This window comes from Leiobunum rupestre, chromosome 2, assembly GCF_980474605.1.
Source record: "Leiobunum rupestre chromosome 2, qqLeiRupe1.1.hap1, whole genome shotgun sequence".
NCBI classification, from domain to species: domain Eukaryota; kingdom Metazoa; phylum Arthropoda; class Arachnida; order Opiliones; family Sclerosomatidae; genus Leiobunum; species Leiobunum rupestre.
Genome location: NC_143385.1, coordinates 24,090,702 through 24,158,582, shown reverse-complemented (window position 1 = coordinate 24,158,582; position 67,881 = coordinate 24,090,702). Strand labels below are relative to the sequence as shown.

Sequence of the window (67,881 nt, the reverse complement as noted above, 5' to 3'; positions counted from 1 at the left end):
TAACATGTAGTGGTTTCTTTGGATGAGAAAATCTTGTCCTGACTTGGCAAAAAAAATGGTGGCAAAGAAAAGAAATGTATCATGCTTTGAAAGTTTAAGAAAAAAATCCTTCCATTTTCTTATTATATAGCCAAAGACTTTAAAAATATCTCCTAAAAATAAAATTTTCATTTTTAGAAAAAAGTTTTTCATATTTTAGGCCTGTTTGTATTTTTCCGCGTTTAAAAATTCACTGACAAACATTATATAGAAAACGCTGTGATATATAAGACTTTTATTATTGTTACCGTTTTTGCTCATAAACATTTTTTATCGTTTAAAAAATCTTTGAAGCATATTTTGACCAAAAAACTTAAAATATATATTATCCCCTTTTGAAAATGAAAAAAAAAAAAAAACGAAAGATAAGCTTTTATTTAACTAAAAGCTGATTTTTCGTAGCTAAAAAAATCTCTAGTAACCTGTCTGTTCCTAAATATTAGCAAGATGAAAATTCAATCACCCAATTGTATTTTTGTTTTACGAAAATTCCAAAAAAAAGGGAAGAAATTTTGTTTTGGTGTTTCTTAGTACAAATTAACATTAGTTAAAAAAAGAATGTAGAAATTGGGAATTAATTATATATACAATAATACTACTTAGATATTAAATAAATCCCTTAAAATATGTTGTACTAATGTGATTAAAAAGGGTGTACTTAATAGGCTCAGTTCTGAAGACAATAGATTTTTATTTTCATTATCGTAGTAGGTTAAAAGATTTAACCCATCTCCCATATTTCCACACTACTTCAAATTTGGAGATCCATTTTGAACTCCAAAAAAATATATATTTCGTCTGTTGTTAAAGATAACTATATACTAGATCTATCTGGACAAATATTTATAGCCATGATGTTTTTATCACAGGATTATATTTTAAAATCCTGTTTATATGGTTACTAAATGTCTAGATATTTCGGACAAAATTTTTGCGCCAACACTTTATTTCCACCCCTCTTTAATTGTCATTTAATTTTTACACATGTATTTTGAACCAAGTTTTTTCTCTTTATTCTTATAAGCGTAATTTAGTTAACCTGATATTTCAGCACTTTTCTTAAACAATATATACATTTGGCTTAATGTTATTTTTCTTTATTTTTCTTATCAGTTTATATAGTAATAAAAAATTTAAGTTTACCAAATATAGCATTTTTTGCAAAAAATTTACACGTGAACGTCATTTTTATGATTTAAAATTCTAACCTAGTCTTTGTATTTTTTACATTGTTTTCTGGATTTACTTGATATATCCAAAACTAATTTTTTTGGGTAGTTTAGTTCTAAAGATATAGAATGAGGAAAATTACATTTTATTCATATTGAGTTTAGTTACATATGTGCCATTTTTGTCAAGAATATTACTTTTTAATTAAAAAAGCAGCTAGTCAAGAAGCTTGCCTTTAAATAAAAAAAATTGTTAAAACGTAAATATCTGGTTTATTTTATCGGAGTTGAAGGTTTATTTAGAGAAAACATCTCCAAATTGAGAAAATGTAAATAGAAAAGGATTCATTTTACAGTTATTTTTACGATAACTCTGTCCTAGAGAAATTTCAATGCATATATTACATGCAGTTCATAAATAGTGAACATTTTGAGTCATGTTTATAAAGAAATTGACTCTTGGGTAGTCATTTTAGTCTTCCATAACGCACATTTTAAAAAATATGTGAAACAAATATGGCGAGGTAAGTGTACTGTAGCGCTAACTGGCCATTTCCCCATAAACTTCTCATTTTGCTACCAGCACTATTATACCTAACAAATGTATTTCTTTATTTCAATCAAATCGAACGATTGTGAAATTTTTAAACAAATTTACAATAAAACGCTTATTGGCCTTAAGAGGCTCTCTTTTATTGAATTTAAGCAATTTGTTGGTATAAGTATAGTAACGTATATTCAAGAAATATATTTTATAAAAGATGTAAAAGATTTTGTCAGTGATTACGTGCACATCGTTTTGATTGTGTATGTAAACGTAATATACACAAATATTAGCCATCTCTTAAATATGTACACCCACTTACCTCCCACATGGTTTTATTAAGGAAAAACTTTTCTCTCAATGTTAACGAAGGTACAGTGTTTAAAGACATTGCGATGTTTCAATGGTCATGATACGAAGATTTTTCTCTAGTCCTTCACTAGAGATTTAATTTCCATTTTCTTCAAGCAAGCTTATTTGAAACTCGTAAGACTTCCATGTTTTCAATGGCCAGATATCATTTATAAAAATTCGGGTGTATTAAAAATTGCGCTGCTGTTGCCCTCTTTAGGCCTATTAGTAACTACGAATATTATAAATTGCTTAAGAAAGCTATTTTTTGAAATTTTTCTGGGGGTTTCGGAAATTAATTTTTTAGTCTGTACATTATTATAGCACTCATGGTGTGGGTTACGTGTAAAATTTTGTCTACTATTGAAATGAACCTTCTTAGATTTGGCTCAAAAGTTGGCTGACAATGTTTTTGAGCTAGCTGTATACCTACTGTTGATATCGAGTAAAGTAGTCGTACAAAAATTTGTTAGATACAAAATCTATTTGATAAAAAGGCTTCATTTAATTTCATTTAAGCAGTTAAATTTCAATTTAAAAATAATATAGGGTAACTGAAGTGAATTAGAAATAATTTCACACGATATTAAGTACAGTATTTTCTAACACGCAATATTTCTAATTTTGAGAATAACCAAGGTTCTTTTTTCTGTTAACAGTATTAATTATTTTCTTCACCCAAGTATCATCAATTTAACATTTCAAATTATTTACCATCTAGCTTAGGAATTTGCGCATTATTTTCAAAAGAAAGTAGCAAACATTTTTATTTTTTGCTCCTGGGGTAACTCATTCAATTGGTAATATATTTAAAGATGAAGCTTAACATTCCACTTATTTTTTACAATTTCTTAGCTTTAGTTAGAAAACCCCATCTAGTCAGAAAAACTGAATTAATGATACTTGATTAACTCCTTCACCCTTTAACTATGGTTTTGTTTCGATAATGTTTGCATGCTGTGCAAGAGTTTATGTAAGACGCAAATTTTAGGGTAGGGTCAAAAACTGAGGTTTTCTGGCCTATTCGTGGCTACCAGTGAAATATGTTTAGTCCAAATTTTAACCTTCTAACAAAACTATGCAGAACCCTTTTGTAACCAAATAGAGTAGAAGTAATTATATTCAGCGAGTAATAATATTGGAAAGTTTTATTTTTCTTTACGTTCGTACTATAAATCTTACAGAATAGTATTATTGTTAGTGAAAGTAGCTTAAGTGTCTAAAAGCCCCCTTTTCCCAATGTTTGATATTCTTGGCTTTTGAAAACTTAATTATCATAGCTCGAATAAAACCCATCTACGGATAGTTAAACCTTCCACCTTCAGTGCATTAAAATATATATATATATATTAAAGAAAACCTAACTCCACCTGAGTCTTTTTCCATAGGAAATCTTTGCTCACATTATAATGTTAGTAGTGAAAACTTATATAGAAACGAAAATTTACGAAAAATTTGGGGTTAAAAACAAAAATCTTGTAGTTCATATAATATACTGTTACGTTACAATTGCCTTAACATATCACAAGATATATTTACATAGTAAAGCTTCATTAACTTTTCTGTTCTTTAAGATATACAATTTTTGTTTTTTGAACTATGCAATTTTTTTTATTATAAACATTGTAAGAGATGTTGACTCGTAATGGAGACAGAATATCTAATGGCTTAAATTTAAGAACTAAGCTGCAGATTCAAGTGTTCAAAATGTTCACAAGCTAGTGAATAACCCGTTGGAAATCTTAATTCACAATATTTTAATACCTCGCTATCTTTTCATATCAACCCTTTTCCATGAACAAGATCATGGGTTTTCTTTCAATATCAATGTTTTGTTTATAAATAGAGATTATTTTTCTTCGATATTTGCAATGTAGCGAGTTATACATTAGCTTGTGACCTGCATTTTATTGGTTATATTGAACTTAGCTGCCACAAAAGTGGTCAGTGAAAAACTGTTTCATGATATTTATGGGGAAAAAATGTAAAATTAATTGTAACACCAAGTTTTTATTTAGTTTTCTTTCGCAACTTTGTGAAACCATTATTGTTCAAAATATGAAAAATAAAAATTGTATTTACACCATTTTAGCACTGCATATTTTACGGTGCTGTTTTACTGTAAAAATAAAAAATATTAAAAACAAACGAGTGAATATGACACAAATATTTAATGAAAAAATGTTGAATCTTAAAACGTCACATTTTGAAGATTTTTTGTGTGCCTAGAGAATTGTCTGTTATTAAAGGATGGTGTTTAAATTTGCTGTCAGTTACAACGGTACTACAAAAGTCAAAATGGGTGTATTTTTAATAATCCAAAGGTTTAAAAAAAAACTGGTTGGTTGAATTTAAGACTCTGTTAAGATGATAAGTAAAAGATGTTTATTTTGAGAAACATTTCTCAAAATTTCAGTGAATACCAAATAAATAAACCTTGGGATTGTTATGGAGAGTGGTTTTAAAACCTTAGGATGATTAACATAACGTTTTGAATAATTATTAAAACGCATTTACTTGTACTATTTTTGGAAGGCATTCAATGGGCAGATTTGTAAAAATATTGTTCAATGTTTATTCCATTAAAGCCAGTTGTATTCGTTGTTTAAAATGTTTTTTATTTCAAGAAATTACAAAAGATAAGTCATATTTCTTACTACAGCACTGAGGATATTGCAGGGATTAAACTTCCTAATCTCTAGGCAACACCATAATTTCACGGTAATTAAAAATTAATCACTATCTTATCTTTGATAAAAAGATTTTATTACTGTTATTTATTCTTTTTAAAAGAATGACTAACTGCTGGTGGAATTACTGAAAGCTGAATGGTTGTTCAAATTTCGATTTCACCATTTAAAATAACGGGATTTTTTAACAATAGGTACTTTTGTTTTTTTTTGTTTTGCTATTTGTCAAGGATTACAGTAATGCAAAAAAGTTTTAACCGCAAGTTATTATTTAAAAAGATATGATCAATGTAAAATTGCTACTTGCTAGCAATTTTTACAACGGAAAATACGACATATTTCGAGATTTCTGTATGTGTTGGATGAGGTAGGACTGTTGACGAGGACGATTCTTTAAATTACTAGATTTTAATACTTTTTGGATAAAGTAGGACGGATGACGAAAAAGAAAAAGGCTGAAATACAAAACTACTAACATTTAAGGGTTGGGAATTTTTCCGGTATTTCAACGCATTTTAGCCTTTTTTTAACCATACTATGTCATATTATATGTCGTCTGTATGATGTTGACTTAAAAAATGTCAAATGTATTCTAAGTATTGGCGCCTGACGGCGCCGCGCACTCACTTCGCTCGAGCGCTGGGGGCGCGCGGTGCCTCCCCAACCCCATACTAAAAAAAGCTATCGGCCATCTATAACGCAACTTAGAGGACAGCACCAAGCCTGACGCATCAAGTATCGTCAACCCGATATTAATCCAACCTAATAGTATAAATAACCTAACCCATTATCCCCGCCAAAACCCCTAAAATGCATTGAAATACGGCGAAAATACCTGAAATAAAAAAGAAAGAAAGTATGTTTTGCATTTCCACATTTTCTTTTTCGTAATCAGCGCCACGTTATCCACAACGCACTAAAATCTAGGAATTTAAAGAATCGTCCTAGGGAAAATTCACTGCAAAAGGCCAATGTTTAAAAATGCATATCTTTGTTAATATTCATTTTCGCCAAAATAAAATGAAAATTAAAGTAATCCCCATCTTGCCCTCTATCCAAAAAAATATATAAAAAATCGGGTGGGGGGCAGCTATTCTACACCCTTTCTAAATAATAAATTGCGGTTAAAACTTTTCGCATTACTGTAATCCTTGACAAATAATAAACAAAAAACAATAACAAAACCAAATAAGCCGTAAACACATTTTCGGTTTGCACACGTTTTAAAAATTTAGTAATATCTTGTCGTTAAATCTAATTCGTCATCAGTCCTACCTCATCCAACAAGTACAAAAATCTCGAAATATGTCGTATTTTCCTAGGTAAAAATTGCTGGCAAGTCACAATTTTAAATTTATCATAACTTTCTAAATAATAAATTGCGGTTAAAACTTTTTGCATTATTGTAATCCTTGACAAATAATACACCTAAAAAAATAAACAAAACCCAAAAAAAACAAAAGTACCTATTGTTAAAAATAGCCAAAATGACAATAAATTAAGCAAATTACATATTTGCTAATTTTGCAAGTTATTAAATTTGAAATTATTACCAAGAATGTATTTATTTATACTCGGGGAGAATGAATATGTCGAGATTATTTTTAGCGTTTCTCCAATTCGACCCGTTGGGGCCCTGGTATGCTTTTTCGACAAAATACGGTTTGAGAACCGCCGCTATGACAAAGCGCCGTTTGAACAATTTGTTGTTTTGGGAAACGCTGTTATGACAAAGCGCCGTTTGAACAATTTGTTGTTTTGGGAAACGCTGTATAAAGAAACGCTGTTATGACAAAGCGCCGTTTGAACAATTTGTTGTTTTGGGAAACGCTGTATAAAGAAACGCTGTTATGACAAAGCGCCGTTTGAACAATTTGTTGTTTTGGGAAACGCTGTATAAAGAAACGCTGTTATGACAAAGCGCCGTTTGAACAATTTGTTGTTTTGGGAAACGCTGTATAAAGAAACGCTGTTATGACAAAGCGATATTTTGACAAAACGCTGATTTGGAAAATGCTGATTAAACAAATGCTGTTTAGGAAAGCGCTGTAGTCCCTACAAATCCTCACAACAGGGGGATGCATAGGGGTAACATAAAATCCAGACTTGCAGTGTGCTTCAAAACCAGTTTTTTTGTGACCCCTATGCCTTCCCCTGTTGTGAGTGAGGGATCCCTTTAAGCATATTTATGAAAGAGCACTTTACTTTTGAAAAATATGCACACAAACAAGGGTTCAGTTGTCTGACAAACAACACCGACACGATGTAACTAGGAACAGAGAAGTTTTGAAAACTCACGTTGAAGTGGTTCTTCTTTGCGCCCAACCAGATATAGCACTTCGAAGTCGCAGAAATGACGGTGACAATGAAAACAACAGAGGTAACTTTATTGAAATTCTTGATTTGCTAAAGAGAAAGTGCCCGGAATTTAAAACAAATACACACACAGCTCTCGAGGGGCTAACCACTCTCTGAAAATCTGTACACCGATTACATAAATGTGAAAATGAGTACAGCCTTTGGTAGTGCTAAATCTGTACTCACTTACGTACTCATTTTAGTGCAGTCAAAGCTACAGGCTTGTACACCGATTACGGGGAGTGATCAGCCCCTCGACAGCTCTATACAGAGCGAACTAATTGGCGTCATTGGAAAACTAATTCAGAAAATGATAGTAAATGAGATAAGCAGCTCTGGCGGATATTATAGTGTTATAGCGGACGAGTCAAAAGATAACGGTGGAACAGAACAATTAAGTGTTTGCGTGCGATATCCTTTCCAAGGAAAGGTAAAAGCACGCTTTTTAGGATTTTTGGATTTACACGTTTTCAACGCCGAAGCTATTACGTCAGAAATAATTAAAATTTTATCAGAAAGTGGGTTAAGTATTACTAATTGTATAGCACAGAGCTACGACGGTGCCAGTGTGATGTCGGGAATTGCTAATGGGATGAATATTCGTATGGTGGTTTTTGTCCAAACGTGCATTGCTATGCCCATCGCCATCTGCCATCGCCTTAATTTAGTTCTCATAGATTGCTGCTCAAATATACAGCAGGTGAGAGAATTGCTCGGTTTACTTCAAGCAATTTATAATTTGCCAAGCAATTCTGTACTACGAAATGAGTATTTCCAAGAATCCCAAAAAGAACTTGGGTACAAAGATATACTTAAAATTCCGCAAAGTTGCCAGACTCGATGGTCCAGCAAGAAAAAAGGGTTACACTATTTTAGAAACAGAATTGACGCGGTGTTATTAGGTTTAGAAAATATTGTAGAAAACGGAAAACCTGAAAAATCCGCTGAGTGTAGAGGCTATATTAGTCAGCTAAAAAGTTTCGACAATTTGTTATTGCTACCTGCTAATAATTTTAGACGAAGTTCTTGAGAGAACTAACGTTTTATCTCAGTTCCTTCAAAATCCTAACTTAGCTGTAGATATGTGCGAAGCCACTGTCACTGGTATAATTGACATGAGAAATGATGAACAATTTGTAGAAATTTTTAAAGAACTTCAAATTTGGCTGGAAAAATATCGCTTATAGTACCAGATCCGCACAGTATGCCAACGCGTCCTCTAAAGAGAAAGAGAGCTAGTAGTAAGACACTACAAGATAGTATAGTGTACATCACTTTAGGTAGAAGGTCAGAAGATGCTTCAACAATAACGGAAAAATGTAAAATAATTTTTTACGAAGTTTTGGATAAATTTCACTCTGAGCTGAGAAGAAGGTTGACAAATAACGCAAGTTTATATAAGTTACTATCGGCATCTGACCCTCAAAATGCAAATTTTTTAAACGTTGAAGATGTAATTTCATTTGGCAAGGTTTTCCAAAGAATTGAATTTGATATGACTTCTTTAAAATCGCAACTTATTTTGGCTAAAACTCTTGTTAAGAAACATGCATTTTCTTCTCTTGAGGATTGCTACAAATATTTGCTTGAAACATAAGAGCAATTTCTATGTCTTCTGAGATACTTCGATACGTGCTATGGTAGTGGGTCATTCCATACGATGTCGACCAATCATGTCACCATGGGTCAATCGATTTTTTTAAATTTTAAACACCGATAGATTTGTCTAAAAAACCGTGATATCCAAGGTTTTAGCTGAACATATTAAGAAGTTTTAAAATAAACACAGTTTAACCGAAACCCCACATTTTTTGGTATATCGTACCTTGATTTCAGTACCCCTTCGCTTTAAGTTTAATAACTTTTTGGAAATATGTTTTATTTTAACAAAATAAAACAATCTTACACATTTCGGCCAGGCCAATTCAATGGTGGAGTTTATATGGTCCTAACTGGAATTGATACCAGGTTATTGTATGTCAAAGTGTACATTTTTATTTTTGGGGGGTCTCATTCGAGGGGTTAAAGGGTCATGTGGGCGATTGAAAAAGCTAAATATAAATACACTATTAGATAGCTCTAACAAAGAGCTTTAAAATAAGCTCTTAAAAAAGGGGTATTTTCCTTGTTTTTATTTGATAAATCAAAAACAATTTTCTTGAAATTCAACACTTTTGAAATTTTATATTTTTGATATCGTACAAAAAATGGTTTAAATCTTTTAGAAATTATTGCTACGTATTTAACGATGTGTGATAAATAATGCTCGAATATTTTCTGAATTATAATCTTTAAGAATAAAGGATCTAACTCTGGAAGCAGTCGCTGTAGGCGTTGATATCAGTCGCAAAATCAAGTTAAGAGGTACATGGCATTTGTCGTCCCGTTTAGGCCATGACAGACTGTTAACTTTTCAACCCTTAGTTTTGAGTAGTAAATTGATAAAATATTAAATTGAAAATAATTACGTGTTAAATAGAGGCATTGAACTTTTTAGTGTTGCCTGTAATGTTTGTTAAATCTATAAAATAACTGGAAAAAACCTTATACCCTTCAGTATTGAAGTTTTGCAATCCACCATTCTTGGAAAATACATTAAGAGACACATGGTACAATAAATGCTTCCGAATTTTTTTTTTACCTTTTGTTATACCCAGCCCCCAAAAGTATCAACACTTGCATAGGATTCATTTTAAACCTCTATAATGTGTGCTACATGTAGGTTCAATTTAACCTTCATAGGGGGCAGCCTCGGCTGTGACCAGTTCATTTTTCACTGAATCCTAGGCAGAATTCACAATTTAAAGAAAAAAAGTAATTTATATGTATGGCCAGGAGTGGTTCTTTGAAAGATTTTCAAATAATAACCTTTAACAATATTACTTTTAACTACGTATACAATCGCGAAATTAAATGTGTTAAAATAGTACTCAACGGCTCATGTTTCTCACTTCGTAAAACTCACCTTTTTATATCTGCTTATGGAAGAGATGATTTTATACAATGATTTTTGAGGCACCAGTTTAAAATTATTAACAATAAGGTCAACGTTAAAATAATTAGTAATTTAGACGAAATCAGAAGTAATTGAACCGAAGTTATTGAAATAGCGCTCAAAATCGGAGGGAGTTTTACTTATGAAAATGATGAGAAAATCGAGTCAAATAAAAGCTAATTTCCATCTTTTGACGTGATAAATTGCACTTAGAAATAGCTATACATACAGTTCCCATGTATAAAAAAGGGTTTCATAAAAACAAAACGTTTTTTTTCGGCCTAGGAGCGCGCAAAATTTCAAATTCGAGATCAAAATGTAACTTCATAAGGAAAACGCCTCCAACATGGGGAGTATAGCAGTCTGATCACTTCGGTTCATTTACTTCTGACGACATTTAATGAAACTAACATTACGCTATTTCTTAAGTACTAGCAATTTTTAAAACTAAGGATGTTTTTAAATGATTGTGTACCTTCCTATAATTTGCACAACATAATAACATGAGCCGTTGAGTATTATTTCAACACATATTTAGTTTTGTGATTGTATACGTAGTTAAAAGTAGTATTTTTTGGGTTATTATCTTTCAAATAACCACTCCTGACTATACATATAAATTATTATTTTTTCTTTAAATTGTGAATTCTGCCTAGGATTCAGTGAAAAATGAACTGGTCACAGCCGAGGCTGCCCCCTATGAAGGTTAAATTGAACCTACATGTAGCACACATTATAGAGGTTTAAAATGAATCCTATGCAAGTGTTGATACTTTTGGGGGCTGGGTATAACAAAAGGTAAAAAAAAAATTCGGAAGCATTTATTGTACCATGTGTCTCTTAATGTATTTTCCAAGAATGGTGGATTGCAAAACTTCAATACTGAAGGGTATAAGGTTTTTTCCAGTTATTTTATAGATTTAACAAACATTACAGGCGACACTAAAAAGTTCAATGCCTCTATTTAACACGTAATTATTTTCAATTTAATATTTTATCAATTTACTACTCAAAATTAAGGGTTGAAAAGTTAAGTCTGTCATGGCCTAAACGGGACGACAAATGCCATGTACCTCTTAACTCGATTTTGCGACTGATATCAACGCCTACAGCGACTTCTTCCAGGGCTAGATCCTTTATGCTTAAAGATTATAATTCAGAAAATATTCGAGCATTATTTATCTCACATCGTTAAATACGTAGCAATAATTTCTAAATGATTTAAACCATTTTTTGTACGATATCAAAAATATAAAATTTCAAAAGTGTTGAATTTCAAGAAATTAGTTTTTGATTTATCAAATAAAAACAAGGAAAATACCCCTTTTTTAAGAGCTTATTTTAAAGCTCTTTGCTAGAGCTATCTAATAGTGTATTTATTTTTAGTTTTTTCAATCGCCCACATGACCCTTTAACCCCTCGAATGAGACCCCCCAAAAATAAAAATGTACACTTTGGCATACAATAACCTGGTATCAATTCCAGTTAGGAACATATAAACTCCACCACTGAATTGGCCTTGCCGAAATGTGTAAGATTGTTTTATTTTGTTAAAATAAAACATATTTCTAAAAAGTTATTAAACTTAAAGCGAAGGGGTACTGAAATCAAGGTACGATATACCAAAAAATGTGGGGTTTTGGTTAAACTGTGTTTATTTTAAAACTTCTTAATATTTTCAGCTAAAACCTTGGATATCACGGTTTTTTAAACAAATCGATTGACCCATGGTGACATGATTGGTCGAAATCGTATGGAATGACCCTAGTATATTATCGTCCTTGGCCATATTTAGACACTAGGAGGCTCTGTGCTGAACTAAACCCGAGGGGCTAATCTAGAAATAACAAGGTATAGTAAGTTAAACTATCTTTTCGCAATATATTTATGTATAATTCATAATTTAACAAATTGGCAAGCCAAAATATACCTCTCCTCGGAAGAATTGTCCCTAGTGGTATTAATTTCTCGAGACGACCCTTAAAGATATCTCCGCAATTCAGAGTTATTTACGAAAAACGTATTCTCGGTTCAAACCCTGCCCGGTATAAAATTTTGATTTTAATTTAAATAATTGAGACGAAACAATCGAGTTTAATTTATTCAGAATATTATTAAGTAGTTACAACAGCGAGTTAGACTTACTAAAACAATGCACAATTGAATTTAACCCTTTTTACAGTACATGTTTATCAGTTGAATATAATACTAAGCAAATTTTAATGAAAGAAATATCTACAGATGGTATTTGTATTTTTCTCGCTTACGAAATACTTGCCGCATCTTTAACGCTCATTTTATGTCAACGCTCGTAGACTTCCAGTTGACGTTGTGACACATACCGCATGAAAAAGACCAATGCCGTCCAATTTCCAATATCATATAATGACTCGCACACCCAGGAAATCATTGACCAAATATATTTACAAGAAGCAAAAACCTTACCATCAACAAAGCACAGAGAGCCAATTGACTAACCGCCAGCTCTTAAAGCAATTAACGTTAAATTATCTCCTTTGAATTAACACAACTATATATAGGTCGTTAATAATACCCGTAAATAAATAACAAAAAAACTAACAAAGTGGACCACCCACAGGGTCTACCCTTTAACCCTCTAATCTCGGCTGACTGCGCTAAAACAAGATTTAAGCTTTAAAATTTCATTCGTAAAAAAACCAGATTAGGCCTTCATAAATTCATTAATAAAAAAAGACTTTATTACCTATTATGCTTACGATGCGTGTCTTAATTTCAGTGAACCTAAGCAGCTATCGGTGGTTCTGTGGTAGAGCGCTCGACTGCCAAGCCGAAAGGCCTGGGTTCGAAACCTGGGTGGCGCATTTGTTTTTAATCAATAGCGAAACGCTAAATTAGAATTTCTTCGATGCAATAATTTCAATTTCAATTCTATTTCAATTAAACCAAAATTTCGTAGTCTATTAAATACGCTTCCGATAAAGCTGAAGGTCTAATTTTCAATGAAGCTTAACAAGTGTCGGTGGTTCTGTGGTAGAACGTCCGCCTGACAAGCAAGAGGTCCCGGGTTCAGATCCCGCCCGATGCGATCGCAAATTGATACTAAGACGAATACCGTGTACAACTGGTGGAAACCCTGCCATTGGACGTTGAGAGGTAGCATTACACTCAGCACTCGGTCCGTCCCAAAGTCATTAGGAAGAAGTTGGAGAGAAAACGCCCATACAAACACAACAGACTCAAAACACAACAAACTCAACACTCACAACCTACGCTTAAACATTACAAAAACGTAATACACCGAACCGTCACGACGGTGAGCGAAAAAACACCATCCAAACCAAACCGCAAATGTTTCCGTTAACGCTCACCGTCACACGGTGGTTTTGCCAACCCTTCGAGAAACTGCGAACGCAGAGATCTCGAGAAACTGCGCACGCAGTTATTACATTTTGCACCGAAAATGCGAACGCGTTCGCAGGCCTGACAGACAGACAGACCCACAGACAGACAGACAGACAGACAGACAGACAGACAGATCACAGACAGACCCACAGACAGACACGGTGATTGTATAACCCCTCCTAACTTTTTGTTTTATTTATTTATTTTCATGTGTTTCAAGTATTAAACAATAATACTATGTTGCTGGCAGCTAAGAGCAACAAACACAAGGAGAACGCAGCTAGCCTTTAAACACGCTAACGCCGGGTTGTGTACGAATTTCATTGGACGAGCGTCACGAGCCTTTACGCTGAACGTTTTACGGGCTAGGGGGGAGACAATTTCGGAATTTTCCCCTTCCGACGGCAGCAGGCGCTAAAGCGTCTAGCCAATGAAAAACGTACGCAAGAAAATCCACGACTTGCGTTCTCCTTGTGTGGGGTGTTGTGTTTGTTGCTCCTATACTCGAAATCACTGTTACCTGGGGCAGTAAATTGGTCGGCATTTAACAATAATACTCATACGCGGAACTTCATTAACTGATCAGTAGATGGCGTTAATAGTCCACAGTGGTTTTAGCGGTGCTACTTCTAAATAATCGCACCCACGCAACAGCGAACTTACGGACTTTGCACTCAAGCTCGTACAGTAAAATCAACGTGTTAATTTACGTAGAAAAATCAAAAGTTTTCTGTCCAATCGCTAGTCTTTGGTTATGTATTATTTTAAAACTGGGTTAATTTAAGTAAAACATGTTTCGCCACTAAAATATGGCTGCAGAGCACCGGCGTGCGGTCCACAGAGCACCACGGTACCACCCGCACCACCCACACCAGCGCGCAAAGTGCGACCCTCACGGATTGCCACACGTCGAGTTATTGAGCTTCTGTGTGCAAGCGACAACGGTTTAGAGTGGCTAAATCAGAGCGAGGTTGAAAGAGCAGATGATTTTACTGAAAATCACATGGACATGTTGGTTCCAGTAGTCACTCTTGAGACCACACATGAGTCCCCGTAGACTGAATTACAGAGATGGGCCAAAGATGTGATTACTCTCGAACGAGTGAGTGTTCAAGTTGTTAATAGTTGCTTGATTTTAGAGCAAACGAACAGAAGACCCGAGTCACCCCCAGCTACCTCTAACAGAGCGTGTTCCATGAGAGCAAAAGGTATCTCGCTCTGGGCTGGTTCGCTCTCGCTACGGAGGGCGTGTTCTCTTTAAGCGAAGAGACGCTTTGTTCTCTAAAACTCGCTTTCGGCGTACGTGGCGAGCGAGCTTATCGAGATCGGAAGGTTTCTTTTTCTTTTTTAGTGCTTTCGGCGCCGAGAAAGGTACATTTTTTAAAACGGCGAGTGTTTTTTCGCGAACAGAAGAAAATTTTGTTATTTCCTATTGTTCTCGGAGCCGGTAAATCGGCGTCCGGTTCGGCGGACAAATTTACGTCTTCATAATGTTGACCAAATATGCGTTTAAAAAAGCGTAAAACACAAAGTAGTACAATTAAACATATGAACCTTTGAATTTTATATCCAACATAATGGTACTCACACCGTCGATGATGGTACTTGCACCGTCGGTGATGTACTTACACCGTCGATGATGGTACTCACACCGTCGATGATGTACTTACACCGTCGAAGATGATACTTGGACCGTCGATGATGGTACTTGGACCGTCGATGATGGTACTTGGACCGTCGATGATGGTACTTACACCGTCGATGATGATACTTGAACCTTCGATGATGGTACTTGGACCGTCGATGATGGTACTTGAACCTTCGATGATGGTACTTGGACCTTCGATGATGGTACTTGGACCGTCGATGATGGTACTTGGACCGTCGATGATGGTACTTGGACCGTCGATGATGGTACTTGGACCGTCGATGATGGTACTTGGACCGTCGATGATGGTACTTGGACCATCGATGATGGTACTTGGACCGTCGATGATGGTACTTGGACCGTCGATGATGGTACTTGGACCATCGATGATGGTACTTGGACCGTCGATGATGGTACTTGGACCATCGATGATGGTACTTGGACCGTCGATGATGGTACTTGGACCGTCGATGATGGTACTTGGACCGTCGATGATGGTACTTGGACCGTCGATGATGGTACTTGGACCATCGATGATGGTACTTGGACCGTTGATGATGGTACTTGGACCGTCGATGATGGTACTTCGACCGTCGATGATGGTACTTTGTTGATGATGGTACTTGGACCGTCGATGATGGTACTTGGACTTTCATCAGAATTATGCTGTTCGAGTTTCGCGCAGAAAATTAGAGGTAGAGGCTTGCGCCGCCGCTAAACGCCGCCGCCGCCGACAATTTTGAACGCACCGATCGCGCCGCCGCCGATTGTTCGAAAATCGACGCACGCCGCCACCGCCGCCACCGCCGCCGCCGATACAAAGAACGGCGCGCCGCCGTTTCTTTTTTTTCTGTGTACACTTTTTTTTTGGTATATTAAGCTTGGTTTTCATTTACCTGAAAATAACTACACTTGAACACGACGTCGAACGTCCAATTTTGGTTTTCGGATTTCGGTCGACGCAGAGTAATAGCATTTTCACTTAGCATCAATAGATTCCAGCATTGCTATCTTGGCTATAGATTCTTTTACGCGCGTATTTCATGGGAGTCGCCATTACCGTGCTACACGCGAGAGAACGGGTTTTGGGGGAAAGAACTTTCCACGGTAGAGCTACGTGCAGTACGTCTATCGTGGGAGGGTCCTTGATGGGGGGGAAAGACGCGCGTAAAAGAGTGTATAGAGAGAGTCACTAATATAACCAAGGCTTATCCACATTTTAATTCCCTTTAAATTTAAATGTTGCTTGGTTTATCGATATATCCCCCCCCCCCCTTTTAGGACACCGAAATAAACTAGCGAGGATAACACTGTCCACTAATTGGTTAGTTATAATAGTTGGTGGCGCTTTATTTTATTTTTTAAACGTTTATCTCGTCAACACTGAGTTAACTTTGTTCGCCGTGACGTCGGCAGCTGCATGCGACCCTGATGCCTATTTAATCCGTAGCTACATGTTCCGTAGCTCTGAGAACAATAGGAGAGAACGACATTTCCCTCTGTTCGCGAAAAACACTCGTCGTTCGAAAGAGGTAGCTCATGAACGCCACGTCGAATAGATCGGAAGAGACCACTCTCGGTGCGGAAAGCGCTAAATGTAAAATATAAGCCCTCCGCTCGCGCTAAGCTCGCTCGTCGCGCCGTAAGTTTAGCTGAGGTTAGAGATAACACGCTCTGCGTAACGAGAGCGAACCGCCCCAAAGCGACATTAATCTCGCTCTCATTAAAAACGCTTTTTTTTAAATCGGCTACTCATGTTCACGCGAACTTTTAGGAGTATTGTAGTGTTCGCTGTTAACAAGCTTAGTAAAATATATTTTTGTTTGCTTACTTTTTGAGTAAACGTGATAAGGATAAGATTTTTTATCATAATCTTTAAGCTATATTAGTTATTTATGAACACTCACAGCTTTTGCCCACCTCTGCTGAATTAGAATGAATATTCTTTTACGAATTTTATTAGTTCCTTAATACTTAAAATTTAAGTATTGTATTGTTCGATTTTCTCACTGTGATTCTAGACTACGTTCTGTCTAAAATACTAGTCTTAAATATAAATAATTAAGCAAATTATGTATTTTTTTTAAATAAATCCAACCAAATCAAACACTGACTAACGTATTTACACGAAAAATACGAATTTTGAAAAATCTCACGCTATATTAGGGGGGAGGGAGGGGTCGAGCCAAATCTCACGACATCTCACCAAGGGGGGTCGAAAAATCACCTCACGTAATTAATGGACGCTCCCTAATTTGTAAGTTAAAAGTCTCATGTTCCAGCAACAGTATGAAACTTTTGTTATCCTGTTTCGACGGATATTTTTTAAGATAGGAGCGTTTTATCGTGTGCTGATTAGCGCGTTTCTAGGCCAGAGATCCTACAAAGCTACGCTCAGTGCGATATTAAACATTACGCTATAGCAATGGTAAAATCGCGTACAGTGTCTACCCTCCTTTTCCCCTTCGCTACGCCAGCGCCTCAGTAGCAGGGAGTAAAAACATTTATTTCCCAAAAATTATAACGTGCTTCTGGTTAGTTTTACTCCATTCCACTAGATGGCACCATGATACGGGTGTACGGCCTCCAGAAAAACTTGCAGATCTCCCTTTGCGTATCTATAATTATACCAGGTGTTTCAAAAGGTTATGCAAAAATTTGAAGTTGTAGGGGGTGAGTTGAGGAATATGCCTGTTTTTGTCCCATTTTCCTAAGATCAGTTAAAAGAGTGCCAGAGAGCTTCAAAGTGTGGCTTACTAGCCCCTGGAAGTAGGCTGCAACAAGCGCTAAGTCAAGCAGCAGAGAAATGCGAACATTAAGGTTTGGGTTCGTGTGATAGGTGAAAAACGACTTTGTAAACAAATCGAGGTAACCAGCGTAAAAAAGTAAACTTATGGGGGAAGACTACAGTGGCCATTGTCTACTTTCGCGCTATTTCAAGCTAAACTCGTTTAAATTTGTATTTTAACTTATAAAATTAATATTTAAGTGTAGAACAGCCTCTTGTTTAGTGCTTTAAATAATTTTGACAATTTTAAATTTAAAATTAATTAAATTATAACGTTTTAATTCGGACCCCCGGAGCTAAACAAGTTGGGCAAGTGCCCAAACAACCCTTTAGTTAGGACCTTATATTTAGTTAACTATTAATATTATAATTATCATAAGTGGTATTTTAAGCACTAGAGGAAGGTTCAGCCTAATAAGAAAATATAATTAAATTATGTTATTGTTAAAACAGAAACGTTCAGCTTGAACGAAAAAGAGGCTTTTACTATATTCTTCCCCCTTAAACAGTATTTAAAGTCCCTGCTGCTTGGTTTTTCCCTTGTTGTAGCCTTCTTCCAGGGGCTAGTAAGCCACACTTTGAAGCTCTCTGGCGCTATTTTAACTCATCGTAGGAAAATGGGACAAAAACTGACATACTCCTCAACTCACCCCCTACAACTCCTTCAAATTTGTGCATAACCTTTTGAAACACCCTGTATAGGATCTCTGTTTTAGGCCTAGCGCCTTCTGAAACTTTATTTTCGCACGCGCACAAAAAAAAATACTTTCAAATCTCGCGCCGATGGCTCGTAAGTCTAACGCAAGGATGGCCATCTACTCTTAAGAAGATTGGTATCTTCAACATCCGAATACGTCTTAAACAACTTTAATTTGTGTATGATTACTTCGTCCATGCCTCAACTCCTCACCTTGTTTGTAAACTCCTATACGACTCCATAAAACTCAACCTAACCCGTCCCGAACATGGAAGCTAGCCTTCTGATTCAGAATCTACTACAGTTGCTCATGTATATTCTCTGCTACCTGAATACATTCTTGGAAGAGTCGAATAAGACTCAGTAGTGGAAAATACCAGATAATATCCTAAGGAACATTTGGTTATATCTCTTATGACTAGAATAGGGAAGAGCCATTTCAAGGTCGGCAATATCGCTTTTTGTACGGAAATCTGTGGTCTTGGGTATTTTTCCATAAAATTAGTTTGCCGTCAAGATTAACGTCATGATATAGACTCTATACAATACCTCATAAGTAAAATAATAACCAGAAGTATGACACTCCCTATTATTTAAATGGTAATTTTCTGATTGAACTGAGTAGTATCAGGAAACTATATAGGTATACACTTGGAATGTCTAAGGAAGATTTTTACGGCCGTGATGAAGCTCGTAGAAACGGGCGTGTCTTAAAGCGGGAAAACTCACGAGAAAACCTCTCGCGCCTCCAGTGGCGGCTTAAGAAGGCTGGGTCCCCGGGGCGGCGGCAGTGTTTTGTGACACCCCCCAGGACCGTGCAGAAGTTTTCACGGGTCCGTCTACTTCAAGTTTAATCGTTCTGATTTGCACCCCCCCTCGAGCTTCTCTGATGGCACCCCCCGCTGCCCTGGTACCGGGGGCGGACCACCGGTCCGCCCCCCCCCCCTTAGTCCGCCACTGCGCGCCTCGCTACTCTAATTCGATGAAAACTCTTCATTAATAAGCCTAGTCATGGTTATTATATTATTAGCTTACCTGACTATCTCTTTTATAACCATACAAATACCTGAAATTAGGTATCACTACACTTCTTTCGCGATGAATATTATAATTACTTCAAAATATTAAGTACGTTAAAAAATTGAGGTTTTTAAATCCATTGTTTTATAAGCCTTTTTTGGGCGGGAAGATCGCCTATTTGTTACCATGACGACGCATTATTTTCGCGTCAAACCTCGAGCCAATGAATTGAAATGTCGGGTTACGTCTTACACTTGACGTAGTTAAGCCCCGCCTTTTTCTCGACGCGCTTTCGTATCACAGTCCCAATGGAACCTTAGACATTCCAAGTGTATACCTCTATAGTTTCCTGGTAGTATATTATCGTCCTTGGCCATATTTAGACACTAGGGGGCTCTGTGCTGAACTAAACCCGAGGGGTTAATCACTGTCCGTAATCATATATCGATAGTAATATGGTATATGTGACGTATTTCCCATACAACTATCGAAAACCGTTATGAAGCGTGCGAAGGTATATGTTCCAAGCGAAAAAATAACCATTACTTAAATGTGCATATTTATGTCGTAAGAATATATTATCAGAAGTAAATGAACCGAAGTGATCAGACTGCTATACTCCCCACGTTGGAGGCGTTTTCCTTATCGAATTTGAAATTGAGTGCGCTCCTAGGCCGAAAAAAAAACGTTTTTGTTTTTACGAAACCATTTTTTATAAATATAAATAACTATACCCACAACTCCCAATTGCTATTTATCACGTCAAAGACGGGGATGGAAATTAGCTATTATTTGACTCGATTTTCTCATCATTTTCATAAGGAAAACGCCCTCTGTTTCTGAGCGCTATTTGAATGACTTCGGTTCATTTACTTCTGATATTATTTACTTTTATTTTATCCAGAAATTTCAATGTAAAACCAAGCACAAGGGGGCTTTGGACACGGAAACCTCCCCCTTGAATTGCTTGAATACGCCACTGTTCTGTCTAAAATTAATTGGCCTTAAAGCTCTAAGAATTTCAAGGTCCACAGAATCACGCACGTGATTTTGTCACCCCACCCTCAAAAACAATTGAAACAATTCTTTGATCCTTGCAATGTTACGAACGCGTTCAAACGAATAACATTAGCAGTATAGGATGAACCTTTATTAGATCAGGGTCATAAGGTACATTAGGCACCTTTATTAGATCAGGGTCACATTTACCATAAGGTACATTAGGCACAGTGCCTAGGGAATACGATTAATCTAATCCCCGACCGACGCGAGTATAGGTGGCGCAACGGCTTTAGCTTCTACGAGGTAGCGCCTATGATCTAGCGTCTGCTACAGACAAATTAAAATTCTTAAGAACGTTTTTTCTTAAAAAAATCTTATCAAAATATAAGCAACCGATGCCAAAATTATATTAAAATGCAAGTATTTTTATTAATAAAATCATATGTAACATAATTACTCATAAGTATGTCTCTGTATAACATTTCCATTGAAAAAAATTCAATGAGACCTTGTTTCACGCGGAACATACATTAAGCGGACCCAAAAATGCAAAAATGCTTAAAATCCTTGCGCTATTGAAAAAGTTACCATGGAAATGAAATCACGAGGCACGAACTAAACTTGACATGGGCAAAGCCAGAAACGCGCGAGGAATTCTCACTAACTTCCGTTTCCCATCAGTAAAGTTGATGACGCGTATTTCGTCACGGAATTGTTAGTGACGTAATTTACGTCATATCCTGTGAACAAGGTTTCAATAACGAAAAGGCTTTTATGGCATACTTATGAGTGATTATGTTACATATGATAAAATCAAATTTACGAATAACGATGTGGAAAAACTAATAGCGTCTGCTTTAGCCGCCACCTATCTAGGTTTCAATGGCGAACCAAAGGGGGCGTAGCGATAGTTTTCGGTCGCGAATAAAGCTTTCGAAGGAGATTGGAGATAAGATTAATTTTTACATTTTCAATTGATAATTTTACAAAAAAGTGCCTACAATCACGAAATCCGGCCATGCATAAGATATGTATTTATAAACTTCTGATTATACGAAGAAAATAAAAAAATGAACGCATAAACGATAAAAAAGATAAAACCATAATTTCGTCGAAAGAGAATCGAAACCCCCGAAAGAGTTGCATGAGACGGAAATGTTATTATAGATTACTCTACACCGCGAGAGGAGCGCGTCCATAAAACAGTTTAGTCAGTCAGTATCGAATCGCCGCCGACGACTGTCGCGTGAGGAAAGGAAAAGGGAGAACACCGGTGAATGATGTGAAAAGTTGTCAACAGAGCCTTCTACAAATATGATCGAATTTGAAGTAGGTGGTACTTCTTTATTTGTACAGTTTCGATTCTATTATCGTGAAACGGAATAGAGCCGTGACGTGTCGTTTTGGAAATCACGCGTTTAAACGACGGCAACGAGGCGAATGGCGATTAACGCGAAGCCTTTGAAAGAACCGTCGCGTCGTAGGAAGCCCGCGCGCGCCGAACGGGTATATTTTCCCTCCTTTTTCTCTCTCCGTTTCTTTGGATTTAAGCCAAGGTCACGCGCTCCAGAGAATGTTGTTTTCCTTTTTAGATTTCTCCATAGAAAACAGCAAAGAGGAATAGCAACTTTCGCGTTGACAAGAATACATTTCGAGGTTGTAAAGTTAGCAAGGTTGCCACACTACGTGGAATTCCTGGAAATGTCAGGCAATTTTAAGAATTAGTAAAAACGTCAGGGAAAGGTCATGGATTTTTTAGAACTAGTAAAATCGTCTGGTAAAAGTCGCGCAATTTCAAGAACTAGTAAAAAGTCGAGATTACTCGAGAAAAAGTTAAAACGTAAGGGAAAAGTCGGGCAATTTAAAGAACTAGTAAGCATTCCAGGGAAAAGTCGGGCAATTTAAAGAACTAGTAAACATTCCAGGGAAAAGTCGGGCAATTTAAAGAACTAGTAAGCATTCCAGGGAAAAGTCGGGCAATTTAAAGACTAGTAAGCATTCCAGGGAAAAGTCGGGCAATTTAAAGAACTAGTAAGCATTCCAGGAAAAAGTCGGGCAATTTAAAGAACTAGTAAGCATTCCAGGGAAAAGTCGGGCAATATAAAGAACTAGTAAGCATTCCAGGGAAAAGTCGGGCAATTTAAAGAACTAGTAAAAACGTCAGGGAATGAAATTTTGGTTGTAAACAGAAAACGTTTACTAAAATATAGGTTTCGAATTGCAAATTGTTTTTAATAAGTCTGTCCTCTGGAAATGGTCAGGGGAAATCTAGAAAAGTCAGGGAATTTGTCTGAAAAATCTGTGGCAACCGTGCTAGGGGTTTGCGCGGGATACTTCCGGTTTATATATTTCATACGCTCCGGCGAAACACTATACAAGCCGGTAGTTTTATCTCTTTTATTGAAGGCTATAAATATGACTGAAATCACGTCTTTAATATCATATAATTTGTTAAATTAAACGTTAGTTTTCGATATCTGTAAATTACACAAAGCGCAAAGTTTATTTGCGTCGTATGTGTCTACAAGTTTTATAGGTGGCATTCACGTGCAATTTAGACAAGATGGCGATCAAGGCAGGGCATGACACTAGAGATGGTGACGTCACGAGAATTATCCCTATATTCTTTAACTAGGCTGAAAAAATTTATAACTACTTATTCGTTAAGGGTAAACCGTTTTAGATGGCATTTAAAAAAATAATTTAAACTGGCAATCATAAAATTAAATACTTTATATATTTTAACTTTTCCAATAATCCTAGGCGGGGCCAAATAAACTAGGGGGGGGGGGGTTCCTAGGCTTAAGTCGTAGTTAATCGATCTCAAGAACCTCGTGTTCGTCCTAGTTGCTACTCCTCTCTTATATTTCCGATAGTTACCTTCATGGCGCTATAATTCGCAATTCCCCGAAGCTGCCGGGTTTTGATTTCGGCAGAATTTTAAGTGGTAACCTTGATCCTCATCTCGGTAGGGTAATACGTTATTTTTATTATCAGTATAACCACGTGGCCTGCATCTCAAGGTTATCGTTGCGTTTTCTCGATCACGAATTCATCGTTCAGACTTCAAGCAGGATATTGGTTACGATATCATCAATTTGGATTCAATCCTATTAAATTGTTAGAGGCGTTTTGATCACGTGCTAATTATGTTCCTTTCGTGGTACTTTTCCAAAGAATATACATCAGCCCAAGTCTTAAAAAATTTACTATGGTTCACGTGGCAAATCGTGGTTTACTTTTACACTGATATTAGTATTTTATGTTAAACCCCACAGAAGGGGGTATCAATTATCACTGGATTGAGTGATACGCTAAAAATAGTTTTATCATCTCTAACAATTGTAAGTATAAATAGTGTCATGGGTATGTGATACATGTGGATAAATATTTGGATATTTTAATATTACGTCTGCTAATGTTATGAAAACTGGACTAAATGACATGTGTTTTTAATGCGTATTGTACAAGTGGAGATAATAGGGACCTGGCAGCATGACGTAGATAAAACCTAAAATAATATAAACCTAGTACCCTAGATTTTGAATTCTGAGAGCTTTCTGATTGACGGTTTTGTTCAAACCCGGGCCCCGTAGACTGTGCGGGCCCGTGCAGTCTAAAGGGCCCGACTTTGAACAATCGAGGTATACTTTTCCTGGGTTTATCTCCGAAGAAGTATGGCTATATCCGGTTGTAACGGCTCTCTTTGAGGCCCGGACCCGCTCTTGGTGGCCCTGGACGTATTATAAACTTCTGGTGCTATGAAATAGCGTCGGCTTCGGCGGTTGTTTTGTAAAGCTGATAAATCGAAAACCAGATGAAGTACTACTGCATGGAGATGACGCAACAGGTCCTTGATTATATTATGGAGTGGCGCCTTGTTTACTTCTGCAGCAGGTCGAACACATTTCCCTCCGTTGTCACCCGTTTACTCCCCCACAGAAACGTCTACAATACAGTCATGAGCCTGACTTTACTGACTCATCCAAGCAATGACTGTTTTCGTTGTGTATTCACAGCGTTGCCTACTTTATTGTAAGGCCCGTGCACGCTTTCCGACAAATCGCAAGGTTACTGGAGAACGTTGCCAGACGTTCGATAATTATCGTACACGTCGATAATTTCGAGATAATTTTTGGGACGTACGATATTTTCAATGGTGTACTATATAGTACGCTTTTTTCGATAATTCAGCTCACGCGTACGATAATGTACGATAATTTTTTTAATTGGTTGAAAACCAGTTAAAACTGCGATTTTTAAACATAAGTTTTCAATCGGTCGAACTTAGTGTTATTTAAAAATTTAATTTCACAAGTTTAACGTCACTATTTCACACACAATTTAAATCTACCGCCGTCTTCAGGCATACGATAATTTTGAGGTCGATAATTTGTTTTGGCTGTTGTACGATAATTTTAGTTTCAGGAACTGACAACGCTGTTGGAGAAGGACAAAGCGGGGTACATTTTAACCATGGATTAAATAGTAGAGGATGTTCCACGAGCGAAAAAACCGCAAAAATACCCTGTAACGTAGCCACCTGGCGGCGCCTGATTGCAAAACAGAAGTTTTTTTTATAGTTCTATCCCGGCAAACAAACCGGCGTTCTTGTGATATTCCCAAAAATAGCAGACGAATACGATGAACGCGGGCGATATTTTAAATAAAAAAAATAGGTGGCGCTACAAACTCATATCCGGTTGCCCTGGATAGAGAGGGGTCGAAGGAGTGGGGGAATGAAAAATAAATTACAATAAATTTGCACTGCTGGGATGTTAGCTCGTGGAACCTTGAATTAACAAGAACATCCTCTAGATGCTGCCAGCTAGGAGCAACAAACACAACACCCCACACAAGGAGAACGCAACCCGTCAAAAGTCGTGCATTTTCTTGTGTACATTTTTCATTGGTTAGACGCTTTAGCGCCTGCTGCCGTCGGAAGGGGAAAATTGTCTTATCCGTTTCCGTAAAACGTTCAGCGTAAAGGCTCGTCCAATGAAATTTGAACACAACACTGCGTTAGCATGTTTTAAGGCTAGCTGCGTTCTCCATGTGTTTGTTGCTCCTAGTTGGCACATCCTTTAGCGAAGCTACTTATTTAATGAAACTTGATTTATGCTTCTTATTCACGATAGATGGCTAGGCTAATCAGTGTTGCCAATTTTGGGATTTTTAGGCTGTGTAGGATCAAGAATGTATTTATTTATACTCAGGGAGAATGAATATGTCGAGACTATCGACGGACACGTTGAGGCCCTAACCCCGTCTCGCTAAGGGGGAGGAGAAGGTCTTATTTTTTGCGTCCTCGCAGCAGCGTTAATCGCGTCAAAAAACGTAATTTTTAAAAACCAATGAGATTGCAGTATATTTGCTTTTATTAAAGCGGAGGAGCATACCGGGGGCCCCAACGGGTGGAATTGGAGAAACGCTAAAAATAATCTCGACATATTCATTCTCCCTGAGTATAAATAAATACATTCTTGGTAGGATTAAGGGATTTTTAAGTGAAAATCATTGATTTTGTACCTAAATTTTTTTGTTGAAAAATCACTACTTCCGAAAACATAACCTACCTTATATTTTGTCAGTATCTTTTTGTGAATCAAATTGAATAAAAAAATTGTATTTTTTAATTGTTTTTAATTTAATATTTTTTCCTGCGCTAATCGACGAAACTAGAAAATATTTGTCATGTTTTCCTCTGAGGTTTGAGAGGGGGCGTGGCTAAAAACGTTTTGGGAGTTTGGCTGAGGGATTTTCGCTTTTCAACATTGGCAACACTGAGGCTAATTAATACCCAAGGCACCACCTTAAACAGGTGGCCCGGTTATAATGCGTAGGAGGGTGGTGGCAAGCCCTTCATGCATGAGCCTACGGTTCCCTACACTTACTACTACCCTAAGTAACAAAATAAACATAAGTATGGCACAGAACGAATTCGGTTAATGATAGTCTGTCGTGGAGTGATTGCGGAGAGTTGTCAGTCCGTTTACGTTGTCATTGGCGAAACAGACTTTCGTTGAAAATTTGCCTTGGGTGAATATGAAGTGTCATACTTATATTTATTATGTTACTTATGCTATTACCGTTAACCTTTACAAGTTTTTATCTGGACCCAATAAGAAGTTTACAGTGGTTCGTTATGAATAACTTAGTCACGGTGGGCTTTAAAAAATGAACATAAATTACAGGAAAGTTAAAATTCTTTAAAAAGAAACTAAATTACATCCGAAGTTAATTATAATTTAAACATAACGCCATAATTTTTGTAGATCAGAACTCTTGAAACTTAGCCGTTGTCTAGGGAACGTGGTTCAGATACGAGAGAACCTAGTGGCCAGAATTGGCGAACTAAAATACCAGAAATTGTAGAAATATTCGTTGCACGGGCCTGTACAATAACGTAGGCAACATTGACAGCGTAAGTTAAATTGCTTTTACCTGAGTTTCAAGGCTTACATATTTGAAAACAAGCTCCCCTTATCAAAAGACTAAAATTTGTGGCATAATTCTAATAAAATTGAACAGATTAGTGTTGAAATGTCCAATATATTTGCAGAATAAATGTGTCAAATTCGAGATAAGATAAGTCTATGAGTAACATAGCAGTCATAAGTGTGCGACTGAGGGGAGTATAAACTTCCATATTTATGATGGATAACCAAATTTCACCTTTCTGCCACCAGGTTTAACAGAAGCTAGACGGTAATTGGCGCTAGTTACGTTAAAAATATTAGCAGACGATTTATTTTTAGTTCATACTCCTTTTAATGTAATGTTAGGTTAAAGATAGGCTTCGAGCTTAGGAAATATAGCGCCATCTGCCTTAATATCCGTAAACTAAATATGTGAAGAAATAGCAGACACTTTTTGAATTTGTAGGTTTTCCGGTTGAACTTTCAGTTGTTATGCAGAGGTAATTTTGAACGAGCAGACAGATTTCATATATCCAATTTAATACTCGGGTCACGGACTCGCGGTTTATATATTTACACAGGTTAGACTACTTCGGCTCAGAGATGGACGCTTATGAGCTACACCCGCGTCAAGGTTTTTAAAAATCGTGCAAGAGAATTTGAAAAATTCTACTTCGCGCCTACAGCACCGGCTTGTGTAAGGTTTCTGAACTATAATCAACTATTGTTAAAATAATATTTATATTTAAAAATGGAGTGCCACCTATATTTTAAAATTAAATGTATCGTAGACAATTAATAAATTTTAAAATACATATTATCAAATTATAAATACGGTAGCTCATTAGTGTTATTTATAATTAAAATTTATAAAAATTTAATTTATAATAAATTAATTAGTACTGTTTATATACATTAGACGGCGTACCAGTAGCATAGTAGAAACAGGGTTGCCTGTCAGAAGAACTTAAGAGGCTCAAAACGCCAGCACGTATGAAGGTACAAGTAGTCTAACCTGTGTAAATATATAAACCAATAGTGTGTTTTGAAAATTGTGGGTCGTTATTGTGGGGGCAATGACTTAATTTCACATTCCACTAAAAGCAATCAACAACGCGGCAAAAACGTGAAATTCGTTGATCTGCCCTCGAAAGTTCTTTCTACTCCCTTTAACGGAAAATAAAAAACACGTGACCTTCCGCGTTAGATAAACACTAGCTTATTGGTATTTGGCAGCATGACCTCACGCCTTACCTATGGCTATAGCCGCCATGCTGGTATCCTTGTTTTTGCAATTGGAAAAGTATGAATGAGGTATTATCAGGGCAGCCGAGAGCGGGCCCGGACCCCGGAAAAATATTACTTTCGGGCCCCAATAGAGCCGTTACTTATTGCAGGGTTCGTACAAAAATTCCGGAATTAAATTCCCCGACATTTACAGGTTTTCCCTGACCAAATTGCCAAATTTTCCCTGAACATTTTTGTAGACTAAATGAATGGTTTGAGGTAAAAATCTTAGTGTTTTCTTTAAAAAAATTTCCCAATTTTTTTGGGGTTATTACTGTATATGATTACTTTACTTTTTGGGACCATTTTCAAATTCCTTGACTTTTCTCTGACCTTTTGGAAACCTTTTAAAATTTCCTGACTTTGCCCTGACGTTTTGGAAACATTTTCAAATTTCCTGACGTTTTGGAATAATTTTAAAATTGCCTGACTTTTCCAGGTGTACGAACCCGGTATGGGAGATAATTATACATTTTATTGTAGAAATATACCTCGTTTGTTAAAATTCGGGCCCAGTCGGCTTTTCTTAATATAAGTGTATCAAACGCGTGCACGGGCCTTACAATAAAGTAGGCAACGCTGTGAATACACAACGAAAACAGTCATTGCTTGGATAAGCCAGTAAAGTCAGGCTCATGACTGTATTGTAGACGTTTCTGCGGGGGAGTAAACGGGTGACAACCAAGGGAAATGTCTTCGACCTGCTGCAGAAGTAAACAAGGTGCCACTCCATAATATTATCAAGGACCTGTTGCGTCATCTCCATGCAGTAATACTTCACCTGGTTTTCGATTTATCAGCTTCACAAAACAACCGCCGAAGCCGACGCTATTTCATAGCCATACTTCTTCGGAGATAAACCCAGGAAAAATATACCTCAATTGTTCAAAGTCGGGCCCCATGGGTTGCGCCGAAAGTAACATTGGGTTGCGCCGGAAGCCCGTGGGCCGCGGTTATTGTACGTTGAAAATATCGTACGTCCCAAAAATTAGGTCGAAATTATCGACGTGTACGATAATTATCGTACGTCTGGCAATGCTGAACTGAACTTCTACGTATCTCGTGACGAAAGCGATACATTAAAACAAGGCAAGCGTAATGACTTTATAGAAAGACTTGCATATCCAGGTTTTCCCACGGATAATAATGGAAATCGGGTGCCTAACTTCAAAACATCCGTTTCTCGAATTCCAATACTTTTTCCAAATAATTTGCCGAAGTATTCTTCAATTGCCCTAAGTTTATTATGTAATTTACTAGTTCTTATCTTCTCTTAATTGTATATCCTATCTTGACCTTATTCTGGAATTCAATTTTTTTTTTCATATCACTGTATCATTGTTATTTGTTGTACACCCTGATGTTAAGGCTATATAGCCCGAGCTCTTACTGTAATAGCATATGCAACATAATTACTCATAAGTATGCCACTAGCTCTATTTCTTCACTATCGGTTTGTTTCACAGATCTTGTGTCATCCGTACCCTACGTAATATTTGACGTCATCGAATCTCAAATGCCGATAATAATTAGCTCTACGTCTGATAAACCGACGGCCATTATTTTCGTAAAAAACCTGTTTGAACAACCAAGGCTTAGGAGCTAAAATGAACTACAATATAGTGTCAAGTTCTGTTAATGTAATTAATTTGCAAATTAATGAAATTCTCGGAGACTCACGTTCTCAAATTAATTTGCATTGTCAAATAAAAGAAGCAGGTTTATTGGAAAAAATAGTTGAAATTCAGGTTGAGCTTTTCTGGCGCATCTACAAGGTTGGAGTCTTTGCAGATTCTTTTGAGCCTAGGCCTAACTCTTCAAGGCTTGATATGGGTTTTAATAACGCTGGTGGAATATTCCACTTCGACGACGTGTTCCATTTTCCATAAGCGATCACTTATTGGTCATTTTCCCCAACCTTTTATTTTTCGAAATTACTCATTATTTAACTTCATCCGCACAAACCGAGCGAGTTTATAAATTTCAATAAAGCTAAATTGGACTGACTAAAATTCCGACGCAAAAAATTCTATCTCAATTTAGAGGTTTTCCATTGTCTTAAATAAATATGTTACTAGCCAATAGTGTGACTCCCAAAATTACTAGGATGAATAAAATGGTTAAAATCTAACGTAGTCCACCTTTTTACTGGTTCGTGGTGAAACAAACCGTTAGTGAAGATTTTTGAATGGAATAAACGTACAGGGTCATACTTATGAGTAATTATGTTACATATGGTAATAGGAACAACAAAAAAGAGGGAGCTAGGAGGCTTTCCCCATCCCCATCCCCCTCCACGAGGAACGCGCCTACATTTGTACCGCTTTCCGCCCTTTAAGTGAAAACTGAGAAATTGAGAATAGAAGCGATTGTTCTTAATTATTTCCTGTCAGCCTCAACTTAATTTAAAGGCGCCAGAAAAATGAGAGCGCGCGATTGACTTAACATGTTAAATGGACGATTGTCACACCTTTAAAAATAAAATGGGAAATAGAAAGCTTTCTCTCTGTCCTTATGTATATTTAGTCCTTGAAATTTGTCCTTGCGGGCGTCTCGTTACTAGCGAAATACATACATTTCAAAACGGGTTACATTGTATGTATACGCTGATAAAAACCACGTCGCTCGAAGAGTTGTAAATCGAAAAAATATCTGGGTCTTACGAGCTACTCACGAATCCGTGCCTAATAACCCGTTTTTTTCAAGGTCAACTAGTTATATCCCCCGCGTCCCGTCTCTAAGTCTGACATTCTCATTCGGCGTCGTCAATTTAAAAGCGACACCGCTTAGCAGAAAATAAATCAGGAGTAAATGAACGAGAGTGGTCGCTATCAGGAGTAAATGAACGAGAGTGGTCGCTATCAGGAGTAAATGAACGAGAGTGGTCGCTATCAGGAGTAAATGAACGAGAGTGGTCGCTATCAGGAGTAAATGAACGAGAGTGGTCGCTATCAGGAGTAAATGAACGAGAGTGGTCGCTATCAGGAGTAAATGAACGAGAGTGGTCGCTATCATTAGTAAATGAACGAGAGTGGTCGCTATCATTAGTAAATGAACGAGAGTGGTAGCTATCAGGAGTAAATGAACGAGAGTGGTCGCTATCATTAGTAAATGAACGAGAGTGGTCGCTATCAGGAGTAAATGAACGAGAGTGGTCGCTATCAGGAGTAAATGAACGAGAGTGGTCGCTATCAGGAGTAAATGAACGAGAGTGGTCGCTATCAGGAGTAAATGATCGAGAGTGGTCGCTATCATTAGTAAATGAACGAGAGTGGTCGCTATCATTAGTAAATGAACGAGAGTGGTCGCTATCATTAGTAAATGAACGAGAGTGGTCGCTATCATTAGTAAATGAACGAGAGTGGTCGCTATCATTAGTAAATGAACGAGAGTGGTCGCTATCATTAGTAAATGAACGAGAGTGGTCGCTATCATTAGTAAATGAACGAGAGTGGTCGCTATCATTAGTAAATGAACGAGAGTGGTCGCTATCATTAGTAAATGAACGAGAGTGGTCGCTATCATTAGTAAATGAACGAGAGTGGTCGCTATCATTAGTAAATGAACGAGAGTGGTCGCTATCATTAGTAAATGAACGAGAGTGGTCGCTATCATTAGTAAATGAACGAGAGTGGTCGCTATCATTAGTAAATGAACGAGAGTGGTCGCTATCATTAGTAAATGAACGAGAGTGGTCGCTATCATTAGTAAATGAACGAGAGTGGTCGCTATCATTAGTAAATGAACGAGAGTGGTCGCTATCATTAGTAAATGAACGAGAGTGGTCGCTATCATTAGTAAATGAACGAGAGTGGTCGCTATCATTAGTAAATGAACGAGAGTGGTCGCTATCATTAGTAAATGAACGAGAGTGGTCGCTATCATTAGTAAATGAACGAGAGTGGTCGCTATCATTAGTAAATGAACGAGAGTGGTCGCTATCATTAGTAAATGAACGAGAGTGGTCGCTATCATTAGTAAATGAACGAGAGTGGTCGCTATCATTAGTAAATGAACGAGAGTGGTCGCTATCATTAGTAAATGAACGAGAGTGGTCGCTATCATTAGTAAATGAACGAGAGTGGTCGCTATCATTAGTAAATGAACGAGAGTGGTCGCTATCATTAGTAAATGAACGAGAGTGGTCGCTATCATTAGTAAATGAACGAGAGTGGTCGCTATCATTAGTAAATGAACGAGAGTGGTCGCTATCATTAGTAAATGAACGAGAGTGGTCGCTATCATTAGTAAATGAACGAGAGTGGTCGCTATCATTAGTAAATGAACGAGAGTGGTCGCTATCATTAGTAAATGAACGAGAGTGGTCGCTATCATTAGTAAATGAACGAGAGTGGTCGCTATCATTAGTAAATGAACGAGAGTGGTCGCTATCATTAGTAAATGAACGAGAGTGGTCGCTATCATTAGTAAATGAACGAGAGTGGTCGCTATCATTAGTAAATGAACGAGAGTGGTCGCTATCATTAGTAAATGAACGAGAGTGGTCGCTATCATTAGTAAATGAACGAGAGTGGTCGCTATCATTAGTAAATGAACGAGAGTGGTCGCTATCATTAGTAAATGAACGAGAGTGGTCGCTATCATTAGTAAATGAACGAGAGTGGTCGCTATCATTAGTAAATGAACGAGAGTGGTCGCTATCATTAGTAAATGAACGAGAGTGGTCGCTAAACAGGGCGGCCCCCAGGTCCCTAAAATACCCAAAAGTCCTTATTTATCTTCAAGGTCCGTAATCTACCCTTAAATCGGTGTTTGGTCCCCAAAGTACCCTATTTTCATGAAATTCAGAGAAACCATATTAGGTTTAAAATACTTTTACACAACTGCTGAAGGACTGTTTACAAAATAGTCAAATCTGCGGATTAACGATAAAATAGTCCGAACATAGTACATAAGTTACCGCCACAAGCTTGGTAACATTATTAAATTGTAGGACAGAGCAAGCATCTCTAGCAACCTTGGGACAGAACCTCTCTTAGGTTGTAAAATTTAAAACAAAATATAAATACCAAGTCAGTTTTGGCATTTAGTTAAAGATCTCATTTTGTTTTTCATCCCTATTTGGTTCCAATTTTGGTGCAGTACCGTGATTTTCGTCTTCGGAGTTCCATCCCCCTCTAAGACCCCGTCAACTGTCTTGAACCAAATACACCTGGTTATTTTATGTTTAGTTCACATATTCCTAGAATCCTATATATTCTTTGCTTAGACAATGCTTTCTGAAGCAGACGACAAACGATTCTCCTATCCTGATGAATTAATAAAAAAATGTTTTTGAAGCTAAAGTAGGACTCGAGATAATCGAAATAAAATATTAGACTTAACTAAACTAAATAGCTATAAAATAAAAAGAACAGTACATTTTTGCTCACCAAACCAGTAATCTGTCTGAAATGAGACAAGGGCGCTCAAAAGTAAATTTTTTAACTCAACGCCAGCCAATTAGCCTTTTCAGTTTACATAGAGCCACGTAGTGGCAAATGCGAGAAGCTCATAAACTGCTGGATTTTCGTCTGCTAAGCAGACGCTTTATTGAAAAATTGTCTGCTTAGCAGACGAAAATCCAGCAGTTTATGAGCTTCTTGCATTTGCCACTACGTGGCTCTATGTAAACTGAAAAGGCTAATAGGCGCTTAAATAAATCATCCTCCAAGGAAATCGCCAAGAAGTAATATTTCTGAGAGCCAGGACCCGCAAGTTATTATTTATATAGTGCTTGTTGAAATAATGAAAACTTTTCACCTGTAAACAGAACGTCGTGTTTTTGCCAGGCCCTAATATGTCAAAAAAGATACCTGGTTAAAAGGGAACGCTTGTTGCTGCCGTAAAGGTAAAAAATTTCCATTATTTTAACAAGCACTATATAAATAGTGACTTGCAGGTCCTCGCTCTCTGAAATATTACTTCTTGGCGATTTCCTTGGAGGATGATTTATTGAAGCGTCTATTGGAATCACGCGATGGGCCATGTGTGGCCCGTGGGCCAGCCCTTGAACATCATAAATTACCTATCTTTTCTATACGAACTATTAAATGTGAAAAACAAGGCAATGTTTGGGATCTGCCTTTCCAAAACAGGGTGTGATTCGTTATTTAAAAGTAGATAAGATATGAACGTCCATCAATAAAACGACGTTTATCGGTTATAGCTCTCTTGAATGTTAGCATATAGCATCATACGTTACATATGATGTTAGCGATTGGTATCTCCATAAGCTTTCGTCAATCATTCTTATCGAGTTAATTGTTTTAGAGGGGTCAAACCACCGAAATGGTAAATATGGAGTCTGTAGCGTTAATTTATTCGTTTCTAGAAATGGACACTTGTCGTGTCTATAGCGTTTGTAAAACCATTATTTTAAAATTAAATGTAAAATTTATTCTTTTCACGAAATTATCGTTTGCACAAGTATTTAAATGTTCGTTTAGTTATGAAAGTATGACATCAGGGTTAATTGTTTAAAACATCATTTTTATTCACTCGGTACAGACTTTGTGAAATATATTTCCGAAAATCTAGTTTCTACCATAGAATTGGGAATAGTATCGCTAGAATGACATAGGCGCGTTCGGAAGTCGTGGTTTCGCGAAACCAATTCTGAAATTTCGAGTCAGCGTACTCAGCCGTCAACTTTATCATTGTACGGGTGGCGCCATCCATCACTTTCAAGGTGGAATATTGGAAAGTCATTTTCGTAGGATATAGTTCCCTCCGCCAACAGCGGATGGCGCCACCGACAAATGATAGTTCTCAATTTTGAAAAATTTGCTTCGCGGAAGGCAGTCTGAAACTGTAATCCTAGCGGTACTATTCCCAATTCAATGGTGTTTACTCGCTTATATTTATTTTAAGCAAAGGCTTAGCAAAAATTATTTATATTAAGTGTAAAGCAAGTTTTTTATTATTTTACTTATGATGTAATGTAATTTAGTCTATCTTAGGCCTTATTTAACAAATACTTGATGAGTTCGTGAATAATACCAAAGATAATATAAAACTCCGTACCCTATAGATTCAAATTCAGAATTTCAGAGGGCTTTCCGATTGACGGTTTTCGTAACCAAGTGATTACCTACTTCCGGCGCGAGACCTCAGAAAAAGGTGCCCTCACCGGTTGCTATCTATAGTGGGTTACCATGGTAACTAGGGAGCTAATTGTTTCGGAGTTCCGGCAGGAAGTGAGTAAACGCACAAGGCAGTGATTCGATTCTAGGGTACGAGGTCTATAATTATTATCTTTGATAATACGGAAGGTTACATGTTCCATAACTACTGAGATCTACTGCTACTCCCTCTTCCGGTGGCCTTTGAAACATACAGGGGTGTCGCAAACCTAGTTAGAGCATGGACATTCTATTTCCGGCGCTGATAAATAATTACGAATGGAGTCGCACATGTTAATTCCTTAATTCTTTATTTGTACCAAAATCTGTCAAGGCTGCAAAATTTTATTGTGTATAACAATGGAATGGAGTAAACAAACCAAAATGGCGGAGCCGACGTTTTGATTCCTCAGCGCCATCTAGAATCGTTTTGGTTGCGAATGATAATTATCCAACCCCTTTACACTAAAATATTTAGAAGCGCACACCCAAAGAAGACTTATTTAACTTATACACTCTAATATAACTTAATATGTTTTACTGATTGATTATATTTTATACTGATTATTTACTTAACTGTTTAGTTGACACCATTGGTTAAAAGAGTTTTATTTTTAGAAAAGATAAAAACTAAAGTTTTCCATTTGACTGGTCTCGAGCGCTTGAGATCGCTCCATGATCCATTTGCATATTAAACAATTTTTCTGTACTCCATTTCACTGCTCTCGAACTCTCCAAAAACGCTCAAAAATAGCGCTCGGGGCACATTTTTATTCGGGAATAAAGCTCCCTAAATGTTCATCCTGGTGCATTTCGTCGATCGGAGTGAGAGCAATGACGTTCGGAGATGTATCTCTAGTTTTCAAATGGAAAACAATACTGCCGCTTGGCTATTTTCCAATTTTTAAATCCAGAAATATAAAACTTACTTCTGGCAGCCTTGTTTGTATGATCGATTTTTTGCGGCGCTGATTCGAGGGGGATCGAGAATGAAACTTCAGTTTCGGACTGGGCTTGGCCGCCGTTGCTCGTGTTTTGTTATGAATCCCAGCTTTCCTGGGCTTAGTAATAAAATGCTTCCCCAAGGTTTACACGTAGTAATTGAAATTTTAATTTAACTTTTACCGAAATATTTTACATTATTCGATAGTGATAAATACAACGGTTATCTATCGCTTCCAAATTTTACAAATAGTAAAGTTAAATCTTTCCCTATGCCTTGGCTTCTTCTCATTGAACTGCGCAGGAGAAGCAGCTGTATTGTCCACCATCTATTTAAATCACAGGCCTTGGTCTGAATACGACCTACCCGTCCGTTTCTCACGCCAAATATCACCTGAATCTTCGTTTTTCTCACCTATTCGTACCTTATCGTGTAAAATTGGCGAAAATAATTTATCCTAAGCAGCTGGCAAGTTATTTTTTCACTTTTTCTCGTTAAGCCGATCATACTCATAGGGCCCTTAATGCTTACGGAGTACTACGTTAAGCCTTAAATCATTTAACGATATAAACCGGTGGGAAAGGAATTGTTAAATTAGTTGTCTTTTTCTATATAGACTGGCAAATTTATTTATTATTATAATAATTGGGTCATGTTTAAAGAGTTGCTCAATGCTTTTGGTACCTGATAGATATATATATTCTACAGTTAAACACTGCTCTAGAACACCAGGAAAGGCATTAGCCACTATGTTGTCATTTCTTAAAATGTGGCTGTCTTTTTGAAATATTTTATTGCCTAGATACAAGGACCCTCTTTACTACCTCTTTTCACAGCGCTGACATACTTTTTGTCTCTTTAAACCATCCAACTGTTTCACTTCCTCACATTCAGAAAGCCACTTATGAAGCATAATGATAATGGTTTAGCACCACAAATGTATAAAGGCATACCACAGGAGTTGCAGTCTTATGTCATCGTTTGAGCATCTTTGTTGGAAATGAGCAATCTTTTCAATATCTCGGTGAAGCAAATCTTGAGCTTTGTTTCGGAGACTGGGCTTTTCCATGTCTAAAAGGCTGGGGCTGCACAATGGGACCTCTGGTCGAAGTGCTAGGTTGTGTTTGACCCAACTACCCAATCCCTACTACTAATATGTCGTCGTTTAAGCTTTTCTTGAATGTAATATTGAAGCTAATACATTAGAAACATATAACTTACAATGCTAGCAGCCCATAACCTTGGTGAAATGCAAACATTTTCACGTTACATTTTTTCTAACTCAATGACAACAAAATAGCAGTTTGCATGATGTTCTGGGCTTTAACAGCCAATCAATTAGTAACAAACTTGTTCTGCTTTTATGGCAAGACTGTAAAATTGTGCATTAATCGAGAAAGCAAATATTTAAAAAGCAACAATGAAATCCTTGATAATCTATATATAAATTTACTTTAGTTGGCATTTTGACCCTTTCATTGACTGATAAGTTCCATGACTACTTTTGACATAGTTTTAGTGTTGCTTCCAATCAGCCCCAGCTCCGAAGAGGTGAGCTTCTTTGCCCTATTAATCAGCATAGTATTTTATTGGTTCCTTAAAACTGATGTCTTACAACAATTGAAGTGCACATGGGTGATGGTTTTCCTTCCCCCTCTCATGCTGGGGTAAATTTGACCATGATGCTCAGCATAAGGTAGTTTTGTTTTGCCTGTTCTTGGACCCTAAATCGTTTTATTTGCCAGTTCCAGGGATGAGAATTACTCTGTCCCACAAACTATTCGCTTGTTCCAGAGTGTTAGGGCTACTCTTTTTACTCCTTCTGAAAAGGAGGTGTAAAGTGAGTAAATCGGATTTTGTCGTCTGATAGCCAGAATTTATCTTCTGATAAGGCCACATGTTTCAGGGTTGGAAATTCCTGGAAAAGCCAAGGAATTTGAATATGGGTCTAAAAATCAGGGAATTTAAATTTAATTTGCAAATAGAGAACCTTTACTAAAATTTAGGGTAAAAGTTAAAATTTTTTCACAAAATAAGTCTAGGAAAATCTCCGGAGATGGTCAGGGAAAACCTGAAAAAGTCAGGGAATTGGAATGTGAAAAAACTGGCAACCCTGCGGTTTTACTCTGACTCAAACTATTCATTACTACAGAATCAGAGTAAAATGACGTCATAGCGTTACATTTCTGGCTCTACTCCGAATTCATTACTACAGAATCAGAGTAAAATGACGTCATAGCGTTACATTTCTGGCCCTACTCCGAAATCCCAGAACAAGCAAAAAGAAACTACCTATTTTCATTCTCCCTATATAAATAAATACTTTCTTTTTCCAACAATGTATGCAACTTCCAATGGGGAAAAAATTTTGCTACCAAAATTGTATACACTAAATTTGGATGAAAGCAGCCTAATTAGATAGCTGAAGCTCTATTACTGTATCTACTATGTTATCAGGATTGGCAGTACCAGGGGCGTAGGAACGTTCTAGAAGTTGGAGGGGGCAAAGATAAACGAAAAGGGGTCTGGAGAATGGTTTTTAATTTTTAATGGAGTGTAGCTTCTCCGAATGCATGTGTACTTGTTACTACTATGTAAATTGGCGGGAAAAGACTGAAATTTAAACACAGTTGAGGTTCTATAAACTGTATATGCTTTTAAAATGAGAATTTGAGCCTTTTGAAGATTTCAACTGACCATAGGTTGGAGGGGGCAATAACATTAGTTGCCCCTCCCAGCAAAATTCTAGGGAGGGTCATTGCCCGGTTCCTACGCCCCTGGGCAGTACAGTTATTAGTCACGAAGATAAGAGTGAAAGTGAGTTGGTGTAATAAGTTGACTAATTATGTGGTGAAAGTACCGTGATATTTGAAATATAATTTCTAATAGGAATTGCCTACTTCTATCATGCAAGAACGTACTTGTCTTTCAAAATAGGAAATTAATGGAACTCAATGTTAGCTTAACTTAAAATAAATCTCTTACTAAAAAAAACCATACAAAACTGCATCAATACTTCAAACCTGGCATGTTTCTGTCACAAATATTGGGTACTTGTATCTCCCAGATGGCCCATGAGCTGGCCTTGAGAACTATGTAAAAACCTTTAAAACTATGCTAGGGGATGGATGCTAACACACACATGTGCCAGCGCCTGAATTTTTACCAATACACTGGTGGTAAAAAACTAACACTCTGGGTTTATATTCAACAAAACTGGTTAATCAATGTTTATTGTTCGGATCCAGATTTAAAAATCTAAAGTTAACGAAGTCTCTTTTATGGTATAGCTCTTAATGAGTTACAACATAATTCAAAACGCTTATACTTACACAAACCATATTGAAGGGCCTTACGCCAAATAATGTTATTTTCCATTTGCATTTATTTATTTTGGTATATAAAGCTTTTGAATTTAATTTTAAGTGATGATTTAACTTGCTTGAACCATATGAAATTATTGAAAAAAATTGTAGGAAAATTTGTTATTGGTCGTAAAAGTCGTAAATCTTGGATGTTGAATGTGCTGTTTGTGACGTTAATATGCCAACATATTAGTGTCTAAATGTGTCTGTCTTTTACAACTATTTATACAATTTTTAACATGAGGGAAGTATGAATTTCAACGTTCTATCGTTATCTAGAGCAAGTTCTAACCTCCTTCACTTAAATCAAAAACTACTTCTTTTGTGGTGCACAAACTTACAGAATTAAGTCTCCTTAAAATACAAATTAAACTAAATAACTTCATTTAAGCATTCCTCGTAAATATATACAAATTAAGTTAACATCACAGTTTTTGCTTTTTCAAAATGTATTTTACAGCTGGAGTCTACAAAGGTACACGTTTTAAGCTAAAAACATTTGCCAAATATGCCAGGGATATTAATTCTTGTATACTTCTCATATTATTTATAAGCTTGTTGTTTCATGAAAATATATTTTTTAAGTTAAATTAATTTAAATTTTATTTTTAGGAAACACATCTGGGAGCGAATAGGACAAACAGCAGTGCAGTAGACATGCCTAGAAAAAGCTCAAAGCCTGTGAGAATGAGTGAAAGTCCTGATGAGGGTCTACTAATGTGCGATTCTCCTATGAGCTGTCAAGACATCTTAATACCAGGTACTTAGCGGTTGACATTTATCAAGAATGTATTTATTTATACTTAAGAAGAATGGCTGTGTAGATGCTTCTTAGCGTTACTCTTCGAGCGTGAGGGGGTTTTTAAGTAGGTGATTGAAACACACGCTGGATATGTTTTATCTTCCGCTCTCGTGAAGGGGTGAATTTAACGACTGAGCGAGTGGATTTTCTTAGTCATTCTCCCTACTTATAAATGCATTCGTATGTTTATTTTCAAAATAAATTTAAAATGTTTGAATACCATTAATTTAGTACATTTAGCAGCATAAGTTTATAATGGTTTCACGTGTGTCCGCTCCTTATGAATATCAAGTTTTTATTAAGAGGCAATTTCTAGGATGAATTCCCAGTCGTTAGGCCTAATATCACTGTACAAGGGATGTGATAATTTGTTTTTAAGTTGCATCTTTTTGAATTTTTCACAATACACATGTTTATCTTTGTTTTGCGTATAACATCAATTATAGGTCACCTTGACACCTTGCGCATGGCTATCAGTATATTGACTGACACACTATTGATATCTAATTATAGACTTATGATCCCAACTAAGGTCATTTGCGTATTATCTTGTTACTATGATTTTGTAATACTGTAATTACTTTTATATAAAATTGTGATTGTATGAAAATTATTTTCACATTCAACGTGGAATGCTCTGTTTTGTAGATGATGTTGATGAGCAAATGCTTGAGCTGGAGCCTGGAATTTTACATAACACCCGTGGAAGAGACATCAACGAATTAGAGTTATCAAAAGAAGAGAAGGAAAAGCAACAACAAGAGCAGCAACAAAGGCGGCGACGAAGGAAGAAGAAGCGAACTGGTTCAAGTTGTGTTGCTGAAAATTTTTCAGGTAATCTATAAAGAAATTAAATAAACTTAACTCATTAATCGTGGAAATTGTTTTATTAAATGCATTTAAACCATCAGGATTAGCTATTGCTCTCTCTCCCTGTCTAATCTTTTTCGATGTATTTCTTTGTTTGGTTGTGTACAGGTGATGAACCTACTAAAACATACTCGGGGTTCGTATATGCCCTGGAAAAGTCTCGGAATGTATAAATGACCCCGAAAAGTCAGGGAAATTTTTTAATTATGTATTGAAAATACATTTTAAATATTTGGCCAGATTTTACTTAAACACATAACTCTATTCTACAAAATTGTCAAGGAAAATTTGTCAATTTTGTAAATTGGTCAGGAAAAACCTGAAAGTCACCGAAATACATTTCACAAATTTTGTCTCTTTATGTTCAATCCATTTAATGAAAAATAATTAGCTATGCTAATACCTAAGTCACAACCCTGCATGGGCCCAAAATCATGCCTTTATCCCAGGTGGCTGGGTTAAGCTCCGTAGGAGGGCTGTTCCATGCGAGCCAATAGCTCCCTGCTCTGTATATAGTTTTTATGGAAGGGGAAACTGAAGAACTTGCGGGGAAAACTTGAAAAAGTTGTGTAAGAGCTACATAACGGTTATAGAAAATTTAGCTAAATCCACGTTGCATAACTTTATTAAAATGATTTAATTAATGCATGCTGAAAAATTTAGTATGACGTTCTTTTTCTAACCCGTAATAATTCGCAGTAGTCATTGCTTATGTTGTTAAAATATATGCAGTTTATGCATATCGCAACTAAGTACCTGATAAAAAACCGATTTTAATTGGAGAAAGCTCAACTTATGGTATTTAAATCTATTTATGTTGCAGATCTGTATAAACTGACCGGAGAAGTATTAGGCGAAGGAGCTTATGCTTCTGTTCAAACTTGTGTAAATCAGTTTACTGGAAAAGAATACGCTGTTAAGGTATGTTATATTATGTTCCTAAAACTTGTCTTCTAATGTGACTGAAGCACCCGCAGGTGTTGTTCAAGGATCGAACCGAGCCTCGGCCATTTGGAAAACCCTCGGCCTCGGTCTGAGGGTCGTCTAAATATAGCCGAGGAACCGAGGATTTTTTCGCTAAAATGAATAACTGAAATTTTGGCCCATTTCCTACCGTAAAATTTTATCTAAGGAACGCTTTTTACCCTGTCTTGCGCGGAGGAGGAGTCAATACTCGAAAGTTTTAGTTTTAGTTTCGTAACTTTTGTTTTAGGTTCTTTTCGTGGGAACCGTCAAAAAGCGAAACGTGAGGGGGCGCGGCTGCTTGGAGGGACGAAACATCTACAATATTTGATATTAAAACTTTTATTTGGAAGCTTTATTTATCCATTTGACCCAGTGGCGTAGCGTGTATTTCTTTCACCCGGGGCAAACCCTAAATTGGCCGCCCCCCCCCCCTTTATTTTTGCAACTAAGCAAAAAATCGGTGAAAAATCTGTGATACATTGTTGCTCTGTTGATTTCAGAAGGATTAAAGTCATTTAAAAATTAAAATTTTATTTTGAGTGTTTTTAGCAACGCAAACTCTTTAATGAAATGGTCAATATTAATTGGTACCTCTTGTTTGATTGCGAAGAAACCCAGATTTTTATAATTTTTCTGATACACGATCTCGGCCGGCCGCGTTTGTTTCAATTTTCCAGGCCACTGGCAGCCCCCTACATCTAAGCCGCCTGGGGCCATGGCCCCCTTTGCCCCTCCCACGCTACGCCACTGATTTGACCATTTAACCGGTGCCGAGGCCGAGCATTTTTTAACCCTCGGCCCGAGGCAGTTTTTCGACCCTTGTTCGTTCCTTGGTGTTGTTCTCCCTAAGTATAAATTAATTCATTATTGATCAGTGTATTTAGTTTACAATCCCAATTTTTGTGTTAATTAGATCATTCAAAAAGAACCAGGACACAGCCGATCCAGAGTATTCAGAGAAGTGGAAACATTCCATCATTGTGAGGGCCACCATAACATCATCCAACTAATTGAGTTTATCGAAGAGCAGGATAGGTGAGTTAATATCTTGTTCATTTTATTTTAACTATTTTAATGGTAGCTTAGGGAAATAGTTAGTTTATTACACTCAAGGCCTATTGTGCTACTGTACCATTCGATTTTATAAAGGCCTTTCCCAGAAGAGATGCGGAATGTTAGAAAGCTCTCGCCGTACTGACGTCTGCGTACCAAGATATTCAAATCTTTGGGCCTTGTGCAATAATCACATTTACAAAAACTTAATTCTATCAAACACAATATTATTTATATTTATTGTAGATTAGATGGTATAGTTTGGCCTTACTAATAAACCGGTTAAACCGGCATAGGAGGAAATGTGTAGGAGTGTATACGTGCTGTTTACCTTAAGCAATCGTACTATATGTTACTCGTATGCTTTTCATAATGCAGACCTAAATTTTGTTACTCTACAGATTTTACTTGGTCTTTGAGAAGGTCAATGGTGGTCCATTATTGGCACACATCCAGAAGCGCATTCATTTTACTGAAAACGAGGCAAGCCAAATTGTTAGAGATATTGCCAGTGCGCTTAAGTTCCTGCACCAGAAAGGTATGTGCTTAGTCATATTTGAGATTTGCGTCTATTTATAATACATGGTTTTATATATTTGAAATTCCCAAAGGTATTGCACACCGGGATCTCAAGCCGGAAAATATCTTGTGCCACAGTCAAGATCAGGTAAATTTCAAATACACGTTGACTTCATTTCCGGAATTTAACCAATTAAATTATTTTCTAGGTTTGCCCTGTGAAGATTTGTGATTTCGATCTTGGTAGTGGTGTAATATTAAGCAACAACACCCCTGTTAGTACACCTGAACTTCTTACACCAGTAAGTGTATAAATTAAGCTTGAACTATTCCTAGTTTGGATCTGGGGGTCTAATTTTTTAACAATCTTATAAATAAAGTTTTTGAGAACTTGGCGAATGAAATTTTGTAACTAGATCAGAGTGAGCATGTGCTATAAAAATACAAAGGTTATAATTTTTATAGTTGGGGTGATAATGTATTTATTTGGGCTGTTTAATGACTGTTCAGATAACTTTTAGCGTTGCTCTCAATCCCCTTCACTCTCTTTAAGGGTAAACTCCTTCCCCTTAAATCAAAATCAAATCAGCCTGGTATATCATTGGTTCGACGTGATTGAAACACAAGCCATTGTTGCTGGGAGTAAATTAGACTGGTGCCTCAATGTCTTAACATAGTCATTCTCACAACAGTATGAATAAAAATGTTCTTGGTTGGTTTAATCTAATTCATAGAAAGGCTGGGAACAAGAAGTTTGAAATGGGGTTTGATTGTGAAAAACCCATAGTTAAAACTACTTCCAAAATATTATTTTTTGCCACAACCAAGTTTTTACTAATTTTAAGAGATATAAAATGTTGACGCCCGCAACGAGTTAGGCTGGATGACCTTTTTCTAAAGAGCAAAATACTATGCTCTAATTATTATCAATAAAATATACCACCAAAATTACTCAAAGTGTGTACTAGATATTTTCTTAACAACATATGTCTAAAACTCTGTCTATAATACAAGGGCCGGAGAGACTAACTTTAATGTCCAAAATAAAATTAACAAATACAGTAATAAAAGTTTCGGAATAAATGGAATTAGCCTCTGGAATCTGGAATTCCTTAGAAAGAACCTTAAAAATGGAAAATTCTTTTAAGATTTTCCAAATAGGTTGAAAAAACCTTTTTTTGAAATGCATATGTAATGTAATTTAAATTAATGGACTCTCACGTAAAAAAGTGGTATAATGATGGGAATATCCAAAATAAAGCTTTTATTATTACAATTATTATTTTTATTATTACCTAAGTCCTTGTCAGTTTGAAACTTTAATTTTATGTATTCGGGACTGAAACGAGTCTAGGTGGCGTAATGGCCCTAGCTTCTGCAAAGTAAAGCTAGCGTCTTCTATAGTCATTAAAAAGCCATAAAAACGTTTTTCTTAAATATACTTATCAAAATGTAAGCAAACATATAGATTAAAATGCAAGTACCATTATTTATAAAGTCAAATTTACGAATAACGAAGAAAAACTAAGTGTCTGCTTAAGCCACTACCTTTCTAGGTTTCAATGCCAAAAAACTAAAGGGGCGTTGAGATAGTTTTCGATAATGAATAGTTCTTTTAATAAATTCAGCCACGCTTGCCAAAATGGTTTTTATGTTGCTCTTATGTCACAATGTAATAGCTTTATTAGAATAGTTTTGACGCGTGTGGTTTGCAAACGCACATGAAATTCCGAGGTTTCTCGTGCCCTAAGCGCTCTCTCTTAATATTATTAAAGTTGAAATTGTGACGTAGTAGCCACATTCAAACAAGAAGGCCACATACATTTATAAAAACTCTTATTGTAACAGTAACTTTTTCCATTAAAGGTTGGTTCTGCAGAGTTTATGGCACCAGAAGTAGTAGAGGCTTTTACTGGAGAAGCTTCTACATATGATAAACGATGCGATCTTTGGAGTCTTGGAGTCATCATGTAAGCACCCATATTTTTTGAGTTGCTGTTAATAGTTGTTTGTTTAGCCTTTGGTGAATTAACTATTTTTCAAACTCAATTCTCAATTGAACTTTTGTTGGAATTATCACGTAAAACCTTTTGCTCCTGTTTAAAAGTGTGTTGAATTGCTGTAAATAAGAAAATGTGTACTATTGTTCTGAATTATACTCCGCTCTAAAATTTTAAATTTAGTTAGCTCTGCAATAAAATTATCCTGTCATAAATTAATTGTTAGGGCATAATGTCATCTTGGAAAATATTTCCTCTTTGTGCAACATGTTATAAATGCCCAGAGTAAGAGTAGTTTCCGTTTAATATCAGAATACACTAATTTTTGGGCTTACTCTGTCTTGAGATGTTTATTAGTAATCCATAACGGGTTCTTCGGCTCTAGATTGCGTAATTTTTAATTAAAAACAACTCTTTCAATTGTCACACCACAAACTAAAGTTAATACTTACGTATTACCAAGATCTTTCTCCAACTAAGACCTGATTAATAAATACTTTTAACCACAACAATATCCTAAATTTTGTTTAAACAAATGAAATTTAAATTGTAGGTATATTTTACTCTGTGGATATCCTCCTTTCTATGGTTGCTGTGGAAGCGATTGTGGTTGGGAGAGAGGAGAGTTCTGTCAATCTTGTCAGGTGAGCTCTAAGAATCGCCTCTTAATTAAAGCAAGTGGAGGCCCAATGTATCTTAGTGGTATTTGGAAATTTTTTCTGATTTTGTTCAATGAAAAATGTGATAAATACGAAAATGAACATGACTTTAATATGTTTATTAACAAAGATTGTAGTAGATTCAAAAAAAATTTGAAGTTAAAAGTGATATTCTTCGACTGTTAAACTGAGAAATCGCTGGAGATTCTCATTTAGTGATAAAATTAATATTTTGCACTGCTGCAACGATAGGGGGTGATATTATTATTGGGAACATTGTTTGTAGTAGCCACTTTAATAGTCCAGTTGTAAGGAGCTAAATTGTACCATTAAGTCATATGCGCAAAAATGAGGCATAATGTAGATATAACAAAAGTACCATTTATTTTTACTCATTAAATAGTCACAAATGTAATTTTTTGTGGCCTGGGGTGCCTCACAAAACTAACTGGCGTTGTTGCTTGACCTCCACCAACTCCCTCTTAAAAAAAACTTACCCGGAACTCCCGAGGCGATAAGTGGCGCAACTCTACTTTAACTATTCTTAAGGGCTTTGTGCCATCTTTGGGCCTTACACAGTGTTGCAGTAAAAGCTATTCACATTCAGGGCCAAATAATTTAATTTAGCGAAGAAGCTTCTTTGGCCTGATTTATTTTGTGGGAAGGAGTTGCCTATTATTGCCAGTGGTGGTTGCTAGTATAGCAGTGGAACCCGGCTACTGATAATTGGTTTCACAAGTCACTAGTTGACTTAGGCCTGTGTGACTCCTTAGATATTAGCTTAGCAGATAGCCACTTATCTAGTCTTGAATTAAGCAGTTCGTTGAACCGTTACATCATGTATTTTTCTCATTACCTTTTTTTGTACAGGACATGCTTTTTACTTGTATTCAAGAGGGTGCTTATGATTTTCCTGATCGTGAATGGGAGTTTATCAGCAATGAGGCCAAAGATCTGATAAGTCACCTGTTGGTTAAGGAGGCCAGTCAAAGATACACTGCCAGCATGGTTCTGGCTCATCCGTGGGTAGCTCATGGTGGCCCAACTACACCACTGGATACGCCCAGCATTATTCGCAGGTAAAAATGAACTATTATTTTAATCAATATGAATTAAGGTTTTTGATTTAAAAAATTGATTTTTGAAAATAATGGCTTCGTTTTGGTCTGAATTAAATTTAATAATTTTATTTGGCTCGGATTTTATTTGTATACAAATTGTTACCATATTTATTTTTTACCATGTTTTAAACTTCTTTTTAAACAAATCAAGCACTTATTACCCCTGCTAAAACAAGTCTTTTTTATTTTACTGTATATTTCAAAAATCATGAAATTAAGCAGGATTGTTCAGTCTAAATCAATTAGATTTTAATCTGATTTAAAATGAGGATTAAATAGTTACTTTTTACATAAGTGATTTAAATTTATTTTTTACTAAAGTAAACTCTAGCAATGTCAATTCGGAGCAAACTTTAATTTGGTTTTTAATTAGTAATGAAATTGAAGGTTAAATATTTGGTTTATTTTACTGCCGAAATCCGGTTATTAATCATTTTTATCCAGGAAAAATCAAAAATATAATGAAATCAATTTTAAGAAGTTAAGATATACTGTAATATAATCTAACTCTAGTTATATCTTTACAGGAATAATAGTGCCAAAGATTTGGCAGCTTTTGCAGAGAATGCAAATGCTATGAAACGGCTATTTCTTCATCAGATGGCGTTCAGCATGATAGCGACGAGAACACTAAACAGATTTGTTCAAGAATCTGCCCCTCTGGATGTGACTGGCCAGCAGTCTAATGATGAAAATTCAAGCAATAGCAATCTTCCTCTAACACCCTTGTCTTGCAGTCCAGCCACGCCCCCGACAATTTTTGGTCTCTCTCCACCGGGAGAGTCCAAACTGGCCCAGAGGAGGATCAGGAGCTTCAGTCTCAAGCTCGATACGCAAAACGCACAACCAATATCATTTGGATAGTCAAAGCTTGAAATAAGCTCCTGAACCCTCCATAATCTTCCGACCGTTAAAAATGTTAAAAATAATACGTTAAGAATATGTTGTTCTTCAGTGTTAATTTTTTCCGCATTCAACTTTGGATAATAAATAATAATAATAATAAACATGAATTCTGTTGCTTCCAGTTATTGTTGGAAATGTTTTTTGGTTAATTATCTAAGGTTGAATGCAAATTTAGCACCAGTATAATGGCTAAATCTCATAGTCCCTTTTTTATTATTTAAAATTATAAATCAGCACTGTTTCTCTAATGTATTAATTTTTTACAAAAAAATATTCATATAAAACAACTTCAATCTCTTTAGAAATTTCACTAATTTTTTTACTTGGTGGTCTGAAAAACAAACAAAAAAAAGCTTAATACTTGGCAAAATTTTCACTACATTAGTGATATTATTCAGGTCAAAAGCCAAGACTGTTTCTATTAGGGAGTTTCCAAGTCTTCCTATAATTTGCTATAGAAAGTCAGTTTTGTTTTAAAGGCCTTGATTTTAGCTATAAAGTAATAACGAAATTGTTCTCTAAAATCTTCGCTATTGTAATTTAAGTTTTTTTTAAGATGGATTTTAAACATCAGAATGTTTGCTTGGTCACGAATACTTTTATTACAATAGTGATAAAGGCCTTTATAGTGAATACTATGTATTTACGAGAAAAAAAACGAATTAGGTGCCCACCTTCGATGAAATGAAAGGTTGTGAGCCTGCTAAATTACACGTGCCTTGAACTGAATTTTGAGGCCAGGATAAATTTGAAAACAAATACATACGTAACGTTGGGTTACTCTTGTTTTCAGCTTTGCTCAATCAAATTGGTTAATCAGAAAGGTTATTTTCAACCTAGTCTTTAATTGGAATATTTTAGCATTCGTTAATTTTTTTTAAAACTTAACTGAGAACCCATTCTTAAAATGGGACCTTTTAAATTTAAGGCTATATAGTCCATAAAGGACAATCTGAGCGACTATTCTCAATGGTCGCAGGGAAGTCAGTAAGATGGTTATGTAAACAATGTCATCTAAGTACAAAAAGCTGTATTTCCAATGTGTACAGAGAATTTTGAAAAATCAAGCAAGTTCTTTTTGCCATCCATAAAAGTGTATGAATGAACAAATAAAATAAAATGAGTGAAAGTAGACATTTTTTCTTTGCATTTTATAGTTAAATCAGAGCTGTCTTACAAATTTGGGAGAGTACATTTTTAGGACTTTCGAAGCTGTTAGAAAAATTGAATTAGGGGAGTTTTTTCAAATTCAGTGACCATTTCCAGAGATTTTCCTTGGCTTAATTTATTAATTAATTTAATCTATATATTAGTAAACCTCATAGTCTCAGTGCAGTAAGCACTTCATGGGGAGTTAGCCCCAAAGTTACTTACTGGCTGTACACCATGATCGTCTGGTGGCCTAGAGTTTGTATTGAGACATTGCACACCCTACAAATACTGGCTTGTGTCAGCATCACAGGAACTATGAGAACAACTCCAAATGCTTCTCTAGAAATTCTCCTGAACATTCTTCCTCTTCATCTTTTCATAGAGGAAGCTGCTGCTATGGGAGCCTATAGGCTCAACCAGAATGGTTGGTGGAGGGGTAATATTTTAAAAGGGGGCAGGGGCTGAATTCTTTGGTCCTGAACCTGCCGTTCCTATCCCCTCTAGCATAGTGCGGACCTTATTTCAAATTCTATGACTGTCCGTCAACTCAAACTTTGGCTCGAGATGGATTGCCAAAGGCAGGCTAAAGAATTTATCTCAGGGACCCTCTAGGCAGAGAGCAAAAGTGTTGCTCTTGCGCTCCAGGTCCAATATCAGGTTGGTTGTTTGCCTACTACAGTCCACTGCCTACTTAACAGACATCTTTACTTGATTCGAATCTATGATGATCCAATATATAGGGCTTGTCAGGTTGAGGAGGAAACTTCCTCTCATGTACTTTGTAGGTACGATTATTACGCGGCCCAAAGGTTCGAGCATCTTGGTATGCATCATTGGGAAACCCGATTTCTTTATTATGGTGGCCAAGTGGATTCTCCATTTTGTGTCAGATATTGGAATTTTTAAGTCTTAGGGTCTGGGGCTATTCAATGGACCACTGGTTGAAGTGCACGAATGGTCATATCTCTCGCCCTTCTCCCCACTCAATAATAATGAACTTTATAAAGTCCAGGGGAAAAAAACAATCTTGAATAAATTAGTAGAAAGCGGATTTTTTGTAGGATGGTAGTTTATGCGTAGTTGATCAAAATCTGAAAAGTCCCCAAGCTTCAGAGTGCCGCTCCCCCTTTTGGAGTTGGGAAATTGACGTTTTTGATTTATACACTAATTCTATTGAATGAGAAATCTGTATCTCTTAAGGTTTGGCAGATAAAATAATTTATATCAAAAATTGTGATTTTTCCATTTTCAGCAAATATTAAATTCAGGTGCCATGGCAACCCTAATTTCTGTGAAGTCCTCAGAAAAAGTTTTTAGAATGATTTTCACTTTCTAAGAAATCAACTATTTAAAATAACTTCAGATAAATGTTTCTAGAAAGTTTAAACAAGTTAGTTTGAAGGGAGAAGAACAAGCTAATGATCATTTTTAAACTTCCAAGTCATTCAAAAACCAAACTAAAACTAAAGGCTACAAGAGTCATTGAAAGACAATACTAAAACCTTTACACTTTGTGTAAACACATTTATGGTAGGGCCTCTTATCAGAGAGATTAACTGTGGGTTAACAGCACCTAGTATAATTCCATTATTTTTTCTTAATTACATGTACTTGGTACGGAAAATGTTTGCCCTTTATCTTGCTAAAAATGAGATAAAAAATACACAAGCCAAATGGTCAATTCGCAAGAGAACTTTTTTGTGGATCGGGATAGGATTAGCAGCGATATTTAAATTATTAATGTGCATTCGAAACACTAAATGATGTTATATTAATGTAAATTGACATTTTGTAGAGGTAGGATTATTTTCTAAGAATTAATTGTACTATATTTCGCCAGGTCACATGACAAATGGCAAGAACTTTTCAATGTTTGGCTTATGTTTAGTTTATATAGTTTTATTTCTCTTAGGATAATACAAATTACGTAGTTTATAATTTGCTTTGGAATAGTGATATAGCATCCATATCAGGAATATTGTTCATCAAAATAAGAGTATTCAACTTTGAAGAAGGTTGGTTGTATTATACCAACACAAGACATCATTTTTAAAAATCAAAAATATCTAATGGGGTGGTGAATCAGAAAGAAGTTCAAATTGTGGTGGCAACCAACTTGTTTTGTTTCTGTCTTGTTCATAATAGATAAAATTTAAAGGTCACTGATAAGATGTTTAGAGCACATTAATATCTTTGATTTGTTTTCATTTTTATATTTGACTAAAATTTTATATTTTCCAGAGCCCATTTATTTTTCGCTTAGATAAATGGTGAATTTTTAATTAAATTTTAGTTAAGTTTAACAGGAACTGCAATTTCCCATCAAAAACTAAATTTAAATGTTGTAGTGTGTCTGGGTTCATCTACAGCGAAATTGCACGAAACAATAGCATATCTTGAGATCCTACCTGTATTAAAAATTTTATTACAAAATTGAGAGCTACTTACTTGTAATTTAAATTGTACGCCTCTTCAACAAAGTCTCATGAATTTATAATGAGCAGAAGCTATTATATTTAGCAATGATCTACCAATGTACGAAATTTGCATTGCACACAAGTTCGAAAAGAAAATTAACTTACTTTATTGACGATAATCATAAATTTTTTATCTAAATGTCAGGTTGTTTTTATTAACTTTATTGAAAATCTGCGTTAGAGATGGAACCATTTTCCGAGAGAGGAGCCTTACGCAACTGTTACATCTCAATTAAATCAGACAATTATATTCACCTAGTAGAACCTACTTGTCGGTCTTATCCCCTTGATATGCAGTCAGGTGCACTTTTATTTGAAACCCTTTTCTAGTTATATCCAGATGTAGTAACACTCGAAACAGGTTTTAATTTAGAATTTATTAAAGTACCTACTATACATGGACTATTTACTAATTACATAATGCAGAGGGTTTGTAGAAATATTACTAAATGTTAGAAGGGCTGTGACCGCTTACAGTCTGGGTAGGCTTAAGCAGTAGGGCCCTAGAAGAGGTTTGGAGTAAGGTCAGAGGGGAGATTAATAAAACTAAGGTCAGCATAGTATTTATCTGCTACTGTAGAAGGGTCACTAAAATGTTACGTAACAAGTAATGAAGAAATTGATTGGAAAGGATGAAAATCTATCATAATAGGCAAAAAAAGCTAAACTCTATAGGAATTTAGAGATACTTGGACCAATAGGTTATAGAGATTAAAATAGAGACAAAAAGATTGGACCAGATAGGTCTTCAGAGTTGAAAACAAATTATAAATTATTTGAATTCTGATCCACAAATAGTGTTAACTTTAACATGAAGAAATTGATACTAGTCGATTCCACCTGAAAACCTACAAAGGGCATAACTTTGTTATATTTATCTCAATGCTGATGCAGATATAATTTAATAGCTATTTTTCAACATACTTCAGGGATGGATTAAACAACCATTAAACAAAATTTTCCATTGCCAGATTTGCTGTGAACAGGCTTGGAAAGATTATTCCAGTGGTAGAAAAACGTTTTTCAAGGTTTAATTACACTGGGTGGCAGAAACTTTTTGGACATGGTTTTTCCACTTCGTCAGTTGTTTTAACTCAGTCACAAAATTTTAGGTAAAAGAACGATGAAAAATAGTGTTGTCAACCTTTTATTGATAACAGAAAAAACCTAATCTTTTTTTCAGCACTTTAAGAATTTTCTAATGAACATCTTATGGGAAACGAAGGACAGAAGCTGCCAGAGGGTACTCCCCTCCACAATATTGCCCTTTTCGAAATGTGTAAAAATATTTGAGGGGGGACCAAATAAATTAAGTATTTCACATGGCCAGCCAGGGCCGTGCTTAGAGGTCTCGCGGCCCCGGGCGAAACTGAGTGTAACGGCCGTCCGGTATATACATCCCTATGGTAAAATTTTAGCGGCCCTGGGCGACCGCCCAGCTCACCACCCCCTAAGCACGGCCCTGTGGCCAGCTAGCTTGGCCTCAATTAGGTTAAGTATTTAAAGGGGAAATGTGCTAAAACACCCAGCTGTACATTTCAAACTGAGGTTCATTGTACCGCCCCTAACTTATAACTGATCTCCGTTATAAAGCAGAAAATCTGGTTAGTCCTAAAATACTAAAGAAATAAATTTTTCCAACTGAATGTTTAAGTTTGTCATTCATTTAGGCTCAAGGTATAAACAACATCTACATGTAAGAATTTGTTTTATAAGCAAATCCTTAATTGAAAGCAACCCAGGGTCTTTATAACATTACTTAAAACCTCAATTTAACCTTTTAGCACAAGTTAGTTTCAATTCCCTTCTGATGTGCTAAAGAGAGCAAAACTACTATTTCAGTTTGTGTAGCCTGTTTTCCCCTTTTATTTCCAGATTTTTGTATTGTTTCCCTAGTTTTGGCCAACAATATAAAACTGCAAATGGGGGTCACAAAATTTGTGCCCAGGGCAACTTAAGCAGCACCAGCCCTATACTTATCTACAGTAGTTTAATACTGCACAAAAAAAATCAATGCAAAATTGCATAGCTGCGCCAAACAGGAAATACTAAAAATACTGAAAAAAATCTTGTTTTGCTGTTCAAAATACAGCTGTGAATATCAATTAAAGGGAGTAATTTTTATAGTTTGTTATAACACGTTTTATAATGGTAAGCGACAAAATTTCTTAAAACTCAACTCATAATGAAATGCAATACCAGTAAATTCCAAACCTATTTCCAAAAAACTCACAATCCATCTGTGAATTAAAGGGAAACAAGAGCTGATGCAAAGGGAACCACAGTACCTGATATATGAAAATAGCCCTAGGTAATTTGACCAGCAAATCACACTATTTCTAATATCGTCAAATTTCAGTTTTACAAGTTAAGCATTCAGCTGCCATTTTGTCAGATGATTAGCTAAAGAAGCTGAAGAAGAGCCACGGCTCGAAACGTCTCATACGTTTTTAATAAACAAATTTTTTCCATGTACCTCGAACCTCATGGTTTATTCTTCACTAACTATCTTTTAATATTTTTAAAGATGCTAGTTGTTCTTCAAAATTTTGGGTGTAAAAATCGCTCAGTGCCAAAAATATATTTATACTTAGGGATAATTACTATGTGGGCATCATGTTTAAATTTCATTCTGGCAAGAAAAAATCACCAACGTTACATAGGAAGATGTCATAGCAGATTAAGAAAATCAACACTAAACCAGGCAGATTTGAATTTTTTTTAGAGGAAAAAGCATGGTGGGATTGGGAGCAATGCTAAAAACCATTATTCTTGCCTTGGTATAAATACATTCTTCCTCAGTGCTTAAAAAACCAATTTTAAAATTAATCGTAAAACAATGGAAATATTTTCAAACGCACTTTTCAACATTTAAATATCAGTCTGTCAATAGTACAGCCTTTCAGGCCCAGACTGGCCATAGGGCAGATCGGGCAAATGCCCGATGGACCGGTCTGGTCAAAGGACCGTATTTGACACATGTAGTGTTGTTGTGGAAAGTAGGGGGCTGATGTCTCTAAAATGCCCGGCCCGGTTTTAGGTTCCAGTCTGTGCCTGCCGCCTTTTGCTCTAGCATTTGTTGTAAACCAACTTTTTTCTTCTACAGACTGGAGTCAATCAATAACGCATTGTTCTCGATTAATTATTAATTTAGTTAGAATTCTTTACTATTTTTACCTTACCTTATGGAAAATTAGACAGCAGATAACTCTTGTGTCCCAACATTAATCCTCAAAACTTTGAAATTTTTTTTACTCACAAATAAAGCATTGCTCAATAATTTAACGAAACTGCTCTAATTTTAGTTTTAATCGAGATTGGCTTGAAATTTTTAAGGTTGTTCAGTAATTAAGAAAAGTTCTGCCCTCCAAGAATGAAGAAAATTAAGATTACCAGTAAGCCAAAGTATTTGAAATTGTTAACTATTGTCTCGCAAACTGAAATAACCGTGACGTTAATTATTTTCGAACTGTGTACACTTTAATTTGTAAGATAACTTCCACCTGCTTGGAGTTTAACATAAAAACATAAAAAAATTATTTACAGTAAATTTGTGTTTCTGCAATAAGCTAAAAGGTACATCATCCTTTAGAACTTTATATAACACCCTTCAATAATCAAATCCCCCAAAAGAAAAGTTTTAAATTAAGAAAAATGATTGGTATTATCGGCGTAAACAGTAATAGCAGTGGACGGTGTACCTTCAAACTGTTAAACTACCAAATTGAGTTTGCCAAAGGGATTAAAGAGCTTTAGCTATATATTAGTTTCATACAAGAAATTTTAAATGAAGTGCCAGTAATTTTTTTAACCAGTTATATTTTTAGACATAGAAAAAAAATAAAGCCACAAATATGTCTATTTACAATGGTGCAATATTTCATTTTTTTAAAGAAAGGGAATAAATGAGATTTAGAGGAATGTTAATCAGTTAATTCAAAAGCTGGTGCACCTTTTTTGTTTAGCAATTTTTTACAGTTTTTTTAAGTTTTATATTTTTAAGTTTAAATAATCCGATAAAAAATCCTAATTGAGAATGATTCAATGTTTCTTTTAAACAGATTTGTTGTTTTTTAACAGTTGAAACAAAAGGGAGAAATGAAAGTAACATTTATACTGCGGGAGGGGAATTGGTTTTATCTAACAAAGTGGTCACATGGCGTACTTCCTCGTCCATTCTCGTGCTAGTTCGTTGTACTTCTCTCTGTCGGATTTATAGATTTTAGCTATCTCTGGTACCAACGGATCATCGGGATTTGGATCACACAGCAAAGAACAGATTGACAACAACACTGAAATGAAATCCAATTCAAAATACTTTAAAAAAAAACGCTACTGAAATTTAGCGTAGTACAAAATCATTTATTTGTTATTGACAAATGACACGTTTACAACCCCATTATTCCAGAAAGAGTATCGAGTGGAAATAGAACAAAGGGTAGACCATACATCAAAGTGATGGGTAGGCTCCTCATTTTGAGCAGGAAATTTCTTTTTTTAAAGAGTGAAAAATGAAAATGAGACTAGCTTAATTTTAACCACTCAACAAACAGCTAAAGAGAGAAAGCAAAAAATTTCTCCAGGGTTGCGATTTACCCGGTGGTGGAACGAATTTCCCCCAACCAGGTTCAGATAAAACATGGTTTAACCTGGGTAAAGCTAGTTTAAAGCGATTAAAACCGCGAAAATGCTCAAAAATTATTACATTAATGCACCAATTACTGCCCTATTAGAAAGTTATAAGTAAAGTAACATATCTGAAGACAGAATAGATGGCGCCTCTATAGTATGATTTATTAAGCCTAGTCTCCAACGCCAACAAGTTCTGACGACTTTTTTTTTAAACATTTGTTTTTGGGCCTGTTTTTTAGTTGTACCTGGTTTGAAGAGTTTTTCTTACCTGCGTTAAACCACCGGTATAATCCAGGCCACAAACCTTAATTTATCAACCCAGTAATTATATTTGCCACACAACTAACCATTAATTTAAACCTTAATTTTTCATTCTTCAAAGAAAAATTTAACAGGAGGAAAACAAACCTTTAGAAATTGTCAGAGCGGGTGACCACTGTGAACGAAGAATGTCCAAACAAATACTTCCATTACTGTTAATATTCGGGTGGTATATCCTAGTTGTGAACGCAACCTATTAAATAATAATTAACTTTCAAAATGAGTAGTTCAAAATTTATTTGATTGAAGTAAGTACCAAAATCGGATGAAAACTTAAGTGAAATGGACAACTTATTCCTAATTTTACATCGTTATCAACATTCCGTTGTTAAGCTTAGAGTTCAATATTTATAATATTATACATCATTATAATATTATTATTTATATTTATAACGGTAATAGTTGGTGTAGGGAGCTGTTACCTTGTGTGGCTACCACCCTCCTACACATTGTAACCCAGCCACCTGTTTAAAGGCATAATAAGTCGCTAAATGATTTGGGCCTAAGATGGTGCCTTGGGTATTAGCCTAGCTGATTATTATTATTATTACTATTTTTAAGTGTCTTACTTCAAGGTCAGTCATATGCTTTTGTAATTACACCAGCAGAAGTATTAAATATTCTAACCAAAGCATAAATTTTGCCATATTACCATAAGCCTAACATAAGACCCCCGCAAAGGTCTAGGACAAATTTTTGACGATCACATACCTGGTTTTAAGGGGTATGTATTCAAAATCTGCACCTCCTAGTGGTTATCTTATCAACTATACACTTCCCCAAAATAATTTTGCGCGTTGCATGATGAACGCGCAGTCCTTTTTAAACTTAGAACCACGCGGGAGAAATCTCCACTGCCAGACCTTAGCATCGTAGCCATGGCTTATTTATCATTTTATCACTTTCAAAGTTAAAACTAACACTTATCTTGGCAAAATAATTCATCGGAACTTTAACATAGCTATTAGAAATATGATTTGTGTTTCTGAAGGTATTTGGTTTTCAAATTTGATATTTAGACGCGTTTTGTGTGGCATTTATCAGCCTGAGCGTGGCTGCTCTACTAAGTAAGATAATGTGTTAGATGTAGACATTTCGAAAACTAAGATGGCGCTACTACCCTATCATCGTGCATTTATCTTCTTCTCACAAGGACAATGCTGTGAACACGGGGTCCTATGCTAGACCTTTACTTAGTGGGACCTTGTGATATTACCAAAAGTAACCCAAGACCCAAAATTGCGTCAGAATGGTATAGTAGTTAATGAGAGTTTGTCGCAAAGTAAAAAAGAGAAACTAAGGGGGGGGGGGGGTTGGAAAATGCGTCGTCAAAACCAAGGTACTCCAGCGCCGGCGAGTGAGAAGTTTTAGAAAGTATGTCTACGGGCGAGTATATCGGAGTGAGAAAATCGCTCCAGACTATAGACTAAATATAATGTTGCTAGTACTATTCCAACTAGTAGGTTATGTAGTATATAGTGTGACTAGGTCTCACTAGAAATTTTAATAGGCGCGAAGGTACAGCTGACACGCTTTTGGGTCTTATGCTACTTTTGATATTACTAATATGCTATACATTAAAGCCTGTACCTTCAAAATGTTACGAGGCGAATACAGTGTTTCTTTCAGGCATCTCTCCGGGGGGGGGGCGAAGCTACCCCGGAAAAAGTCTACCGCCCCCGGAGCTTAACCCTTTTTCCAACGCCACTGCCAGGCATGCAGGGAGCGCTACGCTTGCCACTGGATACCGGCACCCCCGAATGTCTGGGAAACCCCCCGAAGAAAATTTTCTGAAAGAAACACTGGGTTAATATCTAAATAGCAATTTTGTTAAATGATTACAGGAGGAAAATTTTCTTCACACCCATTGAAAACTTTCTCAAAACTGTGACGTTTCACTTTTATGGTGAAGATGGATACTTCTCATAGAGCTATAAATCAACTTCTGGCACTAGCCAGTACATACCTTTGGAGGTTTAAACGGATAGTCCGTAGGAAAGTGAATTGTCAGGAAAAAAACTCCTCCTTGATAAGGACTATCAGGCTGAAATAAAGATTTAAATTTCTTTTTAAAATGTTTACAAAAGCAGAATACAAGATTTAACAATCACTTATAAGTTGAATGATAATTATGACTATAGATTAGTTGCTTAAAGTACTTAAAATTAAATTTGGTTTAACGTAAATATAAAACATTAACCTCTATTGTTTAAAGAAATTTTATTTTTAAGACTAAGGAAAAACGCTGTTGTGTTTTTATGATTCAAGGTCTTAAGTTTGTTAAATTTACGATACCAAATTGAAAATTTTTTATTGTGAAAACACACAGCCATATGGTTTTAGTGAGAGTGTATAAGTATGACACTGAACGATTCCGGTTAATGATAGTCTGTTGTAGAGTGATTGCGTGATTAAAAGTAGCCTAACTGGAAACTTGCCTTTTTGTTCTCTTTCCTCACGAAATTACTGCCAAATTAGTCTGAGGACTATAAATACAAGCAAAAATGCATTCAAGCCTCAAATTGGAAAATTTTAGTCAATTGCGTTGTCAGTCCCTAGCCACAATCATTTATATGGTCAATGACCAAACAGACTATCATTGTAAGAATAGGAAGTGTAATACTTAGGTATATTATGCTACTTATGATAATAAAAAAATTGTTTTTTTTATAGAATTTGTTACCATAGTGAAATTTTTATCACTAAATCTTGGCTATTTAAATGCAAATTTTATATATTTTGCATTGAAATAACACAATTCCTGCACTTGGATCTTTAAAAATAGCCCCCATGTTTTAAGGCTGTCATTTTCTGAACAATACAATCACACTAACAAGGAGTCATCCCGAGGTGGGGTTTACAATCTGTGAATTTGCCATGCTATTTTACGTAGAGAAAGTTGAAACTTGCTTGAGTTTAGAAAAATATTTTTGGTTGCCATGGCAAAACGAATGACCTTGGAAACTTTTCCCTTTAGGAGCTTTCAAGGTACATGAAGGTCTACTAAAGTTTGGAAAAAATATGGGAAAAAACACCTTGGGGTGGCTCCTTGTAAGTGCTGTAATTTGTAAAGCTAAAAAAATCTATTTTTTGAAAAACATTTTAAACAAACATATGGAAATCCTTGACACACAAGCAAATAAATCAATTTCAATAGTTTAATTCAAATCAATTTCAATAGTTTAATTCAAATCAATTTCAATAGTTTAATTCAAATCAATTTCAATAGTTTAATTCAAATCAATTTCAATAGTTTAATTCAAATCAATTTCAATAGTTTAATTCAAATCAATTTCAATAGTTTAATTCAAATCAATTTCAATAGTTTAATTCAAATCAATTTCAATAGTTTAATTCAAATCAATTTCAATAATTTAATTCAAATCAATTTCAATAATTTAATTCAAATCAATTTCAATAATTTAATTCAAATCAATTTCAATAATTTAATTCAAATCAATTTCAATAATTTAATTCAAATCAATTTCAATAATTTAATTCAAATCAATTTCAATAGTTTAATTCAAATCAATTTCAATAGTTTAATTCAAATCAATTTCAATAGTTTAATTCAAATCAATTTCAATAGTTTAATTCAAATCAATTTCAATAGTTTAATTCAAATCAATTTCAATAATTTAATTCAAATCAATTTCAATAATTTGATTCAAATCAATTTCAATAATTTGATTCAAATCAATTTCAATAATTTAATTCAATCAATTTCAATAATTTAATTCAAATTCATTTCAATAATTTAATTCAAATTCATTTCAATAATTTAATTCAAATTCATTTTAATAATTTAATTCAAATTCATTTTAATAATTTAATTCAAATTCATTTTAATTTAATTCAAATTCATTTTAAAAATTTAATTGAAATTCATTTTAAAATTTAATTCCAATTCATTTTAAAAATTTAATTCAAATCAATTTTAATAACAAGATATGATTTTAACAGCATCACAACTTGTGTTTCCTTTATTCAAATGGGTAGAGAAATAACAAATACAACACACTCCACTAGAGCATCCTATATTGCAGGGTGGTATCGCAAAATAGATGATTTTTAATAGACTAATACTAACGAAATAACTATCTTAAACAATCAAAAATAAAGAAACTTACTGGTCCCATTATTGTTGCTTGCCAATGAAATACTGTGGTAAATAAGAATAAAAGTTCAGTTAAGTTAGGCATACCACTGAAATTAATTTTATACACTGTAGTGGGTCAAAATGAAGTTAATAAAAAAATGCATTTGGTATTATTGAAAGAAGTACATTAAAAGTACATGCTCAGTGGTTGCGCCAGGGTTAAAATGAAAAGTAAGCTACCCCTGACATCGCCACTAACCATGCCAGCATTTGAAATTTAATGGTCAGTATTTCAGGGTTGAATAAAAAACCAAATAACATTTTTTCATTTAAACCGGGTTTTTGGGTTTCATCCAGGTTTTTTTGGTTTATATCAGTTTTTTTTAAAGCACTGGTTTACATTACTTTTAAACAGTTTTTTCGCTTGTGTTAATTCTTTTTAACTGTACATAATGCTCCTAATTAACAAAAATTTAATTAAGTACCAAAATTATAAGCACAGAAAAAAATTTAACTTTTTTATATTCTGGGACTATACTTAAAAGGGCTTACACTTCTGCGACTCGAACATCTTTGTTAAAGACTTTAATCAAACACACAAGTTTAGATACTTTTTCTGTGCCTAGTTGATTATTATTAGGCAATAATTAACTATAGATCAGCAGTATCGCTTTAAAATGTGTAGTTGTCAATTTGGTTTCAGTTTTCAATATTACAAGTATTGTCAGAAACGAAGTTTTAGTTTTAGTTTCGTAGTGATTTTCTAAGAAAATGTACAAATAATTGGGAATAATTTTATGTGAATAGTAAGGAAGTTAAAAAAATGAAATATTAAAGCAAGTAGCGGCTCAACATGAAGTAGCTCTTTTTGCAATAGATGTCGCTAGCATCAAAATCAAAAAGGCGGTTTACTTATAGGTACCCCTCGTGTTGATTGGATAGTTTGTAAATTGGTCAATAACATAAATTACTTTATAAAGAATATTTTTACATTCGATAAATAATTTAGGTTTAAGTCCATTAAATAGAGCATTAAGTTGTCTAACTATAATACTCTACAATGGCTCTCTGACGACATTATCATTTGGTTATTTTAAATTTTAGCTTCCTTTGCCATAAATAGATGGCACCACTCTCTCCAGTAAGTTCGCGGTTTTCCAAGAATCGGATAGATTCATGGCCATCTCTAATAACACTGGCTTTCTCATAATACCAGTGGCAACTTGCTTTAAAAAACCACGCTATTTAAACCAGCAAACCCTGCAGTATTCCTGTGACATCATCATTGCTGTAGTGGAAGGCTAGTACCTTCCCCTTGCCCCCCATTAGACCATGGCTTAGAGCTATGGCATCCTCTTGTCTAAATTTCTCATGACAACCTCCTATAATTCCCCACCAACTGATATTGGTGTTTAAAATAGCCCAGTGTGCTCAAAGGCGTGGCCAATATATGTTGCTATGGTAACAGATTTGTCAATTTTTAAATTCTTTGGTTTTTTTTAACTTCATTACGATTTACTCTATATTATTCCCAATTACTTGTACATTTTCTCACCAAAATATGGCGAAACTAAGACTTCTCGGCCAAAATATTTGTACATTGAAACTAAAACTTTGTTTCTGGAGAGCCTTTCGAAATAATCGAAACCAAAACTAAACCTGCAACTAAACATTTTAAATCGATACTTCAGGTCTATAGTTGTTTAATGGCATTTTTATTACTCGAGGCATATTACTTGGGTACGTTTAAATTTTTTTTTAATTTTAGGATCAAATATTTAATATAGAACATATACATACAGCTAAGAAAAATTAACAGGTTAAAAATATTTTAAAATTAATAAAAACCAGATTTACAAGAAAAACCCTGGTATATACCCAAAAAAAAACAGTTCTTTCGGTTTTTTTTCAACCCTGTTCTACACCCAAAAATCGTCTGCTAGACAATTTTGTCTAACTTCGGATTATCCGCCATAAATACATACTGTATAATCCCTTTAATATTACATGACGTTTCACATATTCAGAAGCTATTTGTATTTTGGTAACTCTTGGATGAGATTATAGCAACGGGCTGATCACTCCCCATAATCGGACTGTATTAAAGTCATGATGAAACTGATTAACATTACCCAAATCAGTGTACAGATTTACAATTAGTGGTTAGCCCCTCCGATTAAAAGAAGTAAAAATTAAAGACCGTTGGACTAAAGAATCTAATGGATGAACAAGAAAAACAGATTTGCAAATGAATATTTGAAAAACGTACCGTCATCACCCACTGGTCCCGCTGAGCACTGAGCAGGTGGATCCCGTCCTAGGTCTTGTAACTCCTAAAAATATCCAAGGTTAAAAACCATAAAAACAAATAGAAATTGCATATAACAGGAATTTCAAGTATGGTGGTGGTTTTCAGTACAATTTCAAGAGTAATCGTTACTTGTTATTTAAGAATCATTTTGCCATGCATTTGAAAAACTGAACTCTTACATTTTTGTAGAATATGGAAATTACGTTCTTTCATAAAGTTTTATAGCAACATTCACTGAAATTGGCTCAATAACTTAATTTTCGCTTAAATCATGGTTAATTTTTGCTTCCTTAGTCTTATGTTTCACTTGTCAATTTCAAGTTTTAAACCAATCAAATTTTCACTAGTTGTTTCTCCCAATAACATTTTTGGCAAGGGGCAGTGCTTCCCTTCCCAGTTTCTACGTCCCAGATTAAAATTAACATTTAAATTCAATAACTTGTTGTTACAGAAAAATTAAAATCTCAGTCTTGACACTTCTACGCACTATAATCAAACCCAATTAGTGTTAGAGCTAGAATAACAGAACTGGCATAAACAGATTCAGGAAGGATTATAACTGGTATACATTAGAGAGTTAATTGATTGTAAACTATTGAATTAATTCCAATTTGAAAATGATGTTAAAAAAGGGAGTTCCGTTTTGGAACAACAAGAAAAGTTTGACAATTAAGTCTTGTACATTTTGCCAGTTTTTTGGAAACCACTCGAGTAGCGTGTAAGCCGCAGAGTGGAGTATAGCTGGGGAAGCATTTTCAACAATTTCGTGAAGAGTAGTAGATCACTCAAGTAGAGTTCAGCAATTTAGGACTTTAAGACAATATTCATGATTAAGGTGCTGAAATGAAGCAAAGGTTTATGTGCAGAAGACAAATTGCTTGATGATTGTAATGTCTACAACTAGATGAGATCGCCATGGAAGAAAACAATATTCAAGGATTGATCAAACATACTGGTTATGGAAAGCATTGCCAAGGCTGCTGTCCACATTTTATATACCACTACACCGCCTAGAGGCGTTTATAGGGAAGATAGACGATTAAAACGATTTATCAAACAAATTGTAATCTAGACTGAAAAGAATAGATCATTTGCTCTCAGGAATCATGAATAACATTAAAATGTTAGGCTTGTTCAGCATTTGGACTACTAAATACAAAACCCATAAAATTAAAATAAAGGCTTAAAGTAAAACGTAAAGAAGCTAAGCCTTAGTTCGTACAAGGCCTTGCACTAACTCCACCATCTCGACAAATAAATTTCAAAAACGTGTTTTTTTAAAATATTACCTTATTGATGCGTTTTAATGCCATTCTTTATTTATATTAAAATTTCCTACACAACAATTTAAGTAATTAAGGAACTGAGCTTAAAATTATCACGGTTCAAACAAGTGGAAACCGTGAAAGAACACCTTGAAGATGAACAAACAACAAAATCAACAGACTCGGAATACCCAGGGCTAACTTAACTGGGTAGAAAGATAGGCATAGAAGTAGCTACCAGTAACTGACACTAGAAGGCACTGTTCATTGTATAAAACCTTAGACCACCGCCACTTGGTGGCGGAAAAATACCTCCATTTTGTCTACCCTCTTTAATTTTCACTGATAAAAAACCTACTGCTGACTGCTGCAGTGCAGGCGCGGTTCAAGGTGGCCCGGTTCTATGAGGTGGTCCAATGGGCCCGTGCCCACCCAAAAATGTATGATTTATATAAACTTCCATTCAATTTCCTCCCTCACCCCCTATTATTTCCTGAAGTATGGGCCCACCTAAGAATAATTTTCTAGAACTGTGCCTGCTGCAGTGCCTAAAATGCCTACGCATTCCTTTACACAAACCTTACTACAGGCATGGATTAATTAATTAGTTAATTAATCCATGCTACAGGCCCATATAGTTTCGAACCTTGCTACAGGCTTAGTTAGGGCTCGTATAAAGAAGTAGTTTCAATACAATATTACATTTTATAAACAGGTCGTAAAGTTTCGATAGCAACAGAAATATTCCAAGGTCTTAGTGATATTTTCAAGGCTCGTGAGATGTAAGGTTCCTGTTCGAAATAAGCACGCGCTTGCCTTTGGTTTTTGCGTGATTTGAATGGCCTCAACCGAAATACGTCTAATATGAACCAACAATTTAAGTCTCCACTGTTCCAAGTTTATTAACACGGTAGGCGTGGCCTCAATCGGATGATGCTTAACTTATCCTTTATCGGCAAAGAAATTAATTAGCCTTTTCAGTTTGCATAGAGCCACGTAGTGGATAACTCGATAATTTCATAATACGGTGGATTTTCGTCTGCTAAGCAGGCTATACATTACCAGCCTTGGAAATATCGGTGGTCAGGTGGTCAAAGACCAATTAATTAATTGCTCAGACCAGTTTATTTATTAAAAATTTGGGGGGTCACTGGTCACCGTGTCCAGTTTATTAATTCGAAATAATAACAAAAAAAAACAGAAGGTGACCAGTTTAATAATTCCAAATAATAGGAGATGATCTTTTAATTCAAGGTTTATATCAATTTCGATTTCCCTATTCACTGGATTTCTATGTACAGCGACTCCGCTTACTACCGCCGCGGCCGCACGCCGTCGCCGAGGTATTATGAAGAGTCCCTTCGCTCGAATCCCTCAAATGAGTGGGACTGTCTAACCCCCCTCCGGCCTCAAACCCTCAATCCTCTAGTCTCGCTTTCCCCCAAGTACGGTAGGCTAACCTGGCTACGCGGTAACGGCCCGGTGACTCTGGAGTTACGGGGCCTAGAGAAAGAGAGATAATACGGTAAATTACGAGGGTCTTCTAGGCTATGGTAGAAGTCTTAGGTGAGATAGTACTATATTGTACTCATAAAATAAAGTTAACTATTTTGAATACGTGTAAAGTTAATGTTACCAACATAATCTAACTTCTAAACATGTAATATAGGTTTTTTAGGCTTATAAATGGCATTAGAACATTTTATATGAGACCAGTTAAATAATTCATAAGCTAGGGGGTCACTGGTCATAAGGACCAGTTTTATAATTCATATGTTAGGCGGTCACTGGTCAGAAGGACCAGTTTAAAAAAAACCTTATTTCCAAGGCTGTACATTACAAAAGGATGAGCTATGCTTGTTAGCCAAAAAGGCAGAAGTTTATTATGAGCTTCTCGCGTTGGCCGCTACGTGGCCTTTGTAAACTGAAAAGGCTAATTACGTTTAACTAACGCAACTTAGTCAGAAATCAACTTCAGCGACCCCAAATTTTTCTAAATTAATCTTCAATTAAAATACCCCGTATTAACTTTGACTTTTGGTGTTAGGTAACTGAGTCTCTACAATAAGGATTTCGATTGTCTAAAAATTTCTTTAGCTACTAGTACCATCATAGCATTGCTCGATTGTAGCTAGGTGGCGGAACGGTGCTAGCTTCTCTGAGGTAGCTCCTATGATCTAGCGTCTGCTACAGACAAATTAAAAAGTGATAAGAACGTTTTTTTCTTAAACAATCCTATCAAAATATAAGCAAACGATGCAAAAATTATATTAAAAAGACAGTATCATTATTTATAAAATCAAATTTATGAATAACGATGAGGAAAAACTAATAGCGTCTAGATTTCAATGGCGAACCAAAGGGGGCGTAGCAATAGATTTCGGTCACGAATATAAATACAAAATAAACGCGTCAAACACCTTCTTTCTCTTATTTTAGAATAAAAATATTCAGGTTATTATGCAATATATATAAAAAAACTTGATTTTCTCTAATTGCAGTTTTTAGACTTTCTAGACTTTGGCTCCTAGTAGAACCACTAGGTCGGCCCGCCACTAGCGACCATTTCTTATTACATCCACTTTGTTCAAAAATAGAGGAATAAGGACAACCTTTCACTTTAAAAATATATATATTTTTATTTAATTAATCCAAGCTTTCAGTAAATATTTAACACGCGGAAAATAGGCTACTGACACAGTCACAAAATTATAGTGGAAGTTTCATCATGAAACTAAGACTGCCAATTTTCTGATTGGCTATTACAAGAGGCTACCTCATATATGCAAAGGTTTAACTGAAATTGCCACGTACCCAAATAATTTAAATAAAATATTGAAACTTTCTTTGTTATTTATTGTCTTTAATTACTTTGCATTTTTATATGTAAAACCATAAGTCTAAA

General features: G+C 35.6%; 2 protein-coding genes across 3 annotated transcripts; one reads left to right on the top strand and one right to left on the bottom strand.

Annotated features, from left to right (window-relative positions):
• The first annotated feature begins 21,853 nt into the window (after positions 1-21,853).
• Positions 21,854-49,853, top strand: Lk6 (MAPK interacting serine/threonine Lk6 kinase). 2 transcript variants are annotated; one of them, XM_090165486.1, is made up of 12 exons: positions 21,854-22,014; positions 40,436-40,583; positions 41,274-41,459; positions 42,319-42,416; positions 43,375-43,496; positions 43,916-44,052; positions 44,126-44,181; positions 44,243-44,335; positions 45,900-46,003; positions 46,587-46,677; positions 47,563-47,771; positions 48,341-49,853. In XM_090165486.1, exons 1-12 carry the CDS (start codon positions 22,000-22,002, stop codon positions 48,675-48,677), a joined length of 1,596 nt encoding a protein of 531 aa, XP_090021612.1. In that variant the 5' UTR covers positions 21,854-21,999; the 3' UTR covers positions 48,678-49,853. The 2 variants fall into 2 exon arrangements, with proteins under 2 accessions (XP_090021612.1, XP_090021613.1); XM_090165487.1 differs by lacking the exon at positions 21,854-22,014 and adding an exon at positions 36,519-36,926.
• Positions 49,854-55,806: 5,953 nt separating this feature from the next.
• Positions 55,807-65,188, bottom strand: LOC149956608 (ubiquitin-conjugating enzyme E2-17 kDa). Its single transcript, XM_090165485.1, has 6 exons — positions 65,001-65,188; positions 63,670-63,733; positions 61,432-61,463; positions 59,268-59,345; positions 57,389-57,494; positions 55,807-56,640 (listed from the first exon to the last, which is right to left on the bottom strand). The coding sequence occupies exons 1-6, from the start codon at positions 65,022-65,024 to the stop codon at positions 56,501-56,503; spliced, it is 444 nt and encodes a 147-aa protein (XP_090021611.1). The 5' UTR covers positions 65,025-65,188; the 3' UTR covers positions 55,807-56,500.
• Between the last annotated feature and the right edge of the window lie 2,693 nt (positions 65,189-67,881).

What these genes read in the sequence shown, in the direction of transcription:
- Lk6 (XM_090165486.1), top strand. An exon ending in TCAAGACATCTTAATACCAG is followed by an intron (nt 40,584 to 41,273) that starts GTACTTAGCGGT and finishes TCTGTTTTGTAG; the next exon opens with ATGATGTTGATGAGCAAATG. An exon ending in GAAAAGAATACGCTGTTAAG is followed by an intron (nt 42,417 to 43,374) that starts GTATGTTATATT and finishes TGTGTTAATTAG; the next exon opens with ATCATTCAAAAAGAACCAGG.
- LOC149956608 (XM_090165485.1), bottom strand. Translation starts at nt 65,024, where the DNA reads ATGGCATTAAAACGCATCAATAAG. An exon ending in ATCCGTTTAAACCTCCAAAG is followed by an intron (nt 57,495 to 59,267) that starts GTATGTACTGGC and finishes ATTATTTAATAG; the next exon opens with GTTGCGTTCACAACTAGGAT. An exon ending in CGCTCTGACAATTTCTAAAG is followed by an intron (nt 56,641 to 57,388) that starts GTTTGTTTTCCT and finishes ATTTCATTTCAG; the next exon opens with TGTTGTTGTCAATCTGTTCT.